Here is a 72,089-nt window from a genome sequence, read left to right on the forward strand (position 1 = left end):
CCCCGAAATTTGGTGGAAGTTTCGCTATATAAAGTATTAAAGTATTTAGCAAACGGGAGATCACGTGGGCCTGGGCGGACAAACAGATAGGACCAAGGAAACATTAGGCGTTAGCCTTTCTCAAAATATGAAGCTCAGCACGACGTGAACTGACGTGATGGATATTGGTGCAGAGCGGTTACTCTAGACAAAAGCGAGCAACTTCTCCGCGATCCCCATCAGAATCTTCAGCGCCTTACTCAGTATCGAGTAGGTCATCAGAGATGATGACCCTCCTCCAAAAACGGAACCAATGCCTGGGACAGAGTAAAGAACGGCTGCAATGCCTGTCACGGCAACAAGGCCTGTACACAGCCATACTATCACTTCTCTATTTATTTTTCCCAGAAGGGGCGATGGTGCTGCGGCATTCAACTCTTCCACGGACTTGCCTGTTCTGTTGGCCAATCTGCCGCGAGCAGCATCATCCAGACACAGGCATTTACGGAATTCGATTAGCGCTCCAATCAATGCCGCAATGTTACAGGCGATAGAGAGACCCGGGACTGGGATCGCTCCCACTCCTCCCGCGATGATCGCCAACATCCAGATACGTTTCTTCAACACCTCACCTTTCTTCCGAATAATCTCCACATTATCGTTGGGAAGGGCCAGGATAAAGACAGATTCCTTTATACTTGGTAAACCATCTGCAAGTGCTTCCATTAACAGAGAGAAATCATACATATTCTTCATGAAACTGGATATCAGGAACACGGTGGGATCAGGGATCCCAGCCTTTCACAATTTACTGACGCAGTCACTCCGGATCTTTCCCATTTCTACAACTCCATCAAAGTTATTCCGTTATCTCCGCATTGAATTAAGGTCAGCGTCAATCTTAGAGCGGACAAAATAGAGCTTCTTCCCCAGCCGCGTAATCTCCTTGGCAAATTTTGCATCATTCTCTGTGAATCGACCAGCTGACACTATGATGAATAAATCGTATTTTTTAAATTGCATTTTCTTCAGGTAGGAACCCGCGGTGAATTCTGTAGATCCGATCCCCGGCAGGTCCCAGTAGCGGACATTGGGCAGAGTGGGATGTGAGTATCCGGTTGGCTCCATTGTAGTTTCCGTGGTCCCAACCGCAGCCGCTCCCTCATCTTCGCTACGAAGCCCTCTCATGGCGTTGATGAGGGTGGATTTTCCTGCACCCGTGTCTCCCGTCACGGCGATGTTCAGCTCAGTTTTGTCCAGATCTTTCACCTTCTTCTCCAGCAGAGATTGAACCTTATCCACACCTCCCGTTGTGAACTCGGACTTCAGTTTGTTGAGCTCTTCCTGTGTGAAGAATGTGGGGGTCTCAGACTGATTGGCTGAAAGGAAACATGTTCGGTGAAAGTTTCCAGTTCAAAACAAACCAACTGAAATAAAGGACAAGCACCTTCTCTCCCTTTCCCTCTTCTCTTCCCATTGTTCCACCTGGATACACACCATTTATCCCACAATCCCGCCCTTTCCCCCATCACCTTCACCAATATCCATTCCTCCAGCTTCCCATCTCACACCTCTTCTCTTGACCTAGGAGCGGAATTAGGCCATTCGGCCCATCTATCCCACGAGTTCCTTTTATCCTTATCTTTTATCCTTATCCCAGTCACAAGATGGCGGCGCTGCCTTCGCAGCTGCGGCTCGCCTGCAGTCCGTTTGTTTTTTTTCTTTTTTGGATTGTTCTTTGGCCTGTTTTAGTTAATTTTTGGTTTTATTATGTTGTGTTTGTGTGTGTGTGGGGGGGGGGTGCAGTGACACGTGTTTTTAGTCTTTTCCTTCCGGGGATGCGACTTCTCTTGTCGTATCCCCATCTCCGTCTGCGCCTAAGCCTAATAGCGGAGCTGGCGGCCTCGGAGCTGGGGCAGCGGCAGCGGCAGCGGCGACCCGACCTCGGAGCTGTGGCGTTCCGGCGGTGGCCGCGGCAGCGACGGCCCGATCTCGGTGGCTCGGCCACGGGCCCCGTGGACGACATCGTCGGGAGCTCGCAGGTCACAGGTTGGTGACCTGTTTTCAGGAGCTCCCGCAACAACAGCTTCGTCCGCTGGACTGCAGGGCGGCAACTTCGGCAGCTTCGACCACCCCGGGCCGCGGAGTTTGAACCGGCCCGTTCGCGGCGCTTGTATTCAGCCGCGGGACTGACTTACTTACCATCACCCGGCGGGGTCACAACATCCGAAGCCTGGATAGCCTCTCACGGAGGAAGAACAAGGAGGGAAGAGACAAGGATTTTAAGATTTTTGCCTTCCATCACAGTGAGGAGGTGCCTGGTGAACTCACTATGATGGATGTTAAATTTATGTTTATTATGTGGTTTTGTCATTTTATTATATGTATGACTGCAAGGCAACGGATTTCGTTCAGAGGAAAGGTCTGAATGACAATAAAGGCTACTTTGACCATCATCGACCTGACTTCAATCATCACACCCCTCCCCCACCCCCCACCCCCCAACAACTATCAACCTATCACTTGCCTGACTTAGTCCTGCCCCCAATCCTCATCCGGTCACCTCCCTCTAATCACAATCAGAGTGAAGAAGGGTCCCGACCCGAAACGCCACCTGCCCCCAGAGATGCTGCCTGACCCGCTGAGTTACTCCAGCGCTGTGCTTGAGGTGAGGGAGGAGAGGTGGAGAAGTAACATTGTGTGATGTATCCGGACATACCTGGAGCTGGCATTTTCCATTCTCCTTCTCTGTCTGTCCTTGTCTCGCCTGTGTAATCCAGTGGTCCCAGCACTGCCCCGGGGGGGGGGGGGGGGGGGGGGGTGAAGAGGTCTGGGCACCGGGGCTCCTCCTTGTCTTCAGTTGTGTGTGTTCTCCTAGAGGAAAGCAAAGAGGTTGCTGGTGGTTCTTTCTGTAGCAGCAAAGTATATCCCTCTTAATCAAAGGTAGACAAAAATGCTGGAGAAACTCAGCGGGTGCAGCAGCATCTATGGAGCGAAGGAAATAGGCGACGTTTCGGGCCGAAACCCTTCTTCAGACTGAAGAAGGGTTTCGGCCCGAAACGTCGCCTATTTCCTTCGTTTCGGGCCGAAACCCTTCTTCAGACTGAAGAAGGGTTTCGGCCCGAAACGTCGCCTATTTCCTTCGCTCCATATAGGTATGTTGCAAAGCCTACCTGAAGCGTCGTTGAAGATCTGCTGCTGAGGCTGTGCGCGATTTTGGCGCCGTTTAGAGGGGGCGGGTTTAAAACGCGATTTTCTCTAAGCTGTTCCAATCGAAAATGTTCAGCCTAGTTAATTATTAACGAAAAATCGCTGGAAGACCCCGTCGCAAAAGCTATTATTAGGTTTAAAGGCCTTGAATAATGGTTATAGTAGTTTAAAAATCAATCTTTAAACCCGCGGCCGTCAGCGACCGCAGGGTCTCATAAAGCAAATAGCAGAAGTTAGGTTGTATATTTTTACATTCAAAAGGGCTTCTAAAGATCCTTTTATACAAAATTTACTATTGCGAGTAGCTCAATTTGGGCCCATTATATCGCGCAGTATTTTTCTCGGCATTTGAGGCACAAATCTACCGCAATGTGAACGTTCTAAACCAGCGCGTTCCACAGGGACCCACTAGAAAGCTGATTTAAATGGGCATTTATTTACAGCAATTAAACACTAAATTCCTTCCATTTGGCCTATAAATTAATGTAAATGAGATTTAAAAATCATGTTTTATTGTGAATTATTTGTGAATATTATTTGGACATTTAGGCTATTTAAAAATGTTAATCATTTATTAAGAAATGGATAGATGTTTAGATCTAGTAATTGAAGTCTGAAATTAGCTACAATTAGGTAACTAACTAATTATATGCTTTAATTTCAGGTCATCCAAGTAAGATTATTTTATATTTGTTTCAGAATGCTTCAATCTATGATAACTGAAAATTTCATTCAGTTCTCTTAATTTTTAAGAAAGTTATGGGCTTTTGACTGTTCACGATCACAACTTTTTTGTTATGTCCATAGAAAATCAATAGGGAACAAGATGCTCATTTCCGAGTATGAAAATGGCCATAACTTTTTAAATACTTGAGATATGAAAGTGAATTAGGTGTCAAATTAAACTTATTTTTATGCTTTATCTGATGGGATAAATTACAGACTTGATTTTTAAAATCTCAAAATTTTGTAACATTGCTACTCCATAGATGCTGCTGCACCCGCTGAGTTTCTCCAGCATTTTTGTGTACCTTCGATCTTCCAGCATCTGCAGTTCCTTCTTGAACACTCCCTCTTAATCAATATACGTCATTTGGCCCAACTGGTTTGTGGCGACACAATGCCCCATCTAAGCAGCAGTTTCATTTCCACTCGCAGTTTATGTGGAACAAAAGACGGAAATATCGCAGTGAGAAACGTGTCTAAATGTTGTGCCTCGGACAACCCCCCCCCCCCCCCCCCCCCCCCCCCGATTTATTCAATCCATTGCTAGTGACCACACACACACACACTGAGTAACGCACACGCACGCACACACACACAGATCAAACCCCGTGAACACGATTCCACGCCGTACTTTTGCCAACTCTCACTTCAAACCATCCGGTTAATGAAATTAAAACCATGTGTACTGGAGATCAGAAATAAAAATAGTCTCAATTAGACTCAACAAGACGACTTTGAAACTGGTACGACTTGGGTGGGGAAGGATGGAGAGGGAGGGAATGGAAGGGTCACTTGAAGGTAGAGAAATCAATATTTATTGGGGTGTCAGCTGCCAATCAACATATGAGTTGCTGTTCCTGCAATTTGCGGTTTGCCTCACTCTGACAATGGATGGGGTTTACGACAGAACGGTCAGTGTGGGAATGGGCAGGGGAATTAAAGTGCTTGGCATCCGTGAGATCAGGTAGGTCCAGGCAATAGACATTAGGTGCAGGAGTAGGCCATTCGGCCCTTCGAGCCAGCACCGCCATTCAATTGATGTTGAGAGAGCTAGATAGAGCTCCTAAAAATAGCGCAGTCAGGGGATATGGGGAGAAGGCAGGAACGGGGTACTGATTGGGGATGATCAGCCATTGAATGGCGGTGCTGGCTCGAAGGGCCAAATTGCCCACTCCTGCACCTATTGTCTATTGACTATCTCAGCTTCACCCCGTAACGTTGGCGTATTGTAAACATCCCGCTTTCTGCTTCATGGTTTCAAGGTTAGTTTATTGTCACTTATATCAATTATAGTACAGTGAAATTCAAATTAGTCGCTTCCTACCGATTGGTCAAGTGCCTGAAAATACTTCAGCTTCAGACCAAGTCGTGAATCATTCCAGTTTGATCATACCGTGTTTTCCATTACAACATGTCCACGTTACCTGCAGGAGAGCGAGGAGTCCCGGAGATCTGGGCTTGTGGTCAGCTTCTGCCTTGCTGGAGTTCGAATGACCGGGCGTCTCCGAGTCGCTGTTTTAACTCTCAACCCAACAAATCCACGTGACTGTAGGGTGTGTGTTAACAGTGATTAGAATGGTATCTGTCACGTGATGCTATTAGCAAACACCAAACGAGGTGATATAACTGCACATTGAACTACATGGATCACATTGAACTTTGATGGACTTTACCTTGTTCCAAACGTTATTCCCTTATCATATATCTGTGCACTGTAGACGGCTTGATTGTAAATATGTATTGTCGTGCTGTTGATGCGCTTGTGCTGATTTAACAAGCTGACAGCGGTTAGATTGTCAGAACACTGTCGGGTCATTATCTGCGGCTGGAAACAGAATGAACACATTCCTCCATGGCCATTATTCCAGCTCTCAGTACTGCCCGCAGAGTGAACAGTTTCACAGTTACGGCTGTCATTCTGGAAATCCACCTCAAGACTCACGCATCCCGTCTCCCAAACCAACTGTGCTGTGTGGTTTAAGGAAACCGCAGCAAAACATAGAGCTCCAGGTGTGGGTCTGTTAAAGAAAACGTTATAAAAAGATAATCAAGACTTTATTCCAGAGCGCCAAATACAGTGATTACTGGGGCAATCTAGGAGCTAGCTAAACAAACAAAGATTCATCTGCTCCTTATATACAGACTTTCCTCCTGATGTTCCGTTTACCACAGCAAGCACATGAGGAATTTACTTCTTCCCAAATGGTTTTACAATACTCACAGACCATTCACCTCCGGGAAACGCAGCACAATGTCACCCCACTCAAGCTCAAAGATAGCAGAGTGAAGGGATATGGGGAGAAGGCAGGAACGGGGTACTGATTATGGATGATCAGTCATGATCACAGTGAATGGCGGTGCTGGCTCGAAGGGCCGAATGGCCTATTGTCTATTGTCCATTACAGATAAGTAAATGTCATGTTAGCATTCGTGACAGAAGGATTTGAGTATAGGATCAGGGAGGTTCTACTGCAGTTGTACAGGGTCTTGGTGAGACCACAGCTGGAGTATTGCGTACAGTTTTGGTCTCCTAATCTGAAGAAGGACATTCTTGTCATAGAGGGAGTACAAAGAAGGTTCACCAGACTGATTCTTGGGATGCAGGTGAACAGAGGGATCTGGGAATAACTGTGCACAGTTCCCTGAAAGTGGAATCTCATGTAGATAGGGTGGTAAAGAAAGCTTTTGGTGTGCTGGCCTTTATAAATCAGAGCATTGAGTATAGAAGTTGGGATGTAATGTTAAAATTGTACAAGGCATTGGTGAGGCCAATTCTGCAGTATGGGGTACAATTTTGGTCGCCTAATTATAGGAAGGATGTCAACAAAATAGAGAGAGTACAGAGGAGATTTACTAGAATGTTGCCTGGGTTTCATCAACTAAGTTACAGAGAAAGGTTGAACAAGTTAGGGCTTTATTCTTTGGAGCGCAGAAGGTTAAGGTGGGACTTGATAGAGGTCTTTAAAATGATGAGAGGGATAGACAGAGTTGACGTGGATAAGCTTTTCCCACTGAGAGTAGGGAAGATTCAAACAAGGGGACATGACTTGAGAATTAAGGGACAGAAGTTTAGGGGTAACATGAGGGGGAACTTCTTTATGGGACCTCAAATGACAAATGAACACCGTCACTCTCTTGAAGAAGTCTCATCAGCGGATGTATTTCCTGAGGTCTCTACGGAGAGCTAACGTCTCACAGCCGCTGCTGCTGTCCTTCTATCCATGCGCCGTGGAAAGTATCCTCACCTATGGAATCCTGGTGTAGTTTGGTAGCTGTACTGTGGCTGAGAGGAGGGCGCTGCAGGGAATTATAAAAAACTGCGCAGCGCATTACAAACGCTAACCTGCCCTCCTTGGATGACATATACAAGGCCCGATGCTTGCGCAGGGCCATAAATATCAAGAAGGACACATCCCACCCTGCCAACCACCTTTTTACTCTGCTACGCTCTGGGAGGCGATTCAGGTCTCTGAAGGCTCGCACCGGTAAACTTAAAAATAGTTTCTACCCATGTGCGATAAAAGAGCTTAACTCCAATAGTGAACGCTGGGAAGCAAGAAGTAACTTCGAGGAATACCGCTAAATTCTTTTAAACTCTTTTAAAAATGTATTATTATTTTACTATTAACTGTACATATGTGTATTGGTTGTCGTGTTGTATTTCTTTTAACGGAGGAGAAGCAAATGGAATTTCGTTGCTCAGTTTTGTGCAATGACAATAAAACATATTCTATTCTATTCTATTCTATTTACTCAGAGAGTGGTGGCTGTGTGGAATGAGCTTCCAGTGAAGGTGGTGGAGGCAGGTTCGTTTTTATCATTTAAAAATAAATTGGATAGTTATATGGACGGGAAAGGAATGGAGGGTTATGGTTTGAGTGCTGGTATATGGGACTAGGGGAGAATACGTGTTCGGCACGGACTACAAGGGTCGAGATGGCCTGTTTCCGTGCTGTAATTGTTATATGGTTATATGTCAGGACTTTCATATGAAGAAAGACTGGATAGACTCGGCTTGTACTCGTTAGAATTTAGAAGATTAAGGGGGGGATCTTATAGAAACTTACAAAATTCTTAAGGGGTTGGACAGGCTAGAGGGGGGGGGGGAGAGGGGGGGAGAGAGAGAGGGGAGAGAGGGGGGGAGTGCTGAGAGGGGGGTGAGATGAGGGGCGGGGGAGAGGTGGGGAGCAGGGAGGGGGTAAGGGTGTGTAGAGGGGAGGGAGGTTTAGGGGAGGGACGGTGGGGGAGGAGAGGGGAGGGGGGGAGGAGGGGAGGGGGGGAGGAGAGGGGGGGAGGAGGGGGGGAGGAGAGGGGGAAGAGGAGAGGGGGAAGAGGAGAGGGGGGAGAGGAGAGGGGGGAGAGGAGAGGGGGGAGAGGAGAGGGGGAAGAGGAGAGGGAGAGGAGGGAGAGGAGGGAGAGGAGGGGAGAGGAGGGAGAGGAGGGGAGAGGAGGAGAGGAGGGGGAGAGGAGAGGAGGGGGAGAGGAGAGGGAGGGGGGAGAGGAGAGGGGAGGGAGAGGAGAGGGGGGAGAGGAGGGGGAGAGGAGGGAGAGGAGGGGGAGAGGAGAGGAGAGGAGGGGGAGAGGAGAGGGAGGGGGAGAGGAGAGGGGGAGAGGAGAGGGAGGGGGAGAGGAGAGGGAGGGGGAGAGGAGAGGGAGGGAGGGGGAGAGGAGAGGGAGGGGGGGAGAGGAGAGGGATGGGGGGAGAGAGAGGGAGGAGGGGGAGAGGAGGGAGGAGAGGGAGGGGGGAGAGGAGAGGGAGGGGGGAGAGGGGGGGGGAGAGGGGAGGGAGGGGAAGGGAGGGAGGGGGGGAGAGGGGAGGGAGGGGGTTGGAGAGGGGAGGGAGGGGGGGGAGAGGAGATAGAGGGAGGGGGGGGAGAGGGGAGGGAGGGGGGGGGGGGAGGAGAGGGGAGGGAGGGGGGGGGAGAGAGAGTGCCTTTTTACTTCAACCCAAACCCAAACAACCATTTGCAGGCAGCGCTTTTTTACCTCTAACCATATTTTCATTTTCAAACCAAATTAAGGGTACTCACAGTGCTGTAGACATTTGTCAGTGTCATTCAAAGCTCTGATTGAGGCACACCACTTGCAGAGACTGATTGAGGCACACCACTTCCTGGTTTTATATTCCCTCCCTCTCCCTCCAGCGGGGGCAGCAGAGAGAATGGGGAATGTTGTAAAAACATTAATATCTCTGTCAATTTTCATCGACGGGAAAAATCCTCGGCACACATGCGGCGGAGGGGGGCTCTGAGCAAGGTGGCCAAAAATGACGGCCGTAGGTGGCGGCGTACTCTCGGAAACCGCAACAGAGAAAGCCAAACCCGGTCAAGAACAGAGTTTTAGTAATATAGATAACCATATAAGAATTACACTTATTCTCACCTAGTCCCATCTACCTGCACTCAGACCATAACCCTTCATTCCTTTCCCGTCCATATACCCTTCCAATTTATTTTTAAATGATAAAATCTAACCTGCCTCCACCACTTCCACTGGAAGCTCATTCCACACAGCTACCACTCTCTGAGTAAAGAAGTTCCCCCTCAGGTTACCCCTAAACTTCTGTCCCTTAATTCTCAAATCATGTCCTCTTATTTGAATCTTCCCTACTCTCAATGGGAAAAGCTTATCCACGTCCACTCTGTCTATCCCTCTCATCATTTTAAAGACCTCGATCAAGTCCCCCCTTAACCTTCTGCGCTGCAAAGAATATAGACCTAACGTGTTCAACCTTTCCCTGTAACTTAGTTGCTGAAACCCAGGCAACATTCTAGTAAATCTCCTCTGTACTCTCTCTATTTTGTTGACATCCTTCCTATAATTACGCGACCAAAATTGTACACCATACTCCAGAATTGGCCTCACCAATGCCTTGTACAATTTTAACATTACATCCCAACTTCTATACTCAATGCTCTGATTTATAAAAGCCAGCACACCAAACGCTTTCTTTATCACCCTATCTACATGAGATTCCACCTTCGTGGAACTGTGCACAGTTATTCCTAGATCCCTCTGTTCAACTGCATTCCTCAACTCACTACCATTTACCATGTACGTCCTATTTTGATTTGTCCTGCCAAGATGTAGCACCTCACACTTATGAGCATTAAACTCCATCTGCCATTTTTCAGCCCACGCTTCCAAATGGCCTAAATCTCTCTGGAGACTTTGAAAATCTACTTCATTATCCACAACCACCTTTCTTGGTATTGTCTGCGTACTTGCTAATCCAATTTACCGCACCATCATCCAGATCATTGATGTACATGACAAACAACGGTGGACCCAACACAGATCCCTGTGGCACCCCACTAGTCATCGGCCTCCAACCTGACAAACAGCCATCCACCATTACTCTCTGGCATCTCCCATTCAGCCACTGTTGAATCCATCTTGTTACTCCACCATTAATACCCAACAATTGAACCTTCTTAATTAACCTTCCATGAGGAACCTTGTCAAAGGCCTTACTGAAGTCCATATAGACAACATCCACTGCTTTACCCTCATCAATTTCCCGAGTAACCTCTTCAAAAAATTCAAGAAGATTAGTCAAACATGACCTTCCAGGCACAAATCCATGTTGACTGTTCCTAATCAGACCCTGTTTATCCAGATGCTTATATATATTATCTCTAAGTATCCTTTCCATTAATTTGCCCACCACTGACGTCAAACTTACAGGTCTATAATTGCTAGGTTTACTCTTAGAACCCTTTTTAAACAATGGAACAACATGCTCAGTACGCCAATCCTCCAGCACTATTCCCGTTTCTAATGACAATTGAAATATTTCTGTCATAGCCCCTGCTATTTCTACACTAACTTCCCTCAATGTCCTAGGGAATATCCTGTCAGGACCTGGAGACTTATCCACTTTTATATTTTTCAAAAGTGTCAGTACTTCCTCTTCTTTGAATCTCATAGCTTCCATAGCTACTCTACTTGTTTCCCTTACCTCACATAATTCAATATCCTTCTCCTTGGTGAATACCGAAGAAGAGAAATCGTTCAATATCTCCCCCATCTCTTTTGGCTCTGCAGATAACTATCCACTCTGACTCTCTAATGGACCAATTTTATCCCTTGTTATCCTTTTGCTATTAATATAGCTGTAGAAACCCTTTGGATTTACTTTCACCTTACTTGCCAAAGCAACCTCATATCTTCTTTTAGCTTTTTAAATTTCTTTCTTAAGGTTCTTTTTACATTCTTTATACTCCTCGAGCACCTCATTTAATCCATGCTGCCTAGAATTATTGTAGATCTCTCTCTTTTTCCGAACCAAGTGTCCAATTTCCCTTGAAAACCAGGGCTCTTTCCAATTTTTACTATTTCCTTTCAACCGAACAGGGACATAAAGATTCTGTACTCTTAAAATGTCATCTTTAGGACTTCCGGTGGCGCCATGCTGGACTAGCAGTCGCACCATTTAGCTCCACTGCTGAAAATTCGCGATTTTTCGCGTTACAATCGTGTCTGGAGGTCGGGACCGATTCAAAAACTTACCGGAGCCCCTGGACGTCGCGCTGATGACGTCATTCGTAAGCGCTGTGAATTAAACGGAGGATAAAGGCTTTTAAATGAAAAAAACATCTCCAGCTCAGAGCCCTCAGAGAACAGCCTCAAAACACCTGCTAAAAATCCAGAAAACTGAAGAACTGACCTCTGAAGTGGTTTCTGTAATGGCTACAAGATCCAAGACTGAGATGGCTACTAAGGAGAAAAATGAGCTTGAGGAGATAAAGAATTCGGTAAGAGAACTGAGAAAGGATATTGAGGCTGGAAATTTAAAAATGATGGAAAATATGAATGCAAAAATGATGGAAAATATGTCAAACATCAATGCCGGCAATCAAAAAGTTATTGATTGCATTGGCATTTAAAAAAAAACGAATTGATGATGTGCAAGAAGAGCTAACGGGGAGAATTGATAAAGTGGAAGAAGATTCTACGAAGAAGTTTGAGGCTGTGCATGTAATTGTTTCTTCACAAGTAACTGCAATGAAAGACATGGAAACAGTTGCTGATCAAATGTCTGAAGATATGCAGGGAATGAAGCTAGAACTAGACAGCCTCAAGAGTCATCTGGCAAAAGTCTCGGATAAATGCCTCGATCTCGAAGCTCGCTCAAGACTCCAAAATTTAAGAATACTGGGAGTAACAGAGGGAGCAGAGGAAAACAACCCCCGTGAGTTTACTGCCAACTTAATTAAACATGTACTCAATTTACCCGTGGAACCGAAAATTGAAGTGGCACATCGAGTACCCAGATTTAAGCCAAGATCACAAGCAGATCCAGCCCACCCACGACAGATCATAGTCAAACTTCGGGACATTTCAGCACTTGAAGAGCTGATGAAAAAATCAAACACGGAGTGAAGCTGACGTTTGGAAACGACTCTATCAAACTCCTCCGGGATTATCCCTATGAGATCGTGCAAAAGAGAAGAAAGTTCTCACAGACAAGACAGATTCTCCATGGAGTTAAAGATGTCAGATACGGCGTATCCAGCCAGGATGCGAATTACTTTCAAGGGAAAGGAGAAATCATTCACCAATCCGGACTCAGCGTTTAAATATGCCCAAGAGATTGCGGCAGAAACAGATGATTAATGAATGCAGCGGGACGGTATGGACAAATTCTTCCTCTTTATTAGTTCACAGAGAACGCCCGAAGATAAGGGAAGAAACACCATTTGCTAAAAGTCTAAAATGGAGGAGTATCTCCACGTGCGCTGGTCTAGACACCTTAACTCCCTCGGACGCTTTGGAATTTAACTCAAGGACATTCTTTGTTCAAAATGAAGGAAAGACTGATTAACAACGGAGAGATGAACAGGAGAGCCGAACGTGGAAAACATCACAAGGACAAATGGTGGTTTAAGATCTTAAAATAGTTTCACAAAACTTAGAGAATTAACAATAATTAACAACACTAATATAGAATTAGAAATGGAAACTAACCTGAACTATATAATGGGCAAATGTAATAATGTTTTAAAAAGACAGACTATCCTGTATATAGAGCGAGACAGTTAAGCAGGGATAAAGAAATAATATATAACAAATTTTAGAACTAACGTAGATAATATCACAAGTTTTAGTGCTATGTACTTCGTGTGGGGAAGGGAGGAGACTCAGACACCTGGCCTAGTCCCAAGAGCCTGATTCTGGTTAACCCTTTCAGCCGACAGCTGACTATTATCAAAGGTATAACTATAACTATAAATAGTTAGTAGATAAAAGTGTTAGATATATAAGTTTCACAGTAGCTGAACATACGATTTGATAAGTCTTAATGAAATATATATATAGTGTAATCGGGTGAAATACAACTGATTTTGAAAAGGTCCCACCCTCCTATGCTAAGAGTAATAAAGGCAGCGGAGCTAATTGCATAACATCAACATCGGAAGTCGAATTGATGTCAAACCCCATAGACGTGTGGGACACTTATTACGGTGTTGACTACTCTAGACACTGTAATTCCACTTGTTCAATTTTTTTAAATCACAATATGTCACAACTATGTGTTTTTTTTAAGGACAATCGCAAAAGGGATCTACCAAAGGAAGCCAGTAACATGAACGTTCCCCAAATATCCAGAGTCCTGAGGTATGGATGCACCATAATAATTAAGGGTATTAAAATCAGCGAAAATGCAAGACGATAAACAAAAGAAAATGGGAGGAATCACACTGTGTAGCTGGAATATAAGAGGTATTAATGAACCAATCAAAAGGGGCAAGGTACTAGCTCAGTTGAAATCATACAACACGGACATTACTTTTCTACAAGAAACGCATCTTAAACACCAAGATCAGATGAGATTGAGGGCGAATTGGATAGGCCAAACATATCATTCTTCACACACTTCGAAATCCAGAGGTACCACAATTATTATTCGCAAAGGAATACCATTTAAATCAAAGAACATTATATCAGACAAGGAAGGGAGATATCTTATAGTTACAGGAGAGATGCATGCTACACCAAGCATGTTGGTAATCATATATGCGCCCAATTTTGATAATCCTCAATTTTTCAATAAAATCTTGAATACATCGCAGAGTTCAACTACCAACATGTTATAATTGGAGGAGACTTCAACTGTGTTTTAGACCCGTACTTAGATAAATCGATGCAAAAACAAAGAGGTATTATGAAATCTAAAACTATTGAACTCTTAAATAGATACACAAAAAATACAAACATAACAGACGTTTGGAGGATCGTGAATCCGACTGGAAGGGAAACTCGTTTTATTCAACGGTACACAAAACATACTCACGTATAGATTATTTCCTAGTGGCTACAAAACTAATCCCTTACACTATGAACCCTAAATATCACACCAATACGATTTCAGATCACTCCCCGCTAACTATCTTTTTAAAACTGGAAGGAATGTCTACGAATAAATCGTTCTGGAGGTTTAACTCACAAATTTTAAAAGACCCACAAGGGAGTATATATCTAGAAAAAACAGATGGACTTATTTTTTGAGACAAACGATACACCAGACATACCGCCCACTTTACTATGGGAATCCTTCAAAGCATTTATTAGAGGAGTCATTATCTCATACCAAGCTTTTCAAAACAAAAAGAATAAGAATGAACAAAGACAATTGGAAGAACAAATCAGACAACTAGATATAGATAATGCTAAAGATCCAACTATGGATAAACATAATAAAATATTAATATTGAAATTTAAACTAAATAAGTTATTATCAGAGAAAGTTATAAGACTATTCCAAATTACAAAACAGGAACACTTTGAATTTGGGGATAAACCCCACAAACGTCTGGCACGCCAACTGAAAAAAACGTGAAAAAGATCATGCAATTTTAAAGATTAAATCAGATAGAGGGGAATTATTAACACTACCCAATGATATCAATAAAAGATTCGCTCAATTTTACAAGAATTTATACACATCAAAAACGCTAACAGACAATAATAAAGTTTCAAAGTTCTTGGACAATTGTAATCTTCCAAAACTAGAATTGAAGGAACAAGAGGAACTGGGAGCACAAATTATATCTAAGGATATAGAAGACACAATAAACACACTTAAGAATGGAAAAACACCAGGAGCAGACGGATTCAGTAATGAATTTTATAAATATTTTTACGACATAGTTACACCACGTCTACAGAAAATGTATACATACGCTTTTAAAGAACAAACCTTACCTGAAACACTAGCAGAATCAACGATCACATTAATACTTAAAAAAGATAAAGACATAGAAGAACCAGGCTCATATAGAGCTATTGCTTTGTTAAATACAGATCAAAAAATATTAGCGGAAACGCTAGCTAGAAGACTAAGTAAATATGTTAGTTAATTAATAAACGAGGCTCAAATGGGATTTATACCTAAGAGACATTCATTTAATAACCTGAGACGTCTGCTTAACATAATGCATTCACACAAACCTCAAGAACAAGAGGTATCAATCATTTCATTGGACGCAGAAAAAGCATTTGATCAAGTAGAATTGGATTATATGATTAAAGTATTGCAAAAATTTCAAATGGGAGAGGACTTCATCGCATGGATAAAATTATTATATAACAAACCTACGGCTAGAATATTAACTAATAATATACTATCTACGAAATTCCAATTAACAAGGGGCAATAGACAAGGATGTTCATTATCACCGCTGTTATTCGCTCTGGTAATTGAATCTTTAGCTGAAAAAATCAGAACACACCCGGATATTTATGGTTATAATACAAAATATTCAAATAACATAATATCTTTGTATGCAGACGATGTACTACTGTACATCACAAAACCCCAAATTAGTATACCAAACATACTAAATGTAATTGAGGACTTTGGATCTTCTCAGGATACAGAATAAACTGGAACAAAAGTGAAATTATGTCGATAAAACCGAAAGATTCAACACATCTCTTAAAATTCCCCTTTAAAATAGCCACAGAAATTTTTTAATATTTGGGAATTGAAATTACTAGAAACTATCATGCTATGTTTAATGCCAATTATAGTCCCTTACTTAAGAAACTAAATAGTCTAATCAAATTCTGGAAAATGCTCCCGATGTCTTTAATAGGTCGAATAAATGCTATAAAAATGATCTTTCTACCACAAATCCTATATCTATTTCAATCAATACCTATATATCTTCCAAAAAGTTTTTCAAAAAACTGGACTCAGACATTACAAATTTTATATGGGACTATAAATCCCACAGAATACAAAGAACACACCTTAGTAAACCCAAAGAGCTGGGTGGTCTAGCGCTCCCTAACTTTATGTACTATAAATGGGCAGTAAATATTAAAAATATGATTCACCTGCTGGACAATTCTGCCCAGCAGGTGGACTGGATTGTAATGGAGAGAGAGGACTGCTCTCCGTGTAATACAGGAGCGACTCTCCTTTCACCAATGAATCTGAATAACAAAAATTACAATAGAAATCCAATTATACATAGCGCAATTAGAACTTGGAAACAAATAAAACAGAATCTAAAATTAAGAAATCTATCTCTTTTAATGTCAATAGTCAATAATCCGTCGTTTAAACCTTCAATTATAGATAAATCATTTACACAATGGGAAAGAATAGGAATCAAAATGTTCGGAGACTTGTATGAATTGGGAAAATTATTACTATTTCAACAATTACAACTGAAATATAATTTGAGAAATAATCAATATTTTAAATATCTTCAATTCTGTGACTATCTGACAAAATACACAAAAGACTATCATAACATGCCCCCAGACTTACTGGACGAAGCCATGAAGACGAAGGCTGAATCAGCAAATCTAATATCATACTTATACAACATTATTTTAAATATAGAAATACCTACAACTGATGGTATTAGAAGAGACTGGGAACAAGAACTAGCTATAAAAATTTCAAAAGAGAGCTGGGATAAACACTTACTATATGTGCATAAATGCTCGATCAACGTACGACATACACTAATTCAATTCAAAACATTACATAGATTATATTATTCAAAAACAAAAATAAATAAACTTTTCCCCAATGTCTCACCCATTTGTGATAAATGTCAGTCACAAGAAGCTACCATTGCGCACTATTTTGTTTTTTGTATAAAAATCCAAATATTCTGGAATGAAATATTTGAAATCACAAAACTATTTTAAATAAAACTGATACCAAAAGCAGAATGGATTATTTTTGGAATAACGGAAGGTAGCCCCGAACTAAACGTGGTTCAAAATAATTTACTTAATTACGGGCTAATAATGGGGAAAAAAGCTTATACTCAAATTGTGGAAAAATGCTCCAATACCAACAATAAAAATGTGGATTTCATACATGTTCGAAACATTACATCTGGAAGAGATGAGACTCCTCCTAGCAGGCAAAGCAGACCACTTCCAAAAGACGTGGTCTGTATTTATGGACTTATTACAAGCATAAGGTGCAATAGTAATTTAAAAAATAAATGGTGCCAGGATCTGGTAACGGGGGGTGAAAAATACGGTTGGAATATCCCTTTTTGCGGAGTTTTTTTATTTTTATAATAGAGCGATTGTTACTCTTTCTTTCTTTCTTTTCTAGGGTCTATTTCTTAACTTTCTTCTCTAACTCCTTTTCTAATGGGCTTTCTTTTCCCAACACTTTGCTGCACCTTCACGACTCTTTCTCACTTTCCTTACTTCTTTTATTTCTATCTTTTTTAAAGTTCAAAAATGAAGGGGTACAACAAATGTAATGAGATATATGTGGTGTGTATTACTGCAACTTATTGTACTTCTACTAAAAAATAAATAAATAAATAAATAAATTTAAAAAAGAATGTCATCTTTAAATGTCCTCCATTTCTCCTCCACATCCTTCCCATAAAACAAATGTGCCAATTCACTCCTTTCGCATCTCCTCAAAGTTAGCCTTTCTCCAATCAAAAATCTCAACCCGAGGTCCAGTTCTGACCCTCTCCATAATTATATTGAAACTAATGGTATTGTGATCACTGGACCCAAAGTGTTCCCCAGCACATACCTCTGCCACCTGACCTGTCTCATTTCCTAACAGGAGGTCCAGCACTGCCCCTTCTCTATTAGGTACCTCTATGTATTACTGCAAAAAACTATCCTGCACACATTTTACAAACTCCAAACCGTCCAGCCCATTTACAGAATGTGTTTCCCAGTCTATGTGTGGAAAATTGAAATCTCCCACAATCACTACCTTGTGCTTACAACTAATATCTGCAATCTCCTTACATCACCTTACTCTTCCAATTCTTGCTTCCCATTTGGCGGTCTATAAAACACCCCTATAAGTGTTGCTACCCCTTTCCCATTTCTCAGTTCCACCCAAATAGCCTCCCTAGATGAGCCCTCTAATCTATCCTGCCAAAGCACTGCTGTAATATCTTCCCTGACAAGCAATGCAACACCTCCACCTCTTGCCCCACCAATTCTATCACACCTGAAGCAACGAAATCCTGGAATATTTAGTTTCCAAACACAGCCCTCCTGCAACCATGTTTCACTAATCACCACATCATACTTCCAGGTGTCAATCCAGGCTCTAAGCTCATCCACCTTTCTTACAATTCTCCTAGCTTTAAAATATACACATTTAAGAAACCCCCCCCCCCCCCCTCGTATTCCCTGTGTATTATCTTTTTCTTCTTTCTCCCCTACATTTTGTGTCCGAGTGCTACCCTTCTCTGCCTCACACACTGTCAAGTCTTCTAATGTTTTTGTGCAGATTCCCTGCTTGAAAGGGATCTGATTCATCCACCCCAAAATGATGAACTGGATTTCACTCAATGACCAAACACTTCTTTTCCATTTCTTTTTTTCCCTTTTTATTTTGGCAGATTCAGCAATTAATTTACAGTTCCACTTGATTTATTGCTTCAGCCATTACTTTGAAGGCATTTGGATGTTGTAGGTTTTTCAATTCAATTCAATTCAATTCAATTTATTGTCATTTGGACCCCTTGAGGTCCAAACGAAATGCCGTTTCTGCAGCCATACATTACAAACAAATAGACCCAAGACACAACATATTTTACATAAACATCCATCACATCGCTGTGATGGAAGGCCAAAAAAACTTTTCTCTCCACTGCACTCTCCCCCCCGATGTCAGAGTCAAAGTCAAAGCCCCCGGCGGGCGATGGCGATTGTCCCGTGGTCATTTAAGCCACGCCGGGTGATGCAAGGTCGCACACCGGGTCTTGGTGTTAGAGCCCCCGGCGTGCGCTCGCAAACTCCCGCGGCCATTCCAAGCCGCGCGGGGCGGTGATGTAGGCCCCGCTCCAGGAGCTCTTCAACCCCGCAACTCGGGCGGGAGAAGTCGCCGCTGCGGAAGCCCCGAAAAGCGGTCTCCCTCCAGGGACCCACGGGCTCCCGGTGCCGTCCGCCAAACCCGCAGTTGCAGCCTCCGAATCTCCGGGGATCGGGCCGCAGCAGCGTCCACCACAGCTCCACCCGCTCCGGACTCGGCCAGCTCCGCGACGGTGAGGTGAGTGTCGGCACTGGAGCCCCCGGTTTTCCTGTTGGAGGCCGCTCCTCGTTGCAGCCCCAACGACAACGGAGACCCGACAAAGAAAAGGTCGGGTCTCCCGTGCAGGGAGAGATTTAAAAGTTACCCCCAACCCCCCACACCACCCCCACCCCCCCACAAACATACCCCAACAAAAATAACAAAAACTACATTAAAACATAGACATAAAATAATAAAAACGCAGACGGACTGCAGAGGCCGCTGCAGACGAGAGTCGCGCCGCCTACCGGATTCCTGGAGGGAGACCGCTTTTCGGGGCTTCCGCAGGTCTTAAGGTATTTAACAGTTTAGTCTTTTAGCAGGTTAAAAACCGGCTGCTAATCGGGTGTTGTAGATAATCAGTCCTGCATGCCTTTGCTGGCGATCGCGGCAGTTTTTAGGACAGTCTCTTTGATTATACTGTTCAAGTTTTAGCCGCAAGTCAACTTCTCTCGCGGGACTGTCCGCTTCTCTGTTCACGGTCGGGCTGACTCTGATCCCGACCGGGCTTTCTCTGCTTTCTCCCCCCACCGGGTTGACTCTTCCCGGTTGGGCTGAAGACTCAGCCTTTGTCAGTGTTTCTCTGAACCTTTCCGTGGCCTACACGGTACTAGGCCCTCACCTGATGTCTGTGGCTGCTACTGGGCTGGCCGTGGGCTACACGGCCCTCTTGTCGGTGGCTTCTCTGGACCTGTCTGTGGCCTTCACGGTACTAGGCCCCCACCCGATGTCTGTGGCTGCTGCTTGGGCTTGGCTGTGGGCTGCACAGCCCTGGATACATTCCAGGTAAGCTGACACCGTGCTTGGTGACCCTCACTGCCCCTGCTTGTTTTCCTAGCTCTTCCCTGAGCTATTGCTTCCCGTTCCTACCTTTTTTCTTTTTGGCACCAATTCAAAACCATTTGGCTTGGTGCTGTCCCACTTGTTTCCAAATACTACTTCTATTTTTAACTTTTGTTTTCGATTCTTCTTGCTGGCCTTGTTCTTATCTTCGTTCTTTTATCCTCGTCACCAATTGTTGTGTATTCGGATGCTTTGAACAGTCTTGAATAAAGGCTCGGACACGGAAGGAATCATACAAGCTTCTTTACTGCAGGACGCCACCTCCAGTCTCCCCCTGCTCATGCGTACTTGCCCAAGACATCACAAGATACCAATTACTTATCCTAATTATCCCATACCTAACACTCCTCCCCCTTTAACTTGGAGGCAGGTAATACCTTTTCTATTACATACACTGCACTCCTCCCTTTTTAAGTCCATTTCACCTGTACGGCATATGCTCTTTTCCTACTATTGTGCGCTTGTGATTTTAATTTAGCATTAGTCCTTTCATTACAGTTTGACTTGACACCTCCCACTCGATCTTCCAATGGAACCACTTGTGAGATCGACGCTTTAAAGTCAAACTTTGAAGTCTAGGTTTGAACTTGGTCTCCTGATGCATTGCTTTCTTGTTCTTCTACTGGAAGTAAGACAACCAGCCGCCTAACATCCCTGTGAACAACCATGGCTTGGATCCTCTCCTTCCCCTGAGTGGAATGCCTTGCCCTTCCTTTCAAAGCCTTTGTCAGAGGAATGGAGTAACTTGGGAAGATCCGTACATTAACGTCTCTCACGATGCCTTTGCGGTCTGGTTTGGAGCTGGTGACTCTGCCCAGCTTGAATTGCCCCCTGGGTGCATTTTGGTCACTTAACCAGACAATGTCTCCGGTAGTGACATTTCTCTGAGTGGTGTGCCACTTGCTCCTTATAAACAAGTTAGGACCAGCGAGTTGGCTCCAGCTCTTCCAAAACTTGTTCACCTCTGACTGCATTGTTCTAAGTCTTTTGATGGGGTAGCTGGAAAAGTCAAAAGTCTTAATGTCTCTGCACTGAGATGCTCGGCCAAGCAGAAGAGTATTTGGTGTGATGTACTGAACGTCGTTGTGTACGTGGTAGGGTCCAAAGAGGTCTACTGTTATAAACTCAAAAGGAGCAGCAGGTTCAGTTCTTTCAGGCGGCAGATCACTCATTACTTGTTGACATTTCTTTGCCTTTGCTTTCTTGCAGATTATGCAGTGATCAACGACTTTTTGAGCAATTCTCCTTCCTTTTATGACCCAAGCCTTTCCTCTCATTTTAAGCAAGGTCCCAGCCACTCCGTCATGACTCTCCCTGTGAGCCTCCCGAGCTAGCAGCATGGACACCCAGGCCTCAACGGGCAGAATGGGAACAGCAACTTTATCCTCTTCAAAGCTCTGCACTCTGCCACCACAAACCATCAGCCCAGAATCTTGGTCTTTATAGGCTACCAGTCGATCTGTTGTGGTGCTTGGGAAAGTTGTGCCCAATTGCGCAGCACAAAAAATGTCTTTTAGAGCATTTTCTCGTTCTCTTACTGTAATGACTCCTGTCAAAGAGATGGCCTCCCACTTTGGATCGTTTAGGGCTTTGTTCTTGCCAAGAAACCTCTTCGCTGCTCTCCAAATCCATGCGACTGTCTTGATCAGTCGAGTTAGAATGCTGAACCGCTTGACATCAACAAGGTTCTGAATAGCTGACCCTGCAGGTGGTCTCTTTGGGCTTGTTGGTTCCGGTTCTTGTTTCTCTACTTTGCCTCTTGATAGTGCTGCAACAAAAGCTTTCTTCTGTAACTTGTTGATGTTCTCTCTGGCAGTGGCAGCCAGTTCTTTAGCTGATTTTATTGGCCACTCACTCACAGGCAACACCAGGAACTTCGGTCCATTTTGCCACTCCGAATACTGATCAAGGTCTTGAGGGCTGGCACCTCTGGTGATTACATCAGCGATGTTTTGTGGGCCAGGAATCCACCGCCAGTCCTGAATGTTGGTGCTTGTTTGAATCTCTCCAATCCGATTGGCGAAGAATGTCTGAAATCCGTAGCTTTCCCGCTGTATTGCACCAAGGATTGTTTGGCTATCCACAAGATGATACCACTTCTCCACTTGAATTCGACTGTGTAGCTCGAAATACTTCCTCAAGCGTGAGGCGAACACTGCTCCGCACAACTCTGCTTTAACAGCATCTCCTCTGTGGTCCAAGGGAGTTAACTTGGCCTTGGATTCCACAAATCTGACAATTGGGCCATGGTCTGAATCCCATCTCAGGTACATCACCGCCCCGTAGGTGTGTTCACTTCCGTCAGAAAAGGTGATTCCCAAGGGTTCAGTTGCGGAGCAAGAGGGAGTCAGTGCCCTGACGAACTTGACTTTTCCAAGTTGTACATACTCGTCAAAGAGCTTAATTGCATCCTCCCTGAGTCCATCTGAGAGTGCCATGTCCCATGTGTCTCTGACCGAACAGCTTCCCTCTTTTGCTTCTTGGAAAGCTCTGCGTACTAGAATCGCTCCCTTTTGCTTAACAGGAGCCACTATGCCGACGGGGTCATATAACCCTGCTACCTGGCTGAGAAGCTCTCTTCTTGTTAGGGGATTTGGCATCTGTTTTGATTTGCTCTTGTAGAAGGCCTTGACCAAGCCGCATCTTTTTCTTTCTCTTGGAGAAATTGATTCCCACCATAACGTGGAGCATGTCCTCTTCAACAATGTAGCCCAGACCAAGTGCCTTGATATCATCATCATGCATTTGGTTTGGTAGGATCATGGTTTTTGTTTTGCTTTTCTTTAAAGCATCATTGTCCTCCTTCCTCCCACTTTGGCCAGACAGAACCCAAGGCTTGAGCTCAAACCCACCAGCTTTCAGGATTTGTTCCACATTTACTGTGATGATTCTCAACTGGTCAAGGCTGTTGTGAGATGTGAGGATGTCGTCAACATAGCTGTCTTTCTGGAGTACTTGCTGCTCATCCTTGAGGTGGGTAAAAGAAGGAAGATTAGCAGTCTCACTCATTGCCAACTGTGCAATGCACCCCGTAGGTTTGTCTCCGATGTTCACTCTTGTGATAGCATACTCTCCCAGCTCCTCGTCCTCGGAATCTCGCCAGAGGAATCTGTGTAAGTGTACTTCACGGTCCTCCAACCAGGCTGAGTTATACATCTTCTTTGTCTCCCAGAGCAGCATAGATTCCACCTCTGAATCTGAGGAGGACGGCGTGAATTTGGTTGAGGACGTCTGGACCTTTCATCAGCAAATCATTTAAGCTGACACCATTGCACTTTTGGCTGCTGTTCCACACTAGTCTCACTGGGGTTGTGACAGAGTGGGGGTTTGGAGCAATAAGGTGACTCACATACCACACTGGTCCCTTCCAGTTTGCAATCATGTCTTCAGACAATTTGATTGCAGCCTTTCGGTCCACCATGTCGTGCACCTGAGCTGTGTAGGCACTTTTCCATTCAGGTTCTCTGGATAGCTGCCTCTCCGTCCTGAGAAATGTGGCTTCCACTGTCCTTTTATTATTTGGTAGAGAAGCTGGGTCTTCCAACCAAGGATAGCTAGCATGCCAATGTGGGTCTTTACTGTGACGGTCTCCTGTTACGTAGGTGAGGCCTTCCCTTACCACTTCGAGCTCTCTCTCTTCAGCAAGAGTCATTTCTTTTCCGCCTGGCTGGCAGTTTCCACAGCGGCAACCCCCGCACTTTGGCTCGCATGCTGCTCCAATGCTATCCCACTTCCACCAATCCAAGAAGTCCCGATTGGCGGTTGATGTACGTGACTTCTGGACTTTGACGGCGACCTGTCCGTTTGGCGAAAGTTCCTCAGGGACTGGGGCAGTGAGCTCCTCATACTTTAAAGCAGCTGCTCTCATTGATCTTGCGAAGTGTGTTTTGGACATGTGGGCTGACATGGTAAGCTCCTCAAACAGCTCAGGATGACAGCCTCCAACAGTCTTTCCCAGTGGTCCACCCCACAGAATGAGATCTCCAACGGTTCTAATCCTCTGAGGTGCTAGCTGACCTTCTCTATGGCTTATGAGCAAATGTATCTCTTTTGGTCTCACAAGTTCCTCAAGTGGGACGTCTGGAAAGAACATTTGCAGCTGCTGTGTTGTCACATGTTTGTGAACATCTGCAATGCTATCCAATCCATAACAAACTAACTGGTGCGACTTGAGTGTGCCCTTGGGAGACTTCACTCGGATCTTTAGAAGGTAGCGCCTCGTCTCTACATGGACCTTCATCCCCCCAACTCCATGGACGATAAGCGTGATGTCTTCACTCCTAAGGTTCAGTCTACTCGCAGCCTTGTGAGTTATGTAGTTGGTATCTGAAGCCAAGTCAATTAATGTCCCAACCTTTTGTCCAGCATTTGCTACGACCTCCAGAAGCATCATAATCACTGGATGCTCTTGCAGTCCACCTTCCTTTAGGAGGCTTGGCTGATGCTTTGCAGTGTTGAAGGCTCTTGATGCAGTGTTGGAGAACACACCTCGGCATTGTTTTGCCAACTCTGGTGGAAGTTTGCTGAAAAACTCCTCTTGGTCCACTGTATATTTCTTCTTGCCTTTATCTTCCTCTGGACCAAATTTACTCCTTCTCTGATCCACATTGCTTTTCCTCATCTCATAATTGGGGCACGGATAATAATGATGCTCAGGAGTCTGTTCATCCTTGCAGATTTGATTTTTACACAGATATGCAGGTTTGCAGTATGAACCATCATCATGAAGGAGGCGCTGTCCTGAACGGCTGCCTGTCCTGCAGCTGTCCGTTTTTTCCCCTTCTTTTTTATTATTTTTAGTACGTTAAATGTACAGTCAGGGGGTCTAAATCTTTTATGTGTGGGGGGTGGTGGGGGGGAAGGGGGAAACTGCTTTTCTAAGTCCCTACCTGGTCGGAGGGGTTGCCTTCCTCCGAGCAGCGTCTTCGACCTGTCCTCGCGGCCTACCAGCGGGTCCTGGAGCGACGTTTCCCTGAGGGGACCTGGCCAGAACATCGGCTTTGGCGGCAGTGCAGCGCTGGAGCGCTATTGCGGAGCGGGCGATGCCTTTCCTGGGTCGCCGCGCTGGGACTCCAGTATGCTGGGACCGCCGAGGAAAACATCGTGGAGCCGCGGTTCTGCGGAGCGGCCAGCTGCGACGTTTGAACTTTTTTGAACTTACATCTCGCCGAGATCACCAGTGTGCGGAGCTCCGTCTGGCGTGGTCTGGTGGCTTGGAAGCCGCAGGCTCCGGTGGGAAGGCGGTCGTTCCTGGCACCCCAAGCTGCTGGGGGTTCTCCCGACGCCGGAGTACCATCACCCGGCGAGAACATCGGGCGCCGTGGCGGCGACTGTGGAGGCCTCAATAGGCCCAACTATGGGTGGACAAGAGGATGGGGACTGGACTTTGTGCCTTCCCCCACAGTGGGAATCACTGTGGAGGGATGTTTTGGTGTTGAATTCCTTTATGAATACTGTGTTGTATTTTTATTAGTGTGCTGCATGGACATCAGAATTTCCCCTGAATAAGGGGATTAATAAAGTATTTATCTATCTATCTATCTATCTGAACTTCAAGATACTTTTTGCATGCTCCCAACTTCTTTACTGCAGCCTTTTCTCTGTCAGCTTTAGCCCTCGAAACTGCTTGCAGAAGTACAGCTTCCTTTTATGCTTTACGTCACCACAGACTACACAACTTGTGTGGTCATTTCCTGACTTGGTAGACTTGGTTCTGGCATGTCTTGGTTCAGACCGAGTTTCCTTTCTACTCGGCTCCTCGTCCCTCAGTTGCTCGAGCTGTTCGTATATGCTCTCCTGCTCTTTGAGAAATGACAAGAAACTGTCAAACCGTTTCTCTGGTGCCACAGCATTCCTCTTGTCAGCTACATAAACCAGCCATTCCTTTTTGAGGGTTTCTGGAAGCTTGGTTTCAATTGATTTTGTCATCAGTGGATTTTTAATAGCGCCTGTGTCTCTGAGATCGCTCAAGTCCTTAAGCGCCTTTTCCACAGCTTGAATTAATTCCACTATTTTACGTGGCTGATGTCCTCTGACAGGTGGGATTCTCTGAAGCTCCTCCACTATCTCAATAGCAATAGCTGTTTGATTTCCAAACCGGTTCTCTAGGACACGAAAGATATCATCTGCAGTGTTATAACTTGTGAGGCGGAGGTCTCTTGTAATTTTGTCTTCCAGACTGTCTAGCAATTGAACCTTCTTCACCTCATTTGATCCAGTGGGTTCACCTTGCTTTTGCAGTACTTCCCAATCCTTCCTCCATCTATAAAAGTCACGCTTGTTTCCAGTAAACTTAGGAAGGGCCGTGGGTCTCAGTCTGATGGCTGGTGAAGGATAATTGAAAGCATTCGCCGCTTGTGCTAATCCTTCAGCGTCCTTCTTTATTCTTGCCTGTATGAAGTCAGCCTTCCTGGAAACCAGCTTGGGGACGAGAAGCTCGAGTGTTCTTAGGTGTTTCTGGAAGCTCTCTTGCTCATCCAGAGGGACCCAACGTTTCCACCGACTGTATGTCTCCTTTGCAGTCTCTACCAGTTTGTGCAGGTGGTTAAGCATGAATTCATATGCTTCTTGGTTGTTATTTGATGGTGCGGTGGCAGCAGCAAGTTCACATGCACCATCTGCTGTCTGTAGTGAGGTGGATAATTCAACATTTCCAAAGTTTGCCCATAGAGTGTCCTGGGTGAGCCCTTTGACCTCTTTTAGTTTTGACTCACACTCCTTTGCAGTCTTTGCCAGGTCGGCTTTTTGCTGTTCAGTTAACACAGTTTCCTCATCTGCGTCCAGCTCCGCCTCCAGCTCTGCAATGAGTCCAGTCTCCGCATCATCATTGGCTTCCATGACTTTTTCGGCCTCCTGCATGAGTTTGTTGAAATTGTTCCTGAGCTCCTCTTCAGACATTTCTTTATGGTCCCTAATGATGCTGTTAACAAGGCGAGAGAATGCCCGTTTTGCTGTTGTCCTCTCCACCTTGAGATGCTCAGCTGACTTTCCAGTAACTTCATCAGCCATGATTTATCTTGACTTAACTGTCTCTTTTCCAGGTTTCCAGATCTCCTGGTCACAGCAGTTTTTCACTGCCAAATCTTCTAATGTTTTTCTGCAGATTCCCCGCTTGAAAGGGATCTGATTCATCCACCCCGAAATGATGAACTGGATTTCACTCAATGACCAAACACTGTGGAGTAGAAGGAGTGGGTGACGTTCCGGCTTGAGACCTTCCTTTGGACATGAGAAAGGGAAATGGTGATGTGGAGAGATTTTGAACAAATGAATCAAAGATATGCAAAAAAATGTCTGAAGAAGGGTTTCGGCCCGAAACGTTGCCTATCTCCTTCGCTCCATAGATGCTGCTGCACCCGCTGAGTTTCTCCAGCATTTTTGTCTACCTTTGATTTTCCAGCATCTGCAGTTCCTTCTTAAACACATGAAACAAGCCTTCGTTGGCTGTGGGCTAGGTGAAAATGAGTTAAAGACAATGAGACTCACTGCTGTAGCTTTGGGAGCAACAACAACAGCAGCAGCAGGAGGAGATTAGCAAGAGATACGACTGATTGGCTCTAGCCCAAGTGGGAGGATAGAAGTGAAAACAGTTTAAGTACAGGTCAAGGACAGGCAGACTTGACTCAGAACTGCTGTAGCTTTGGGAGCAGCGGCAGCGGCAGCAGCGGCGGCGGCGGCGGCGGCGGCGGCGGCGGCGGCGGCGGCGGCGGCGGCGGCGGCGGCGGCAGCAGCAGCAGCAGCTGCTTAGCAAGAGATTAGCAAGAGATACGACTGATTGGCTCTAGCCCAAGTGGGAGGAGAGAAGTGAAAACAGTTTAAGTACAGGTCAAGGACAGGCAGACTTGACTCAGAACTGCTGTAGCTTTGGGAGCAACAACAGCAGCAGCAGGAGGAGTTAGCAAGAGATACGACTGATTGGCTCTAGCCAAGTGGGAGGAGAGAAGTGGATCAGTGCTGGGAAAACAGCTGAAAACTGAGGAATTTGGTTTGTAAATTGGTAAATCAGGCAATTTATCAGTCAATTTAAGTAAGACTGCTCTTAGGGAGCGGCAGTGAGGGAAGTGCCCTGTGAGGGAAGTGCCCTGTGAGGGAAGTGCCCTGTGAGGGAAGTGTGAGTCTTTGGCTCGAGTGCAGCAGGCAGTGAAGAAAGCGAATGGTATGTTAGCTTTCATAGCAAAAGGATTTGAGTATAGGAGCAGGGAGGTTCTACTGCAGTTGTACAGGGTCTTGGTGAGACCACACCTGGAGTATTGCGTACAGTTTTGGTCTCCAAATCTGAGGAAAGACATTATTGCCATAGAGGGAGTGCAGAGAAGGTTCACCAGACTGATTCCTGGGATGTCAGGACTGTCTTATGAAGAAAGACTGGATAGACTTGGTTTATACTCTCTAGAATTTAGGAGATTGAGAGGGGATCTTATAGAAACTTACAAAATTCTTAAGGGGTTGGACAGGCTAGATGCAGGAAGATTGCTCCCGATGTTGGGGAAGTCCAGGACAAGGGGTCACAGCTTGAGGATAAGGGGGAAATCCTTTAAAACCGAGATGAGAAGAACTTTTTTCACACAGAGAGTGGTGAATCTCTGGAACTCTCTGCCACAGAGGGTAGTCGAGGCCAGTTCATTGGCTATATTTAAGAGGGAGTTAGATGTGGCCCTGGTGGCTAAGGGGATCAGAGGGTATGGAGAGAAGGCAGGTACGGGATACTGAGTTGGATGATCAGCCATGATCATATTGAATGGCGGTGCAGGCTCGAAGGGCCGAATGGCCTACTCCTGCACCTAATTTCTATGTTTCTATGTTTCTATGAGAGTCTTCGGAGAGGAGGCTGAGGAGAGGAGACTACGCAAAACACTGCAGAGGGAGAGACGAAAGAAGGAGATGTCAGGCAAGCTGATTCAGTGTGATGCTTGCAGTATGTGGGAGGTCAAGGACACCGCTAGTGCCTCTGGCTGCTACAAATGCGAAAAGTGCATCCAGGTAGAGCTCCTAAAGGGCCGTGTTGGGGAACTGGAGAAGCAAGTGGATGACCTCCGGTTTGTCCGAGAAACGGAGTCGTTCCTCGACAAGTCCTACAGTACGATTGTTACACCTAAGGTACTGGAAGAGAGAAGGTGGGAGACAGTGAGAACGGGAGGGAAGCATGGAATGCCAACGTCCCCGGGGGTTGTACCTCTTGTGAACAGGTTCACCCACTTAGAAGCTGTCGGGACAGAAGAGGTGTTTACACTGGGCGGCGGACTGGCTTGTGATGCGAATAGGGCTGTTGAGCCAAAACCAAAAAGGCCTAAGGCAGGCAACGCCATTGTAGTAGGAGACTCCATTGTGAGAGGTACGGACAGGGGTTTCTGTGGCAACAGACGGGATGCGAGGATGGTGTGCTGCCTTCCTGGTGCCAGGATCCAAGATGTCACGGACAGAGTGCAGAAAATCCTCAAGGGCGAAGGTGAACATCCGGAAGTGGTAGTGCATGTCGGCACAAACGATGTCGGAAAGAAGGGGATGAATATTCTGCAGCGTGACTTTAGCGAGCTCGGAAAAATGCTGAAAAGCAGGTCCTCCAGGGTTGTTATCTCCGGTTTGCTTCCAGTTCCTCGTGCTGGCGAGAGCAGGAACAGGGAGTTACGGGACCTGAACGTGTGGCTGAGGAACTGGTGCACGGGGCAGGGATTTAGATTCTTAGATCACTGGGATCTGTTTTGGGGTAAGGGGGAACTGTACAAAAGGGATGGATTGCATCTTAACAGGTGTGGGACCAGCATTCTGGCAGGCAGGTTTGCCACTGCTACACGGGTGGTTTTAAACTGAATAAGGGGGGTGGGGTGTCGAATGGGCTAGTGGAGGATGGAGTTAAAGGGAAAGGGTTTCTTAAATGTGTGAGCGTAGAGACAGAGGGGTGTAAAATGAGGGTAGAAGCAATAGGTAGCAAGGTGAAAAGTAAAAGTGGCAGGCCGGAAAATCCAGGGCAAAAATCAAAAAGGGCCACTTTTCAACAAAATTGTATAAGGGGTAAGAGTGTTGTAAAAACAAGCCTGAAGGCTTTGTGTCTCAATGCAAGGAGCATTCGTAATAAGGTAGATGAGTTGAATGTGCAGATAGCTATTAATGACTATGATATAGTTGGGATCACGGAGACATGGCTCCAGGGTGACCAAGGCTGGGAGCTGAACATCCAGGGATATTCAATATTCAGGAGAGATAGAGAGAAAGGAAAAGGAGTTGGGGTAGCGTTGCTGATTAGAGAGGAGATTAACGCAATGGAAAGGAAGGACATTAGTTTGCAGGATGTGGAATCGGTATGGGTAGAGCTGCGAACCACTAAGGGGCAGAAAACGCTGGTGGGTGTTGTGTACAGGCCACCTAACAGTAGTAGTGAAGTTGGAGATGGTATCAAACAGGAAATTAGAAATGAGTGCGACAAAGGCAAAACCGTTATAATGGGTGACTTCAATCTACATATAGATTGGGTGAATCAAATTGGCAGGGGTGCTGAGGAAGAAGATTTTTTGGAATGTATGCGGGATAGTTATCTAAATCAACATGTAGAGGAACCAACGAGAGAGCAGGCTATTTTAGACTGGGTATTGAGTAATGAGGAAGGGTTAGTTAGCAGTCTTGTTGTACGTGCCCCCTTGGGCAAGAGTGACCATAATATGGTTGAGTTCTTCATTAGGATGGAGAGTGACATTGTTAATTCAGAAACAATGGTTCTGAACTTAAAGAAAGGTAACTTTGAGGGTATGAGACGTGAATTGGCCAAGATTGACTGGCAATTAATTCTAAAAGGGTTGACAGTGGATATGCAATGGAAGACATTTAAAGACTGCATGGATGAACTACAAAAATTGTTCATCCCAGTTTGGCAAAAGAATAAATCAGGGAAGGTAGTGCATCCGTGGATAACAAGGGAAATCAGGGATAGTATCAAAGCGAAGGATGATGCGTACAAATTAGCCAGAAAAAGCAGCATACCGGAGGACTGGGAGAAATTCAGAGACCAGCAGAGGAGGACAAAGGGCTTAATTAGGAAAGGAAAAATAGATTATGAAAGAAAACTGGCAGGGAACATAAAAACTGACTGCAAAAGTTTTTATAGATATGTGAAAAGAAAGAGATTAGTTAAAACAAATGTAGGTCCCTTGCAGTCAGAAACGGGTGAGTTGATCATGGGGAACAAGGATATGGCGGACCAATTGAATAACTACTTTGGTTCCGTCTTCACTAAGGAAGACATAAATAATCTGCCGGAAATAGCAGGGGACCGCGGGTCAAAGGAGTTGGAGGAATTGAGTGAAATCCAGGTTAGCCGGGAAGTGGTGTTGGGTAAATTAAATGGATTAAAGGCCGATAAATCCCCAGGGCCAGATAGGCTGCATCCCAGAGTACTTAAGGAAGTAGCTCCAGAAATAGTGGATGCATTAGTAATAATCTTTCAAAACTCTTTAGATTCTGGAGTAGTTCCTGAGGATTGGCGGGTAGCAAACGTAACCCCACTTTTTAAGAAGGGAGGGAGAGAGAAAACGGGGAATTACAGACCAGTTAGTCTAACATCGGTAGTGGGGAAACTGCTAGAGTCAGTTATTAAAGATGGGATAGCAGCACATTTGGAAAGTGGTGAAATCATTGGACAAAGTCAGCATGGATTTACAAAAGGTAAATCATGTCTGACGAATCTTATAGAATTTTTCGAGGATGTAACTAGTAGCGTGGATAGGGGAGAACCAGTGGATGTGGTGTATCTGGACTTCCAGAAGGCTTTCGACAAGGTCCCACATAAGAGATTAGTTTACAAACTTAAAGCACACGGCATTGGGGGTTCAGTATTGATGTGGATAGAGAACTGGCTGGCAAACAGGAAGCAAAGAGTAGGAGTAAACGGGTCCTTTTCACAATGGCAGGCAGTGACTAGTGGGGTACCGCAAGGCTCAGTGCTGGGACCCCAGCTATTTACAATATATATCAATGATCTGGATGAGGGAATTGAAGGCAATATCTCCAAGTTTGCGGATGACACTAAGCTGGGGGGCAGTGTTAGCTGTGAGGAGGATGCTAGGAGACTGCAAGGTGACTTGGATAGGCTGGGTGAGTGGGCAAATGTTTGGCAGATGCAGTATAATGTGGATAAATGTGAGGTTATCCATTTTGGTGGCAAAAACAGGAAAGCAGACTATTATCTAAATGGTGGCCGACTAGGAAAAGGGGAGATGCAGCGAGACCTGGGGGTCATGGTACACCAGTCATTGAAAGTGGGCATGCAGGTGCAGCAGGCAGTGAAGAAAGCGAATGGTATGTTAGCTTTCATAGCAAAAGGATTTGAGTATAGGAGCAGCGAGGTTCTACTGCAGTTGTACAGGGTCTTGGTGAGACCACACCTGGAGTATTGCGTACAGTTTTGGTCTCCAAATCTGAGGAAGGACATTATTGCCATAGAGGGAGTGCAGAGAAGGTTCACCAGACTGATTCCTGGGATGTCAGGACTGTCTTATGAAGAAAGACTGGATAGACTTGGTTTATACTCTCTAGAATTTAGGAGATTGAGAGGGGATCTTATAGAAACTTACAAAATTCTTAAGGGGTTGGACAGGCTAGATGCAGGAAGATTGCTCCCGATGTTGGGGAAGTCCAGGACAAGGGGTCACAGCTTAAGGATAAGGGGGAAATCCTTTAAAACCGAGATGAGAAGAACTTTTTTCACACAGAGAGTGGTGAATCTCTGGAACTCCCTGCCACAGAGGGTAGTCGAGGCCAGTTCATTGGCTATATTTAAGAGGGAGTTAGATGTGGCCCTTGTGGCTAAGGGGATCAGAGGGTATGGAGAGAAGGCAGGTACGGGATACTGAGTTGGATGATCAGCCATGATCATATTGAATGGCGGTGCAGGCTCGAAGGGCCGAATGGCCTACTCCTGCACCTAATTTCTATGTTTCTATGTTTCTAACAAGATGACTTTGAAGCTGGTACGACTTGGGTGGGGGAGAGATGTAGAGAGAGGAGATATAGAGTGATATAGAACAGATGAATGAAACATATTTCTATATCTCTCCACATCACCGTACATATCTCTCGTTTCCCTCTCCGCTGAATCAGTTTCAAGAAGGGTCTCAACCCGTTCCTTCTTTCCAGAGATGGTGCCTGTCCCGCTGAGTTACTCCAGCACTTTGTGGCGTATGTTCGGTGTAAACCAGCATCTGCAGTTCCTTCCTGCACTTGGCGTCCAGCTGTCCCGGGGGGTGGTACCGTTTTTAGGCGATGGTACAGTTTTTGTTCCTGCCCTCCCTCTTCCTCTCAGCCTTGCCCCTCGATGCGGGCGTGGCGCTGGCTGCGGGGACCGTCGGTCTGCGCGTCTCTCTGGCGTAGCGCCGGACGCTGCCGGCAACGGGCCGCGGGATGGGCTGCCCGAGGAAGTACCCGTCCTCTTCCGACTCCGAGGAGGATGAGGACGAAGTGGAGGAGCAGGAGGAGGAGGTGCAGCACGCCGGCTCATCACCGCAGCCAGACGCTACTGTACCCCGGGGCGAGACGGCGCTCTGCCAAACCTCGCCCCTCCCCTGCCCGTGTCCGTGCGTGGGCTCGGCCCGGTCTAGACGGCGTTGGCCGGGACCCTCGGAGATGGTGTGGAGGGCTTCGTCGGAACACGACCTGTGGACCCTCCTCCGCGGCTGGGGGTCTCGCCGGTGCCGGTACACCTTGCGTCGTGTCTGTTCGCTCATGGGCAGCTGGTGCCAGCGGGACCCCTCCGCCGGCTTGGAGACCACCGTCGCAGAAGGTGATCTTCTGGGGTCTGGTGTGGGCGGCCACTCGGCCCAGCGGAGACTCCTCCTGCCCGCCAAACCTCCTCCTTTGCCAATCTCCCTCGATCTTCGCTCCTCCCTCGCTGCATCCTCCCCTCCGGGAGAAAGGCTTGAGAATTCCCGCGCTGGCCTGCACTCCTGGTTCCATCCCGGGCTCTCGGTCGGAAGGCCGGAGAGATTTGGCCGCCTTGTGTTCATTCACGGATCCTCGAAACAGACAGAAAAAAAAAAATGTTGATTAATTTTTTTTAAATTAGGTTGTTCTAAAACTTTTTTTTAAATGAGTTTGTTCTAAAACTTCACGACTATTTTACTCCCTGCTGCAGTGTGTGTGGGTTTAACAGACATTCTCAGAAACATATAAAAACAGGTGCAAGAGTAGGCCATTCGGCCCTTCGAGACAGCACCGCCATTCAATGTGATCATGGCTTATTGAAACATATAAGATTATTAAGAGCTTGGACATGCTAGAGGCAGGAAACATGACTTGGCCTCCACTGCCCTCTGTGGCAGGAAATTCCACATATTCACAACTCTCTGGGTGAAAACGTTTTTTCTCACCTCAGTCTTAAATGGCCTGCCCTTTATTCTAAGACTGTGGCCCCTGGTTCTGGACTCGCCCAACATTGGGAACATTTTTCCTGCATCTAGCTTGACCAGTCCTTTTATAATTGTATAATTTTATCATTTTATGTGTTAAAAGGCATCCTTGGGTCTACTCATTAACATCCCATCTCTGCAATATACCCCGTTAGTAGTTAAGTACATCAAGAGAGCTTTGATTTTGTGGACAGACGGAGTATATATATTCTCTCCGACAACTCATTGGGCTGCAAAGAGCAGGAAAGGGCGGTGCTGGCTCGAAGGGCCGAATGGCCTCCTCCTGCACCTATTTTCTAGGCCCCTCTGGGCAAAACTGCAAAGTTCCACACACATGTTGTTCCTCATCCATCCCGTTGGATAACACAGTGTCCCACTGTTCACGATGTTGAGGGAGTCCAGACCAGGGGTCACACACAGTTTGAGAGTAAGGGGTATCAGGCCATTTAAGACTGAGTTGAGGAAAAACAGAGAGCTGTGAATCTGTGGAATTCTCTGCCACGGAAGGCAGTGGGGGCCAATTCACTGGATGTTTTCAAGAGAGAGTTGGATTTAGTGTTTTGGGCTAACGGAATCAAGGGATACTATGGGCGCTGTCTGTACAGTGTTTGTACGTTCTTCCCATGACCTGCATGGGTTTTCTCCAAGATCTTAAGTTTCCTCCCACACTCCAAGGGCATACAGGTTTGTAGGTTAATTGGCTTGGTATAAATGTAACATTGCCCCAAGTGTGTGTAGGGTAGTGTTAGTGTGCGGGGATCGCTGGTCGGCGTGGACTCGGTGGGCCGAAGGGCCTGTTTCCGCGCTGTATCTCTAAACTAAACTAAACTAAACTAAACTATTTTGGCAGATTCAGCAATTAATTTACAGTTCCACTTGATTTATTACTTCAGCCATTACTTTGAAGGCATTTGGATGTTGTAGGTCTTAAGGTATTTACAGTTTAGTCTTTTAGCAGGTGAAACCGGCTGCCAATCGGGTGCTGTAGATAATCAGTCCTGCACGCCTTTGCTGGCGATCACGGCAGTTTTTAGGACAGTCTCTTAGATTATACTGCTCAAGTATTAGCCGCAAGTCAACTTCTCTCGCGTGCCTGTCCGCTTTTCTGTTCACAGTCGGGCTGACTCTGATCCCGACCGGGCTTTCTCTGTTTTCTCCCCCCACTGGGTTGACTGTTCCCGGCTGGGCTGAAGACTCCGCCTCTGTTGGTGGCTCTCTGGACCTGTCCGTGGCCTACACAGTACTAGGCCCTCACCTGACGTCTGTGGCTGCTGCTTGGGCTTGGCTGTGGGCTGCACGGCCCTGGATACATTCCAGGTAAGCTGACACCGTGCTTGGTGACCCTTACTGCCCCTGCTTGTTTTCCTAGCTCTTCCCTGAGCTATTGCTTCCCGTTCCTACCTTTTTTCTTTTTGGCGCCAACTCAAAACCATTTGGCTTGGTGCTGTTCCACTTGTTTCCAAATACTACTATTTTTAACTTTTGTTTTCGATTCTTCTTGCTGGCCTTGTTCTTATCTTCGTTCTTTTATCCTTGTCGCCAATTGTTGTGTATTCGGATGCTTTGAACAGTCTTGAATAAAGGCTCGGACACGGGAGGAATCATACAAGCTTCTTTACTGCAGGACGCCACCTCCAGTCTCCCCCTGCTCATGCGTACTTGCCCAAGACATCACAAGATACCAATTACTTATCCTAATTATCCCATACCTAACACTCCTACCCCTTTAACTTGGAGGCAGGTAACATCACTTCTATTACATACATAACACTCCTCCCCATTTTAACTTGGAGGCAGGTAATAACATTTCTATTACATACACTGCACTCCTCCCCTTTTAAGTCCATTTCACCTGTACGGTATATGCTCTTTTCCTACTATTGTGCGCTTGTGATTTTAATTTAGCATTAGTCCTTTCATTACAGTTTGACTTGACAGTGAGAGACATCTATTCTACTTCAGAATTCCAAAAATGAAGTGAAATGAAGGTAAAGAGAAGCGAGAGCTGAAGGGACAACAACAGCGAAAGTGCTTGGTGAACATTGGCCCGTGCAGATATCGAGATCGAAAATATTGGGAATTATAGCATTGCTCACTGCATTTCATCAACAGTAAGGCATTATTCGTGTTTTTTATTGATTCCTTTGCTATCTAAAAAGTTTCAGGTGTTAAATCTGGCTGTAAAATTTTAAAGTCGCCCATGGTTCTGAAGTGGGTTTTTACATGCAAAAAGAAAATGCTTAAGAAGCTAAATTTATCATTAAAAAAATCTCCAGATTTACGAGTGGTGTGTGGAAAAGTAAGTTTCCTATCATTAAGGTATTGAGAGGTATATTTTGGCAAATAATAAAATGTCCTGACAGCTTAAACACCCACTCTCTTTCAATAGGATATTGTCAATTTGCTGAGGTTGATTATGTCCAATTAACAGCTAAAAACTATGCTATTGCTTGACTTGCATCTGAGTAAAATGTAATTCAAAATCCACGTATGGCTTGTGATTTTTTTAAGGATACTGCCAGCCCATTAGCTGTGAGTGACTGAACTGCCAGCCCACCAGCCGTGAGTGACTGAACTGCCAGCCCACCACCCGTGACTAAGTGAACTGCCAGCCCACCAGCTGTAAGTGACTGAACTGCCAGCCCACCAGCTGTAAGTGACTGAACTGCCAGCCCACCAGCCATGGGGTCGGGTTTCTTTGTCGGGTCTCCGTTGTCGTTGGGGCTGCAACGAGGAGCGGCCTCCAACAGGAAAACCGGGGACTCCAGTGCCGTCACTCACCTCACCGTCGCGGAGCTGGCCGAGTCCAGAGCGGGTGGAGCTGTGGTGGACGCTGCTGCGGCCCGACCCCCGGAGATTCGGTGGCTGCAACTGCGGGTTTGGCGGACGGCACCGGGAGCCCGCGGGTCCCTGGAGGGAGACCGCTTTTCGGGGCTTCCGCAACGGCGACTTCTCCCGCCCGAGTTGCGGGGTTGAAGAGCTCCTGGAGCGGGGCCTTACAGCACCGCCCCGCGCGGCTTGGAATGGCTGCGGGCTGCGAGCGCACGCCGGGGGCTCTAACACCAAGACCCGGTGCGCGAACTTGCATCACCCGGCGTGGTTTAATGGCCACGGGACAATTCGCCATCGCCCGCCGGGGGCTTTGACTTTGACTCTGACATGGGGGGGAGAGTGCAGTGGAGAGAGAAGTTTTTTTGGCCTTCCATCACAGCAATGTGATGGATGTTTATGTAAAATATGTTGTGTCTTGGGTCTATTTGTTGTAATGTATGGCTGCAGAAACGGCATTTCGTTTGGACCTCACGGGGTCCAAATGACAATAAATTGAATTGTATTGTATTGTATTGTATTGTATGAGTGACTGCACTGCCAGCCCACCACCTGTGAGCTAGTGAGCTGCCAGCCCACCAGCCATGAGTGACTGCACCGCCAGCCCACCACCTGTGAGTTAGTGAGCTGCCAGCCCACCAGCCGTAAGTGACTGATGTGCCAGCCCAATAATCCATTCAGTCCATCCTCTCCCCTTTCTCTCTCACAAAGCCTGTCACATGTTTTGGGCAGAATTTCTGGCAGTTTCTCAGCTGCCAGCCTGCCAAGTCCGAGTGACTCTACTACCAGGCCTCAGTGACTGAGCTGCCAGCCCAAGAATCCATTCGGCCCACAATGCCCATACTAGCTCTCTGGAAACCAGTCCCTTCGGCCCAAAACACCCATACAAGCGCAACAGAAAGCACCCCCCCCCACTGGCCAGCAATATTGGAATTGGTGGAGAGGTGGAATATTGCGTTGGGTGACCAGCCCTCCCGTGTGATGCTGGGACCCAACGGGTCCCACTTAGTCTAGTATGTTTCTATAATATTCCCTCTCATCCTTCTAAACTCCAGAGTGTACAAGCCCAGCTGCTCCATTCTCTCAGCATATGACAGTCCCGCCATCCCGGAAATTAACCTTGTAACCCTACGCTGTACTCCCTCAATAGCAAGAATGTCCTTCCTCAAATTAGGGGACCAAAACTGCACACAATACTCTAGGTGTGGTCTCACAAGGGCCCTGTACAACTGCAGAAGGACCTGTTTGCTCCAAAGCTCAACTCCTCTTGTTATGGCCAACATGCCATTAGCTTTCTTCACTGCCTGCTATACCTGCATGCTTATTTTCTGAGAACAGACAATACAGTTTCCCAAAATCACAATTTTACCCCCACCCTTGCCACTCACGTGGCCCACTGGCGTGGAATCACTTCCCTTATTTTGAGGGGCGTCTCCACCACACGCTGCCCCCCATGTCCATCAGCGGAAGGACCCTAGACTGTGGTTCTCCCCCACAGAGCCTTGGCGTTGTCTGCACCGAGCTTCAGTGCGTCCCTCAGCACGTACTACTGCAGCCTGCAGCGGGCCAGTTGGCAACATTCCCTGACGGACATCTCGCTCTGCTGGGTGGTCAACAACGCTCGGGCAGACCACAGAGCGTCTTTCACCGAGTTGATGACCCTCCAGCAGCACTCAATGTCCATCGCTGAATGCATCCCTGGGAACAGTCCGTAAATCACAGAGTCCTCTGTGACGGAGCTGTTCGGGATGAATCGTGACAGGGACCCTTGCAAACCTCTCCAGACTCTTTTTGCAAATCCACACTCTGCAAAGAGGTGGGCAACCGTATCCTCTACATAGCAGCCGTCCCGAGGGCAGCGTGCGCTGGTAGTAAGGTTCTGACGGTGCAGGAAGGATCTGACTGGGAGGGATCCCCTCACCGCCAGCCAAACCAGGTCTTGGTGCTTGTTGGTCAGTTCTGTCGATGAGGCATTTTGCCAGACAAGCTGGGCAGTCTGCTCTGGGAACCACGCCACCGAATCCATCGAGTCCTTTCCCTGCAGTGCCTGCAGGACATTCCGTGCTGGCCACTGCCCGATGGACTTGTGGTCAAAGGTGTTGGTCCGGAAGAACCTTTCCACAGACGACAGATGGGGCGGCAATGTCCAGCTGACTGGCACATTGCGTGGCACCTGCGCCAGGCCCATCCTTCGCAAAACCGGGGACAGGTAGAACCTCAGCAGGTAGTGACACCTGGTGCCCACGTGCCTTGGCTCTCAACAATCGGCCTGATGTAGCCTCACACGAAGGTGGCATTGGGCATGCTTTTACCCCCGTTGTCTGCGATGCCACCTGAGTTACTCCAGCACTTCGGTTTAACCAGCATCTGTTGTTTCTTCCCACACACGGTGTTGTTAGGATTCGGTGATTCAATATTGTCACACGTACCGAGGAACAGTGAAAAGCTTTATTTTGCTAACTAAACTGATCTGATATATCACACATGTATACAATAGTTCTTACTGAAGTACAACAGGTTCTCCCGTGATCTGTGTGAGTTTTCACTGAGATATTCGGATTCCTCCCGCATTCCAAAGACGTACAGGTTTGTAGGTTAATTGGCTTGATTAAAAATAAAAGAAAAATGTCAAATTGTCTAATGTGGCGGCTTGGTGATATACAGAGTACTGCCCTGCCGACTACAACAATTCAGAAGGTTCAGAACAAAGATCCTATAGCGCTATAAGATCTTTGGTTCAGAAGGTTGCGCTGCCTTCAACCTCTGGGCCAGTGAGAGAGTTGCAGAACCGCCCCTTTCCGGCAAAATGCTGGGTTTCACTTTCAGTCGAGCTGTTCCACTCCACATCCCCGCAGTGAGCGAGGCGGCGCTGAAACAGTCTGATCCCGGATCGGGACGGTAGCGCAGTCGGTGAGTTGCAAGTTTGCCCCGTCACAAGGTGAGTGTGTGGACCCCGCTCCTGCCCCGCTGGTCTCGCCGCTCCTGGTCGCTGCTTTAGCCCGTGTTGCTGAGTCGCATTGTTCAGTGGGGTGGAGAGGGTGGATGAGAGGAGGCCCCGGGAGAGGGATGTACACAGTCCCCGAACAGTAGGGACCCGGAGCGGGGAGAACAAGCGGCTTGTCGGTACCTGACCCCCGGGAACTGTTTGGGGCCTGCGGGTGGTGACGGAACTCAGCATTGTGGGCGGGGGTTTAGAACAAAGAAAAGTACAAATTAGTCCGCGCTTAACATGATTCTAAGATAAACTAAGTCCCCTTCCTGCATGTGACCCATGTCCCTGAATACCCTGTATATTCATGTGTCTCTCCATAAGCCTCTCTTGTCTATTCCCACAAGTATATCCACCATCTCCAGTCCCGACACTAACCACCCCGTGTGTAAAAAACTTAGTTCCGCACATCTCCGTTAAACATAGAAACAGATGTAGGAGGCCATTCGGCCCTTCGAGCCAGCACCGCCATTCATTGTGATCATGGCTGATTGTCCCCTATCAATAACCTGTGCCTGCCTTCTCCCCATATCCCTTGACTCCACTAGCCCCGATCTATCTATCCAACTCGTTGCCCCTCTCACGTTAAAGCTGAAGCATTGAAAGCCACATCTCCAGATGTGGGGTTTGTGGACCCGCGGGATTAGGGAGTGGATTAGAAAGTGGGATAACATGGACTAGTGTGGACGGGTGATCGAAGGTCGGCATAGCCTCGGTGGGCAGAAGGGCCTGCTTCCAAGCTGCATGTCTGACCTTAAATCTAAAACTGAGATTGGGGTGTGTTGCTGAGTGTCTGTGTGTTGCTGTTCACGGGTCTCTGATACACTGGTGGAGTTTGTGTAAGTGAAGTTAGAATGTGCCTCACACCGTCTGATTTCAGTCTCTCCCCGCTAGTCTCAGCCAGAGTTATACATAATCATCAGGATTTAGCTCCAGTTCCTCAGGACACAGAGTCTTTGAGTCAGAATCAGAGAGCCCTAAGCAAGAAAACAGGCCCTTCGGCCCACCTGCCCATGCCAACAAAATGCCCAAAGTTCCATGCCTGTATTAGGTTCATCCCTCTAAACCTGGACTGGAGGCCTGTGACTAGTGGCGTGCTACAAAGTTCAGTGCTGGAACCATTACTGTTTGTCATCTAGATCAATAATTTGGATGAGAACATACACAGCAAGGTCAGCAAGATCGCAGATGAGACAAAAATGGGTGGTACTGCAGATAATGAAGATGCATGTCAAACATTGCAGCAGGATCTTGATTGGTTGGCCAGGTGGGCTGAGGAATGGGTGATGACATTTAATACAGAGAAATGTGAGGTGTTGCATTTTGGAAAGTCTAACATGGGCAGGACCTACACGGTGAATGTTGGGGCTCTGGCAAGTGTTGTAGAGCAGAGGGATCTAGGAATGCAGGTGCATGGTTCCGTGAAGGTGGAGTCGCAGGTAGATAAGGTGGTCAAAAAGGCTTTTAGCACATTGGCCTTCATCATTCAGCATATTGAGTATAGATGTTGGGAGGTCATATTGCAGTTATATAAGATGTTGGTGAGGCCACATTTAGAGTATTGTGTTCAGATCTTGGCACTATGTTGCAGGAAAGACGTCAAGTTGGAAAGGGTATGTCATGGTTATGAGACTCAGAGTTGGGTAAGATGACACAGACACGGAGAATTCTTCCAGAAGACGAAAGCCTTTATTTGCGAACATCAGCTGGAACATTCAGAGACGACATCACCTGTCAGAAACAGGCAGCTTTTTATTACAGTTTCCCAGCCATATTTCTTCTACTTTATCTTGCATGCTGTACTCCTTTCACATCAATCTATCTTCGATTCTAATATTCTCTGTCTCGCCACCATTAACTTCCGACCTTGCTTCAGTCTTATTAAACTTTACATTTCCCCTCCTATCTCTTCCCCCTTCGCCACCCTTAAATTCCAACTGTTACTCTAATCATGCTACTCTAACCCAGCGATGTCTACTTCTCCACCATTAGGTTCCAGCTTCAGCCAAAGTTACACACACCATATTATAATGTTACATATTAGTTTATAGGTTTAGTACAAAGATACAAATGCATTTATTAAAAATACAAAGATGCAAAAGTAGAAATAAGTAACTTGTTTAGTGCCTTGTATACTAGATCAATGATTTAATTAAGTGCTGCTAAATGGCTAACAATCACGTGAGGCTAAGTAAAATAAGCTGATGTCTGATTACGTAAAATAGCTGACATCTGCTGCTATGATAAATGTTTTAATTAAGTACTGCTATATATTCTTCTACATAACTTCCATAGGTACAGAGAAGATTTACGAGGATGTTGCCAGTACTCGAGGGTGTGAGCTGTACGGAGAAGTTGAGTAGACTGGGACTCCATTTGTTGGAGCACAGGAGGATGAGGGTGATCTTATTGAGGTGTATAAAATCATGAAAGGAATAGATTGGATAGACACACAGTCTCTTGCCCAGAGTTGGGGAATCAGGAACCAGGTTTAAGGTGAAGGGGAAAAGATTTAATAGGAATCTGATGAGTAACTTTGTAACACAAAGGGTGGTCGAGGGTGTATGGAATGAGCTACAGAGGAGGTAGTTGAGGCAGGGACTATTGCAACAGGTAAGAAACAATAAGACAGGCCCATGGATAGTTTAAGAAGGACCCCCAGATGCTGGTTTAAACCGAAGATAGACACAAAAAGCTGAAGAAGGGTCTCGATCCGAAACGTCACCCATTCCTTCTCTCCAAAGATGCTGCCATTCCCGCTGAGTTACTCCAGCTTTTTGTGTCTATCTTAGGGACATGGATAGGATAGGTTTGGGGTATATGGGTGAAAAGAGATAGTATAGATAGGACATGTTGGTCAATATGGGCAAGTTGGGCCGAAGGGCCTGTTTACATACTGGGTGACTTTAAGACTATGATGATCAACCTTTCCTATCCATGTACCTGTCCAAATGTATTTTAAATGCAGTTATAGTGCCTGCCTAAACTACCTCCTCTGGAAACTCGTTCCATACACCCACCACCCTCTGTGTGGAAAAAGTTGCCCTTCAGGTTCCTGTTAAATCCTTTCCCTCTCACCTTAAACCTAGGTCCACTGGATTTTGATTTTCCTACTCTGGGTAAAGCTGTGCAGTTACCGTATCTATTCCTCGTATGACTGTACACACCTCTAGAAGATCACCCTCATCCTCCTGCGCCTCAAGGAATAGCCTTCCCCAACCACTCCCTGTAGCTCAGCCCTTAATGCCTGGCAACATCCTCATGAATCTTAATAGCATGTTTCCCAGATTATGTCTTTATTTGTGGATCTATCTCCCCCCAGGAATAACATGGCCCAGTCAGTGCTGCCCAAGTACTTCAGTGACGCGGAGATGAGGAGCCTGCAGATCAATTACATTAACGGAGATGTGGTGTCAGTGATACTCCGCCTAAGGGGGGTGGAGGATTCGGGCAATGTGCCGATTAACATCGCAGTGTTGGGAGACGGCGGGGCTGGCAAATCCACCTTCATCAACAACATGAGGGGTGTCCGCAGTGGCGACCAGGGAGCAGCTCCGGTGGGGGGTTATGAAGCCAGTGTGAATCCAGTGGGATATCCCTACCCCTCTCTGCCCAATGTCCAGCTCTGGGATCTGCCCGGATCCAACTCACTCGGCTTTGAGATGAGCCGCTACCTGAAGCTGGTGCAGTTTGAAAGCTATGACTTTTACATCATCGTGTCCCAGTCCCGCTTCAGAGAGAGTGACGGGGAAATCAGCAAAAAGATTCAGCAACAGGGGAAAGGTTTCTACTACATCCGCTCCAAGATCGACAACGACGCCTATTCCATGCAGATGCAGGGCACTGACTTCGGGGAAGGGCAGCGACAGATCCGCCAGGATTGTCTCGACAACTTCCATCGGGTCAGCGTTGAACCACCGGCCATTTTCCTGATCTCCGGTCTGGAGGTGACAGGATATGATTTTCCCAAATTACAATCTGCCCTCGCCAGTGATCTCCCGAAGATAAAATCAACCGCCTTCCGTCTGGCAATCCCAAGGATTATGCAGAAAATACAGAGGCCCAGACGCCAGATGCTGATGTGGAGTATCAGGATCTGGGCCTTGCTGACAGGGCCACTGGGAGTGTTGCTGGCCCCGCGCTTTCCTCTCTTCTCTGCTGCTCTGTTCATGGTCTCCGGGTGGATATATCTCCGGAGACAGCTGGGCATCAATGCGCGGGAGCTGGGAACCCTGTCCAGGGCAGTGGCCAAGCCCGTGTCACAGCTGAAAGCCGACATGGACCGACCCTCGCCACACAAGTGGCAGGTGTTGGTCCCCAAGTTGCTGCTGGGGGCGGTGACACTGGGCTGTACAGTGGTGGGGTGCACAGGCAGGGACTCTCTGTTTCGCTGGCCCAATGACAGCCCTGTCCCACTCTGGCTCTGTGGAGCAGTGTCGTCGATGGCGCTTACCTTCCTGTTTCTGAAGGATTCGCTGGACAGCCGTTTGCGATCGGTTGAACACCTCGCCAATAGCGCGTTAGACTAGACAGGAGTCATTAGCGTTAGCTCAGTGGCCCTCATACACCCTGCACCGCGATGTCATAGAAACATAGAAAATAGGTGCAAGAGTAGGCCATTCGACTCCTCGAGCCAGTACCGACATTCAATATGATCACGGCTGATCATCTAAAATCAGTACCCCGTTCCTGCATTTTCCCCATATCCCTTGATACTGTTAGCCCCAAGATCTAAATCTAAATCTTTTAAACATCCAGTAAATTGACCTCCACTGCTTTCTGTGGCAGAGAATTCCACAGATTCACAACTCTCTGGGTTGAATTTAGCCCGTCCAAGTCCGTACGAATTTTATATGTTTCTATGTTCCCTTCTCATCCTTCTAAATTCCAGTGAATACAAGCCCAGTCGACCCATTCTTTCATCATATGTCACTCCCACTACCCCGGGAATTAACCCGGTGAAACTACGCTGCACTCCCTGAAAATGAAGTGCAATGGGGATCCTTGTACACCGGCCCCTGAAGGTAAACATGCAGGTACAGCAGGCCGTGAAGAAAGCTAATTGCATGTTGGCCTACATAACATGAGGATTTGAGTATAGGAGCAAGGAGGTCCTGCTGCAGTTGTACAGGACCCTGGTGAGACCACACCTGGAATATTGTGTACAGTTTTGGTCTCCCTAATTTGAGGAAGGACATCCCTGTTACTAAGGCAGTGCAGTGTAGGTTTACGAGATTGATCACCGGGATGGCGGCACTGTCATATGAGGAAAGAGTGGGCCTGTATTCACTGGAATTTAGAAGGATGAAGGGGATTCTTATAGAAACGTATAACATTATAAAAGGACTGGACAAGCTAGATGCAGGAAAAATGTTCCCAATGATGGGGGAGTCCAGAACCAGGCGTCACAGCCTAAGAATAAAGGGGAGGCCATTGAAAATTGAGATGAGAAAAACTTTTTCACCCAGGGAGTTGTGAATTGTGGAATTCTCTGCCACAGAAGGCAGTGGAGGCCAATTCACTGCATGAATTTAAAAGAGAGTTAGATAGAGCTATAGGGGCTATCGGGATCAAGGGATACGGGCAGAAGGCAGGCACAGGTTACTGATTATGGATGATCAGCCATGATCACAATGAATGGTGATGTTGGTTCGAAGGGCCAAATGGCCTCTTCCTCCATCTATTTTCTATGTTTCTATAATCGACTCAAGCAGCTTCCCCACTGCCGATGTAAGGCCAACTGGACTATAATTCCCCGTTTTCTCTCACCCGCCTTTCTTAAAAGTGGGGTTACATTGGCTACCCTCCAGTCCACAGGAACTGATCCAGAGTCGACAGAACATTCCAATGCATCCACAATTTCTAGGGCCAACTCCTTGAGTACTCTGGGATGCAGACCATCAGGCTCTGGGGATTTATCTCCCTTCAGTCCCAGCAGTTTACCTAACACCATTTCCTGACTAATGTGGATTCCCTTCAGTTCCTCCCTCCCAATAGATCCTCAGTCCCCTAGCATTTCTGGGAGATTGTTTGTGTCTTCTTTAGTGCAGACAGAACCAAAGTACTTGTTTAACTGTTCTGCCATGTCCTTGTTTCCCATTATAAATTCACCTGTTTCTGACTGTAAGGGACTTCCTTGGATTTCACTCTATTCTTAATTATCCTCATTAGCCACGGTTGAGCCGCCTTCCCCGTTTTATTTTTTCTCCAGACAGGGATGAACAATTTTTATAATTCATCCATGCGATCTTTAAATCTTTGCCATTGCATCTCCACCGTCAATCCTTTGTATCATTTGCTAGTCTATCCTAAAATTCCCATCATCGAAGTTGCCTTTCTTTAAGTTCAGGACCCTAGTCTCTGAATTAACCATGAATCCCACCATATTATGGTCACTGTTGCCCATTAGGCTTTACATAACAAGATCGCAGACTCATCCTTCCTCATTACATAATACCCAGTCTAGGATGGCCTGCACTCTAGTCGGTTCCTGTACATATTGGCTCAGAAAATCATCCCTTATCTATATTACTAAAAGTCTGATCTTGACCACTTCCTGTTCTGTATATTGATTTTAGAAAAAACGCTGCCACTTACGGCTGTGATTTTGGCCATCGTACTCAGAGTCCCCCTCCGCTGCGCACGACAAGAGGATTTTTCCCATCGATGAAAAATAAAAGAGTTATTAGTGTTTAAAATATGTTGCGATTCTCTCTCCTGAAGGCCACACCCCTTCCGGAGGGACTATAAAACCCGGAAGTGTTGAGTGCCTCCATCAGTCTCTGCAAGATGGGGGAGCGAGAGGGTCACGTCTCTCAGTCTGAGCTGTGAATAACACTGAACACATGTCTACTAAACTGTGAGTGGTTTTACTGACCTGTCAGTGCCCTTAATGTGGTTTTCAAATGCTGAAGCTGTGTTGCCTTTGGTTTGGAATGTTAAAGTTGCCTTGCCTAATTAAAGTTGCCCTGCCAAATTAAAGTTGCCTTGCCCAATTCAAGTTGCCTTCTCTAATTAAAGTTGCCTTCTCTAATTAAAGTTGCCTTCCCTAATTAAAGTTGCCTTGCTTAATTAAGGTTGCCTTCCCTAATTAAAGTTGCCTTGCCTTCTATATAATTAAAAGTCTAATCTTGACCACTTCCTGTTTGCGCTTTAGATTGATTTTAGAAAAAAAAGCTACCACGTATGGCTGTGATTTTTGGCCATCTTACTCAGAGTCCCCCTCTTCTCCTCAGGTGCAGTGGATTTTTCTCAGCGATGAAAAATAAAAGGGTTATTATGTTTAAAAAATGTTGAGATTCTCTCTCCTGTCAATCACGCCATGAAGGCAACGCCCCTTCTGGTGGGAGGGGTGAGGGACTATAAAACGCAGAAGTGTGGGCGTGGCTCAGTCTGCATGATGCAGGAGGGAGAGGTCACGACTCGCTGTCTTTAGTGGCCTTGCACCCTGCTTGAAGGTATGAAACTGCACTTGAATTTGGTGGCCTTGCACCCTGCTTGAAATGGAATTTCAAGGAATAGCCGTGAGTCAACTGCCAGCCCACCAGCCTTGAGTGAGCGAGCTGCCAGCACATCAGGCTTGAGTGATTGAGCCGTCAGCCCAAGAATCCATTCGGCCCACAATGTCCATACTAGCCCTCTGGAAACCAGTCCCTTCAGCCCACAACACCCAAACTAGCGCTCCAGAATGCCCCCCCCCCCCCCACTGGCCACCTATATTGGAATTGGTGGAGAGGTGGAATATTGTGTTGGGTGATCAGCCCTCCCGTGTGATGCTGGGATCCAACGGGTCCCACTTAGTCTGGTACATTCCTAAATTCCTCCTCAGTCCTGTTACCAATTTGGTTGGTCTAATCTATATGTAGATTAAAGTCACCCAATGAAACCACTGTACCTTTACTACATGCATCCCTAATTTCCTGTTTGATGCTATCCCCAACCAGCCTACTGCTGTATGGTGGTCTGTATACAACTCCAAGAAGCGCTTTCTGCCCTTGGCTATTTCTCTGTTCTACCCGTACAGATTCTACAGCATCCAAGCTAATGTTTCTCCTTGCTATTGCATTAATCTCCTCTTTAACCAGCAATGCCACCCCACTTCCTCTTCCTTTCAAGTTTGTTTTTCTTTTCTCCCTTCTACCTTTTGCTTCATTCACCACTTTACGGCCCTCTGTCTGTCTCCTTGCATTGGTTCCCATCCTCCTGCCCTGTTAGATAAATCGTGACCTTTACGACACTTTCTTTCCCTTTAACTGCACGCAGACGCTTCCACATGTAGTGGGAAATACTGTGCTAGCCTGGCAGGACCCAACACTGAGTTATTCCCTCGAGCTGCCCGGTAACTTTACACTTTGTAAAGTATAAATGTATTCACGTAGAAATAGCCAAGAGTGAACTATTGGTTATATTTCGCTTCCAATCATGTTTTTAAGTGACACGAGCAGAATTGAGCCATTCGGCCCATCGAGTCTACTCCACCATTCAATCATGGCTACTCTATCTCTCCCTCCTAACCCCATTCTCCTGCCTCCTCCCTGCCCCCTTGACACCCGTACTAATCACAAATCCATCTAACTGCCTTGAAAATATCCATTGATTTCTGTGGCAATGAGTTCCACAGATTCACCTGTTCAATCACCTGCTGCCTGCTGTTCACGGGCCATTCTCATTGTGATCCTCTGCTGTGAACACTGTTTAGACGTAGTCAACCTCACGGGTCTGGGGGCCACAGTACAACACTGTGCCCCAATGCCTATTCAAGTGAGTCATTTCCACAGAGTTGTTACTGAATGTACGGACATTTCCATTGCTTGCTGTTCTCAATAAATACATTGAATCTTACATCTCAGTGTTGTCATCTGTTGAATCCAGCGACTTCTATTAACCTCCAACATACCTCCCACCATGTTTAACTCTCCCGCTCTGTCCCCAGCGATCATGTGGGGGATGGGGGAAAGGTGGGTCCTAACAGGAAATGGTCCCGGAAGCGGGCTGAGACGGGACCGTCTACATACAGCGCCAGATGTGGCCCGGGGTCCTGGGTTGACCGGTGTCCGGTGTCCGGCCACATCTGGCCGCATCAGTGACTCGCCGTAGGGCCACTGTCTCTGCATCGCTCCATTGCGGAGTAAACCTGGGAAAGGAGCAGGGAAGAGCACTCCCTCCTCAACACACTGCCCGCTTCACTCTGTGACCTTCAATCTCCCAATAATCTCCTTCCTTCCACCATGCTGTCCTGGCTACTTCAGAGAGTCTGGCCAATTCTGTCCACTGGTTGCAGAAACAAAGAACTGCAGATGCTGGTTTATGCTGGAGTAACCCAGCGGGTCAAGCAACATCATGGCCTTTTCTTACCTACAATTAACTCCCCACTGCTTTCCAATGGTCTGAACCCGAAACGTCACCTATCCATGTTCTCCACAGATGCTGCCTGACCCACTGAGTTACTCCAGCACATTAATAGCCCATTGCACTTTATCTGCTTATTTATGTGTGTGTGTATATATATATATATATATATATTCATTGGTATCTGGACACACTGATCTGTTCTGTATATATTCATGCCTACTATGTTCTGTTGTGCTGAAGCAAAGCAAGAATTTCATTGTCCTATCTTGGACACATGACAATAAACTCTCTTGAATCTTGAATCAATTTAATGCAAGCATGTGGGAGTGGGCCTGACCCGCTGAGTTACTCCAGCACTCTGTGAAACGTCACCTATCCATGTTCTCCACAGATGCTGCCTGACCCGCTGAGTTACTCCAGCACTGTGTGAAACATCACCTATCCATGTTCTCCACAGATGCTGCCTGACCCGCTGAGTTACTCCAGCACTCTGTCTATCCGCTGGTTGGTCGGGTGACGATCCGCCACAGTGGAGATTAGTCACTGTCTTTGTAATAATGATGTCTTTCCCTTCACATTTCATTTTAATCTCACGCTGCTGGTTCTTGTACGGACCCGGATCTCAGCTCCATCACCGGCCTTTCACAATAATGTGGCCCAGTCTTTGATTTAACGTGTGCATCGGATGGACCTGCAGTCTTGACCCGAAACATCACCAATTTCCTTCTATCTAGAGATGCTGCTTGTCCCGCTGAGTTATAGTCATAGTGTGATACAGTGTAGATACAGGCCTAACTTGCCCACACCGGCCAACAAGGTCCCAGCTACACTAGTTCCACCTGCATATCCCTCCAAACCTGTCCTATCCATGTACCTGTCTAACTGTTTCTCAAACATTGGGATATTCCCAGCCTCAACTACCTCCTCTGGCAGCTTGTTCCATGCACACACCACCCTCTGTGTGAAAAAGTTACTCCTCAGATTCTTATTCAATCTTTTCCTGTTCACCTTGAACCTTTGTCCTCTGATCCTCAATTCCCCTACTCTGGGCAAGAGACTGTGCATCTACCTGATCTATTCCTCATGATTTTATACACCTCTATAAGATCACCCCTCATCCTCCTGCGCTCCAAGGAATAAAGACCCAGCCTATTCAACCTCTCCCTGTAGCTCACACCCTCTAGTCCTGGCAACATCCTCGTATATCTTCTCTGAACCCTTTCAAGCTTGACAATATCCTATAACATGGTGCCCAGAACTGAACACAGTTACTCCAGTATTTATGGACCTATCTTTGATTCAACATTCTCCATAACATCTTTCTCCTGGGACCCCCTGTCTACTTGGGTAAACATCTGCTGAGTGCCATGATATAACCCTTAGCCTATTTCCCCCGTCCACTCCAGCACTGGTTATGGAGCCCTCATCCCGTCCAGAATGTTACAACCTGCCAACCTGTACCCTAAACCAACCCTCACTCCCAGCACTGGTCGCATGTTGAACCAGTGGTGTATGCTGCCCCCTACCATCGTGCCACTAAACTGCAGAAACTGGTTTACACCGAAGACAGACAAGAACAGCTGGAGTAACTCAGCGGGTCAGGCAGCATCTGTGGAGAACATGGATAGGTGACGTTTCACAGAGTGCTGGAGTAACTGAGCGGGTCAGGCAGCATCTGTGGAGAACATGGATAGGTGACATTTCACAGAGTGCTGGAGTAACTCAGCGGGTCAGGCAGCATCTGTGGAGAAACATAGAAACATAGAAATTAGGTGCAGGAGTAGGCCATTCGGCCCTTCGAGCCTGCACCGCCATTCAATATGATCATGGCTGATCATCCAACTCAGTATCCCGTACCTGCCTTCTCTCCATACCCTCTGATCCCCTTAGCCACAAGGGCCACATCTAACTCCCTCTTAAATATAGCCAATGAACTGGCCTCGACTACCCTCTGCGGCAGAGAGTTCCAGAGATTCACCACTCTCTGTGTGAAAAAAGTTCTTCTCATCTCGGTTTTAAAGGATTTCCCCCTTATCCTTAAGCTGTGACCCCTTGTCCTGGACTTCCCCAACATCGGGAGCAATCTTCCTGCATCTAGCCTGTCCAACCCCTTAAGAATTTTGTAAGTTTCTATAAGATCCCCTCTCAATCTCCTAAATTCTAGAGAGTATAAACCAAGTCTATCCAGTCTTTCTTCATAAGACAGTCCTGACATCCCAGGAATCAGTCTGGTGAACCTTCTCTGCACTCCCTCTATGGCAATAATGTCCTTCCTCAGATTTGGAGACCAAAACTGTACACAATACTCCAGGTGTGGTCTCACCAAGACCCTGTACAACTGCAGCAGAACCTCCCTGCTCCTATACTCAGATCATTTTGCTATGAAAGCTAACATACCATTCGCTTTCTTCACTGCCTGCTGCACCTGCATGCCTACTTTCAATGACTGGTGTACCATGACACCCAGGTCTCGCTGCATCTCCCCTTTTCCTAGTCGGCCACCATTTAGATAATAGTCTGCTATCCTGTTTTTGCCACCAAAATGGATAACCTCACATTTACCGACATTATACTGCATCTGCCAAACATTTGCCCACTCACCCAGCCTATCCAAGTCACCTTGCAGTCTCCTAGCATCCTCCTCACAGCTAACACTGCCCCCCAGCTTAGTGTCATCCGCAAACTTGGAGATATTGCCTTCAATTCCCTCATCCAGATCATTAATATATATTGTAAATAGCTGGGGTCCCAGCACTGAGCCTTGCGGTACCCCACTAGTCACTGCCTGCCATTGTGAAAAGGACCCGTTTATTCCTACTCTTTGCTTCCTGTTTGCCAACCAGTTCTCTATCCACATCAATACTGAACTCCCAATGCCGTGTGCTTTAAGTTTGTATACTAATCTCTTATGTGGGACCTTGTCGAAAGCCTTCTGGAAGTCCAGATACACCACATCCACTGGTTCTCCCCTATCCACGCTACTAGTTACATCCTCGAAAAATTCTATAAGATTCGTCAGACATGATTTACCTTTTGTAAATCCATGCTGACTTTGTCCAATGATTTCACCACTTTCCAAATGTGCTGCTATCCCATCTTTAATAACTGACTCTAGCAGTTTCCCCACTACCGATGTTAGACTAACTGGTCTGTAATTCCCCGTTTTCTCTCTCCCTCCCTTCTTAAAAAGTGGGGTTACGTTTGCTACCCGCCAATCCTCAGGAACTACTCCAGAATCTAAAGAGTTTTGAAAGATTGTTACTAATGCATCCACTATTTCTGGAGCTACTTCCTTAAGTACTCTAGGATGCAGCCTATCTGGCCCTGGGGATTTATCGGCCTTTAATCCATTCAATTTACCCAACACCACTTCCCGGCTAACCTGGATTTCACTCAATTCCTCAACTCCTTTGACCCGCGGTCCCCTGGTATTTCTGGCAGATTATTTATGTCTTCCTTAGTGAAGACGGAACCAAAGTAGTTATTCAATTGGTCCGCCATATCCTTGTTCCCCATGATCAACTCGCCTGTTTCTGACTGCAAGGGACCTACATTTGTTTTAACTAATCTCTTTCTTTTCACATATCTATAAAAACTTTTGCAGTCAGTTTTTATGTTCCCTGCCAGTTTTCTTTCATAATCTATTTTTCCTTTCCTAATTAAGCCCTTTGTCCTCCTCTGCTTGTCTCTGAATTTCTCCCAGTCCTCCGGTATGCTGCTTTTTCTGGCTAATTTGTACGCATCATCCTTCGCTTTGATACTATCCCTGTACTACCTTCCCTGATTTATTCTTTTGCCACACTGGCATGAACAATTTTTGTAGTTCATCCATGCAGTCTTTAAATGTCTTCCATTGCATATCCACCGTCAACCCTTTTAGAATTAATTGCCAGTCAATCTTGGCCAATTCACGTCTCATACCCTCAAAGTTACCTTTCTTTAGGTTCAGAACCATTGTTTCTGAATTAACAATGTCACTCTCCATCCTAATGAAGAACTCAACCATATTATGGTCACTCTTGCCCAAGGGGGCACGTACAACAAGACTGCTAACTAACCCTTCCTCATTACTCAATACCCAGTCTAAAATATCCTGCTCTCTCGTTGGTTCCTCTACATGTTGATTTAGATAACTATCCCGCATACATTCCAAGAAATCCTCTTCCTCAGCACCCCTGCCAATTTGATTCACCCAATCTATATGTAGATTGAAGTCACCCAACACATGGATAGGTGACGTTTCACAGAGTGCTGGATTAACTGAGCGGGTCAGGCAGCATCTGTGGAGAACATGGATAGGTGACATAGAAACATAGGGGAAAAGATGTAACAGGAATCCGAGGGGTATCTTTTTCACACAGGGTGGTGGGTGTATGGAACAAGCTGCCAGAGGAGGTAGATGAAGCTGAGTATGCCAACTTTAATGGCAATTTCAACCTTTTCCAATGCTAACTATTTATTGCCATTACAACACAGGCAGGGAGGAGTAGAACTTATGCAGACGATAACAAAAACTAATCCTCCAGTCGTTCTTTCAGGTTTAATTGATTATGTATTGAAGTAGTTGTACACACAAAGATGTGAACATACTCGATCCTCTTTATTCTTATACAAATTGGAGCTTTCCATTCTTACTATCTGAACTGGTAAAACACTGTATTCTTTCTCCCGTGTCTGCTCCAGTCTGATCTGGCCTTTCCCTGTCGCTATGCTATATGTAACGTCCTACATATCAAAAGCCCACGTCCAAACGTCAAAATAATTCTGCAAGAAATAGCTCGACAAAATAATGAAATATCTTTGCTACCAGTAACTAGCCTAAGCATGAATGGCTCCGCCACCAACAGTTTAGAAACAGTTGGGCAGGTACATGGATAGGACAGGTTTGGAGGGATATGGACCAAACGCGGACATGTGGGACTAGTGTAGATGGGGGCATGTTGGCCGGTGTGGTGAAATTGGGCTGAAGTGCCTGTTTCAATGCCATGTCACTCTATGAGTGCGTGCCTGCAGAAGGACAAGGAACCCAATCTAACCTTCCTGCTAACAGGCATCTTATGTATTGATACAACATATCTTTACAATCGTTCAGTGCCACTTGGTCCGATGTGGAAATCACTGCTCCTTATTCTGCTAACAATATGTGATAACTTCTGCAAACATAAACATGCCTGATCCGTGATCGGCTTGGGAAGCGGGACACGGCGAACTCGGCACACTGAGAGGGAGATGTGGCTGCTGGAGGTGATGGATGGTGCGTTGCGGTGATCGTGGGCGGTGGTGTTGAGGGAGGTGGCCGTGGGAGGCTCTAGATCAGCCGGGCGGGCGGGCGAGCGGGTGGAGCGCAGCTTGCAACACCTGCACGGACAGGGCGGCGGTGGAAGGAGCCGATGGCATCGCGCTGGGCCAGACTCACCGCTACTTCACCCAATCAGTACCCGGCCATAACGTGAGGAAAGAATAAACTGCAGATCTCATTCACAAGTTATAGGAGTAGCCATTCAGCCCATCAAATCTACTCTGATCTCTGCCTCCTAGTCCCATTTTCCTGCCTTCTCCCCCTCACCCTTGACACCCATTCCAATCAAGAATCTCTGCCTTGGAAATGTCCACTGACTTGGCCTCCACCGCCCTCTGTGGGCAATGAGTTCCACAGATTAACTACCCTCTGTCTAAAGAGGTTCCTCCTCACCTCCTTTCTAATAGTGTGCCCTTTCATACTAAGGCTATGACCTAGACTGTCCCACCAGTGGAAACATCCTTCCACATCCACTCTATCGGGCCAAGATAGAACGTTTCAGTGTATCGGAAGTTGCAATGCGCTGGAATGTGGAGACTCTCTACGTGCCGTTGCAGAAGAGGATCGATTGTACTCATGTACAGTGGGTTTGGACTGGATAGCCTGTGGAACAAGCGTGTCACTGTATCTCTGTACACGTGACAATGAAGAAACCAGTGAAATGTTGCTTGAACCTTTATCTCAATCTGAGACAATACATCCAAACGGTAAATTAATTTACACATGATCTCAGTGCATGCTGTTGACATTTATTACGTAGTCTGGGTGTAGTATTATTCATGTGTATTGCGGTAATGGGCCTATTAAGCTGCAACAAGACAGTCTGAAGAAGAAGAAGAAGGGTCCCAACCTGAAACATCCCCTATCCATGTTCTCCACAGATGCTGCCTGACCCACTGAGTTACTCCAGCACTCTATGAAACGTCACCTATCCATGTTCTCCACAGATGCTGCCTGACCCACTGAGTTACTCCAGCACTCTGTGAAACGTCACCTATCCATGTTCTCCACAGATGCTGCCTGACCCACTGAGTTACTCCAGCACTCTGTGTGTTTCTTTGCAAGTAATGATTTCATTGTTCCATTGTTCATACATGTGAGAATTAAACACTCTTGCCTCTTGATGGCCAAAGAGGAATAATACTCTGGGTCTTACAGCATGGAATGTAGAATGTTACAGTACAGGGCGGCACGGTGGCGCAGCGGTAGAGCTACTGCCTTACAGCGCCAGGGACTCGGGTTCGATCCTGACTACGGCTGCTGTCTTGTACGTAGTTGTGAATCTGTTGAATTCTCTGCCACAGAAGGCAGTGGAGGCCAATTCACTGGATGTTTTCAAGAGATAGTTAGATATAGTTCTTAGGGCTGATTCACCAAGTTGATGACCTTCCAGCAGTACTCAATGTCCATCTCTGAATGTGTCCCTGGGAACAGTCCGTAAATCACAGAGTCCTCTGTGACGGAGCTGTTCGGGATGAATCGTGACAGGGACCCTTGCAAACCTCTCCAGACTCTTTTTGCAAATCCACACTCTGCAAAGAGGTGGGCAACCGTCTCCTCTACATAGCAGCCATCCCGAGGGCAGCGTGCGCTGGTAGTGAGGTTCCGACGGTGCAGGAAGGATCTAACTGAGAGGGCTCCCCTCACCGCCAGCCAAGCCAGGTCTTGGTGCTTGTTGGTCAGTTCTGGCAATGAGGCATTTTGCCAGACAAGCTGGGCAGTCTGCTCTGGGAACCACGCCACCGGATCCATCGAGTCCTTTTCCTGCAGTGCCTGCAGGACATTCCATGCTGACCACTGCCCGATGGACTTGTGGTCAAAGGAGTTGGTCCAGAAGAACCTTTCCACAGACGACAGATGGGGCGGCAATGTCCAGCTGACTGGCACATTGCGTGGCATCTGCACCAGGCCCATCCTTCGCAACACCGGGGACAGGTAGAACCTCAGCAGGTAGTGACACTTGGTGCCCACGTGCCTTGGCTCTCAACAATCGGCCTGATGTAGCCTCACACAAAGGTGGCATTGGGCACGCGTTTACCCCCGTTGTCTGCGATGCCACCTGAGTTACTCCAGCACTTCGGTTTAACCAGCATCTGTTGTTTCTTCCCACACACGGTGTTGTTAGGATTCGGTGATTCAATATTGTCACACGTACCGAGGAACAGTGAAAAGCTTTATTTTGCTAACTAAACTGATCTGATATACCACACATGTATACAATAGTTCAAACTGAAGTACAACAGGTTCTCCCGTGATCTGCGTGAGTTTTCACTGAGATATTCGGATTCCTCCCGCATTCCAAAGACGTACAGGTTTGTAGGTTAATTGACTTGATTTAAAAAAAAAAAGAAAAATGTCAAATTGTCCAATGTGGCGGCTTGGCGATATACAGAGTACTGCCCTGCCGACTACAACAATTCAGAAGGTTCAGAACAAAGATCCTATAGCGCTATAAGATCTTTGGTTCAGAAGGTTGCGCTGCCTTCAACCTCTGGGCCAGTGAGAGAGTTGCAGAACCGCCCCTTTCCGGCAAAATGCTGGGTTTCACTTTCAGTCGAGCTGTTCCACTCCACGTCCCCGCAGTGAGCGAGGCGGCGCTGAAACAGTCTGATCCCGGATCGGGACGGTAGCGCAGTCGGTGAGTTGCAAGTTTGCCCAGTCACAAGGTGAGTGTGTGGACCCCGCTCCTGCCCCGCTGGTCTCGCCGCTCCTGGTCGCTGCTTTAGCCCGTGTTGCTGAGTCGCATTGTTCAGTGGGGTGGAGAGGGTGGGTGAGAGGAGGCCCCGGGAGAGGGATGTACACAGTCCCCGAACAGTAGGGACCCGGAGCGGGGAGAACAAGCGGCTTGTCGGTACCTGACCCCCGGGAACTGTTTGGGGCCTGCGGGTGGTGACGGAACTCAGCATTGTGGGCGGGGGTTTAGAACAAAGAAAAGTACAAATTAGTCCGCGCTTAACATGATTCTAAGATAAACTAAGTCCCCTTCCTGCATGTGACCCATGTCCCTGAATACCCTGTATATTCATGTGTCTCTCCAAAAGCCTCTCTTGTCTATTCCCACAAGTATATCCACCATCTCCAGTCCCGACACTAACCACCCCGTGTGTAAAAAAACTTAGTTCCGCACATCTCCGTTAATCATAGAAACAGATGCAGGGGGCCATTCGGCCCTTCGAGCCAGCACCGCCATTCATTGTGATCATGGCTGATTGTCCCCTATCAATAACCCGTGCCTGCCTTCTCCCCATATCCTTTGACTCCACTAGCCCCGAGAGCTCTATCTAACTCGTTGCCCCTCTCACGTTAAAGCTGAAGCATTGAAAGCCACATCTCCAGATGTGGGGTTTGTGGACCCGCGGGATTAGGGAGTGGATTAGAAAGTGGGATAACATGGACTAGTGTGGACGGGTGATCGAAGGTCGGCATAGCCTCGGTGGGCAGAAGGGCCTGCTTCCAAGCTGCATGTCTGACCTTAAATCTAAAACTGAGATTGGGGTGTGTTGCTGAGTGTCTGTGTGTTGCTGTTCACGGGTCTCTGATACACTGGTGGAGTTTGTGTGAGTGAAGTCAGAATGTGCCTCACACCGTCTGATTTCAGTCTCTCCCCGCTAGTCTCAGCCAGAGTTATACATAATCATCAGGATTTAGCTCCAGTTCCTCAGGACACAGAGTCTTTGAGTCAGAATCAGAGAGCCCTAAGCAAGAAAACAGGCCCTTCGGCCCACCTGCCCATGCCAACAAAATGCCCAAAGTCCACTTGTTCCACATGCCTGTGTTAGGTTCATCCCTCTAAACCTGGACTGGAGGCCTGTGACTAGTGGCGTGCTACAAAGTTCAGTGCTGGGACCATTACTGTTTGTCATCTAGATCAATAATTTGGATGAGAACATACACAGCAAGGTCAGCAAGATCGCAGATGAGACAAAAATGGGTGGTACTGCAGATAATGAAGATGCATGTCAAACATTGCAGCAGGATCTTGATTGGTTGGCCAGGTGGGCTGAGGAATGGGTGATGACATTTAATACAGAGAAATGTGAGGTGTTGCATTTTGGAAAGTCTAACATGGGCAGGACCTACACGGTGAATGTTGGGGCTCTGGCAAGTGTTGTAGAGCAGAGGGATCTAGGAATGCAGGTGCATGGTTCCGTGAAGGTGGAGTCGCAGGTAGATAAGGTGGTGAAAAAGGCTTTTAGCACATTGGCCTTCATCATTCAGCATATTGAGTATAGATGTTGGGAGGTCATATTGCAGTTATATAAGATGTTGGTGAGGCCACATTTAGAATATTGTGTTCAGATCTTGGCACTATGTTGCAGGAAAGACGTCAAGTTGGAAAGGGTATGTCATGGTTATGAGACTCAGAGTTGGGTAAGATGACACAGACACGGAGAATTCTTCCAGAAGACGAAAGCCTTTATTTGCAAACATCAGCTGGAACATTCAGAGATGACACCACCTGTCAGAAACAGGCAGCTTTTTATTACAGTTTCCCAGCCATATCTCTTCTACTTTATCTTGCATGCTGTACTCCTTTCACATCAATCTATCGTCGATTCTAATATTCTCTGTCTCGCCACCATTAACTTCCGACCTTGCTTCAGTCTTATTAAACTTTACATTTCCCCTCCTATCTCTTCCCCCTTCGCCACCCTTAAATTCCAACTGTTACTCTGATCTCCCAGTGATGTCTACTTCTCCACCATTAGGTTCCAGCTACAGCCAAGGTTACACACACCATATTATAATGTTACATATTAGTTTATAGGTTTAGTACAAAGATACAAATGCATTTATTAAAAATACAAAGATGCAAAAGTAGAAATAAGTAACTTGTTTAGTGCCTTGTATATTAGATAAATGATTTAATTAAGTGCTGCTAAATGGCTAACAATCACGTGAGGCTAAGTAAAATAAGCTGATGTCTGATTACGTAAAATAGCTGACATCTGCTGCTATGATAAATGTTTTAATTAAGTACTGCTATATATTCTTCTACGTAACTTCCATAGGTACAGAGAAGATTTACGAGGATGTTGCCAGTACTCGAGGGTGTGAGCTGTACGGAGAAGTTGAGTAGACTGGGACTCCATTTGTTGGAGCACAGGAGGATGAGGGTGATCTTATTGAGGTGTATAAAATCATGAAAGGAATAGATTGGGTAGACACACAGTCTCTTGCCCAGAGTTGGGGAATCAGGAACCAGGTTTAAGGTGAAGGGGAAAAGATTTAATAGGAATCTGATGAGTAACTTTGTAACACAAAGGGTGGTCGAGGGTGTATGGAATGAGCTACAGAGGAGGTAGTTGAGGCAGGGACTATTGCAACAGGTAAGAAACAATAAGACAGGTCCATGGATAGTTTAAGAAGGACCTGCAGATGCTGGTTTAAACCGAAGATAGACACAAAAAGCTGAAGAAGGGTCTCGATCCGAAACGTCACCCATTCCTTCTCTCCAAAGATGCTGCCATTCCCGCTGAGTTACTCCAGCTTTTTGTGTCTATCTTAGGGACATGGATAGGATAGGTTTGGGGTATATGGGTGAAAAGAGATAGTGTAGATAGGACATGTTGGTCAATATGGGCAAGTTGGGCCGAAGGGCCTGTTTACATACTGGGTGACTTTAATACTATGATGATCAACCTTTCCTATCCATGTACCTGTCCAAATGTATTTTAAATGCAGTTATAGTGCCTGCCTAAACTACCTCCTCTGGAAACTCGTTCCATACACCCACCACCCTCTGTGTGGAAAAAGTTGCCCTTCAGGTTCCTGTTAAATCTTTTCCCTCTCACCTTAAACCTAGGTCCACTAGATTTTGATTTTCCTTCTCTGGGTAAAGCTGTGCAGTTACCGTATCTATTCCTCGCATAACTGTACACACCTCTAGAAGATCACCCTCATCCTCCTGCGCCTCAAGGAATAGCCTTCCCCAACCACTCCCTGTAGCTCAGCCCTTAATGCCTGGCAACATCCTCATGAATCTTAATAGCATGTTTCCCAGATTATGTCTTTATTTGTGGGTCTATCTCCCCCCAGGAATAACATGGCCCAGTCAGTGCTGCCCAAATACTTCAGCGATGCGGAGACGAGGAGCCTGCAGATCAATTACATTAACGGAGATGTGGTGTCAGTGATACTCCGCCTAAGGGGGGTGGAGGATTCGGGCAATGTGCCGATTAACATCGCAGTGTTGGGAGACGGCGGGGCCGGCAAATCCACCTTCATCAACACCATGAGGGGTGTCCGCAGTGGGGACCAGGGAGCAGCTCCGGTGGGGGGTTATGAAGCCAGTGTGAATCCAGTGGGATATCCCTACCCCTCTCTGCCCAATGTCCAGCTCTGGGATCTGCCCGGATCCAACTCACTCGGCTTTGAGATGAGCCGCTACCTGAAGCAGGTGCAGTTTGAAAGCTATGACTTTTACATCATCGTGTCCCAGTCCCGCTTCAGAGAGAGTGACGGGGAACTCAGCAAAAAGATTCAGCAACAGGGGAAAGGTTTCTACTACATCCGCTCCAAGATCGACAACGACGCATATTCCATGCAGATGCAGGGCACTGACTTCGGGGAAGGGCAGCGACAGATCCGCCAGGATTGTTTCGACAACTTCCGTCGGGTCAGCGTTGAACCACCGGCCATTTTCCTGATCTCCGGTCTGGAGGTGACAGGATATGATTTTCCCAAATTACAATCTGCCCTCGCCAGTGATCTCCCGAAGATAAAATCAACCGCCTTCCGTCTGGCAATCCCAAGGATTATGCAGGAAATACAGAGGCCCAGACGCCAGATGCTGATGTGGAGAATCAGGATCTGGGCCTTGCTGACAGGGCCACTGGGGGTGTTGCTGGCCCCGCGCTTTCCTCTCTTCTCTGCTGCTCTGTTCATGGTCTCCGGGTGGATATATCTCCGGAGACAGCTGGGCATCAGTGAGCGGGAGCTGGGAACCCTGTCCAGGGCAGTGGCCAAGCCCGTGTCACAGCTGAAAGCCGACATGGACCGACCCTCGCCACACAAGTGGCAGGTGTTGGTCCCCAAGTTGCTGCTGGGGGCGATGACACTGGGCTGTACAGTGGTGGGGTGCACAGGCAGGGACTCTCTGTTTCGCTGGCCCAATGACAGCCCTGTCCCACTCTGGCTCTGTGGTGCAGTGTCGTCGATGGCGCTTACCTTCCTGTTTCTGAAGGATTCGCTGGACAGCCGTTTGCGATCGGTTGAACACCTCGCCAATAGCGCGTTAGACTAGACAGGAGTCATTAGCGTTAGCTCAGTGGCCCTCGTACACCCTGCACCGCGATGTCATAGAAACATAGAAAATAGGTGCAAGAGTAGGCCATTCGACTCCTCGAGCCAGTACCGACATTCAATATGATCACGGCTGATCATCTAAAATCAGTACCCCGTTCCTGCATTTTCCCCATATCCCTTGATACTGTTAGCCCCAAGATCTAAATCTAAATCTTTTAAACATCCAGTAAATTGACCTCCACTGCTTTCTGTGGCAGAGAATTCCACAGATTCACAACTCTCTGGGTTGAATTTAGCCCGTCCAAGCCCTTACGAATTTTATATGTTTCTATGTTCCCTTCTCATCCTTCTAAATTCCAGTGAATACAAGCCCAGTCGACCCATTCTTTCATCATATGTCACTCCCACTACCCCGGGAATTAACCCGGTGAAACTACGCTGCACTCCCTGAAAATGAAGTGCAATGGGGGTCCTTGTACACCGGCCCCTGAAGGTAAACATACAGGTACAGCAGGCCGTGAAGAAAGCTAATTGCATGTTGGCCTACATAACATGAGGATTTGAGTATAGGAGCAAGGAGGTCCTGCTGCAGTTGTACAGGACCCTGGTGAGACCACACCTGGAATATTGTGTACAGTTTTGGTCTCCCTAATTTGAGGAAGGACATCCCTGTTACTAAGGCAGTGCAGTGTAGGTTTACGAGATTGATCACCGGGATGGCGGCACTGTCATATGAGGAAAGAGTGGGCCTGTATTCACTGGAATTTAGAAGGATGAAGGGGAATCTTATAGAAACGTATAACATTATAAAAGGACTGGACAAGCTAGATGCAGGAAAAATGTTCCCAATGATGGGGGAGTCCAGAACCAGGCGTCACAGCCTAAGAATAAAGGGGAGGCCATTGAAAATTGAGATGAGAAAAACTTTTTCACCTTGGGAGTTGTGAATTGTGGAATTCTCTGCCACAGAAGGCAGTGGAGGCCAATTCACTGCATGAATTTAAAAGAGAGTTAGATAGAGCTATAGGGGCTATCGGGATCAAGGGATACGGGCAGAAGGCAGGCACAGGTTACTGATTATGGATGATCAGCCATGATCACAATGAATGGTGATGTTGGTTCGAAGGGCCAAATGGCCTCTTCCTCCATCTATTTTCTATGTTTCTATAATCGACTCAAGCATCTTCCCCACTGCCGATGTAAGGCCAACTGGACTATAATTCCCCGTTTTCTCTCACCCGCCTTTCTTAAAAGTGGGGTTACATTGGCTACCCTCCAGTCCACAGGAACTGATCCAGAGTCGACAGAACATTCCAATGCATCCACAATTTCTAGGGCCACCTCCTTGAGTACTCTGGGATGCAGACCATCAGGCTCTGGGGATTTATCTCCCTTCAGTCCCAGCAGTTTACCTAACACCATTTCCTGACTAATGTGGATTCCCTTCAGTTCCTCCCTCCCACTAGATCCTCAGTCCCCTAGCATTTCTGGGAGATTGTTTGTGTCTTCTTTAGTGCAGACAGAACCAAAGTACTTGTTTAACTGTTCTGCCATGTCCTTGTTTCCCATTATAAATTCACCTGTTTCTGACTGTAAGGGACTTCCTTGGATTTCACTCTATTCTTAATTATCCTCATTAGCCACGGTTGAGCCGCCTTCCCCATTTTATTTTTTCTCCATACAGGGATGAACAATTTTTATAATTCATCCATGCGATCTTTAAATCTTTGCCATTGCATCTCCACTGTCAATCCTTTGTATCATTTGCTAGTCTATCCTAAAATTCCCATCATCGAAGTTGCCTTTCTTTAAGTTCAGGACCCTAGTCTCTGAATTAACCATGAATCCCACCATATTATGGTCACTGTTGCCCATTAGGCTTTACATAACAAGATCGCAGACTCATCCTTCCTCATTACATAATACCCAGTCTAGGATGGCCTGCACTCTAGTCGGTTCCTGTACATATTGGCTCAGAAAATCATCCCTTATCTATATTACTAAAAGTCTGATCTTGACCACTTCCTGTTCTGTATATTGATTTTAGAAAAAACGCTGCCACTTACGGCTGTGATTTTGGCCATCGTACTCAGAGTCCCCCTCCGCTCGCACGACAAGAGGATTTTTCCCATCGATGAAAAATAAAAGAGTTATTAGTGTTTAAAATATGTTGCGATTCTCTCTCCTGAAGGCCACACCCCTTCCGGAGGGACTATAAAACCCGGAAGTGTTGAGTGCCTCCATCAGTCTCTGCAAGATGGGGGAGCGAGAGGGTCACGTCTCTCAGTCTGAGCTGTGAATAACACTGAACACATGTCTACTAAACTGTGGGTACACAAAATTGCTGGGGGAACTCAGCGGGTGCAGCAGCATCTATGGAGCGAAGGAAATAGGCGACGTTTCGGGCCGAAACCCTTCTTCAGACTGATAGGGGGTGGGGAAAGAAAGAAGGACAAAGGGAGGAGGAGGAGGAGCCCGAGGGCGGGCGGATGGGAGGAGACAGCTAGAGGGTGAAGGAAGGGGAGGGGGGGAGGGGACAGCACGGGCTAGCCAAATTGGGAGAATTCAATGTTGATGCCAAGGGGACGCAAGGACCCCAGACGGAATATGAGGTGCTGTTCCTCCAATTTCCGCTGGTGCTCACTCTGGCAATGGAGGAGACCCAGGACAGAGAGGTCGGATTGGGAATGGGAGGGGGAGTTGAAGTGCTGAGCCACCGGGAGATCAGGTAGGTTATTGCGGACTGAGCGGAGGTGTTCGGCGAAACGGTCGCCCAACCTACGCTTGGTCTCACCGATGTAGATCAGCTGACATCTAGAGCAGCGGATGCAGTAGATGAGGTTGGAGGAGATACAGGTGAACCTTTGTCGCACCTGGAACGACTGCTTGGGACCTTGAATGGAGTCGAGGGGGGAGGTGAAGGGACAGGTGTTGCATTTCTTGCGGTTGCAACGGAAAGTGCCCGGGGAGGGGGTGGTGCGGGAGGGAAGTGAAGAATTGACGAGGGAGTTGCGGAGGGAGCGGTCTTTGCGGAAGGCAGACATGGGGGAGATGGGAAGATGTGGCGAGTGGTGGGGTCACGTTGGAGGTGGCGGAAATGGCGGAGGATTATGTGTTGTATTTGCCGGCTGGTGGGGTGAAAGGTGAGGACCAGAGGGACTCTGCCCTTGTTGCGTGTGCGGGGATGGGGAGAGAGAGCAGTGTTACGGGGTATGGATGAGACCCTGGTGTGAGCCTCATCTATGGTGGCGGAGGGGAATCCCCGTTCCCTGAAGAACGAGGACATTTCCGATGCCCTGGTATGAAATGTCTCATCCTGGGAACAGATGCGGCGTAGGCGGAGGAATTGGGAGTAGGGGATGGAGTCTTTACAGGGGGCAGGGTGGGAAGACGTGTAGTCCAGATAGCCATGTGAGTCAGTGGGTTTATAATGTATGTCGGTCAGGAGTCTGTCCCCTGCGATGGAGATGGTGAGGTCAAGGAATGGTAGGGAAGTGTCTGAAATCGTCCAGGTGTATTGGAGTGCCGGATGGAAGTTGGTGGTGAAGTGGATGAAGTCAGTCAGTTGTGTGTGGGTGCAGGAGGTGGCACCAAAGCAGTCGTCAATGTACTACTAAACTGTGAGTGGTTTTACTGACCTGTCAGTGCCCTTAATGTGGTTTTCAAATGCTGAAGCTGTGTTGCCTTTGGTTTGGAATGTTAAAGTTGCCTTGCCTAATTAAAGTTGCCCTGCCAAATTAAAGTTGCCTTGCCTAATTCAAGTTGCCTTCTCTAATTAAAGTTGCCTTCCCTAATTAAAGTTGCCTTGCTTAATTAAAGTTGCCTTCCCTAATTAAAGTTGCCTTGCCTTCTATATAATTAAAAGTCTAATCTTGACCACTTCCTGTTTGCGCTTTAGATTGATTTTAGAAAAAAAAGCTACCACGTATGGCTGTGATTTTTGGCCATCTTACTCAGAGTCCCCCTCTTCTCCTCAGGTGCAGTGGATTTTTCTCAGCGATGAAAAATAAAAGGGTTATTATGTTTAAAAAATGTTGAGATTCTCTCTCCTGTCAATCACGCCATGAAGGCAACGCCCCTTCTGGTGGGAGGGGTGAGGGACTATAAAACGCAGAAGTGTAGGCGTGGCTCAGTCTGTATGATGCAGGAGGGAGAGGTCACGACTCGCTGTCTTTAGTGGCCTTGCACCCTGCTTGAAGGTATGAAACTGCACTTGAATTTGGTGGCCTTGCACCCTGCTTGAAATGGAATTTCAAGGAATAGCCGTGAGTCAACTGCCAGCCCACCAGCCTTGAGTGAGCGAGCTGCCAGCACATCAGGCTTGAGTGATTGAGCCGTCAGCCCAAGAATCCATTCGGCCCACAATGTCCATACTAGCCCTCTGGAAACCAGTCCCTTCAGCCCACAACACCCAAACTAGCGCTCCAGAATGCCCCCCCCCCCCACTGGCCACCTATATTGGAATTGGTGGAGAGGTGGAATATTGCGTTCGGTGACCAGCCCTCCCGTGTGATGCTGGGATCCAACGGGTCCCACTTAGTCTGGTACATTCCTAAATTCCTCCTCAGTCCTGTTACCAATTTGGTTGGTCTAATCTATATGTAGATTAAAGTCACCCAATGAAACCACTGTACCTTTACTACATGCATCCCTAATTTCCTGTATGATGCTATCCCCAACCAGCCTACTGCTGTATGGTGGTCTGTATACAACTCCAAGAAGCGCTTTCTGCCCTTGGCTATTTCGCTGTTCTACCCGTACAGATTCTACAGCATCCAAGCTAATGTTTCTCCTTGCTATTGCATTAATCTCCTCTTTAACTAGCAACGCCACCCCACTTCCTCTTCCTTTCAAGTTTGCTTTGCTTTTCTCCCTTCTACCTTTTGCTTCATTCACCACTTTACGGCCCTCTGTCTGTCTCCTTGCATTGGTTCCCATCCTCCTGCCCTGTTAGATAAATCGTGACCTTTACGACACTTTCTTTCCCTTTAACTGCACGCAGACGCTTCCACATGTAGTGGGAAATACTGTGCTAGCCTGGCAGGACCCAACACTGAGTTATTCCCTCGAGCTGCCCGGTAACTTTACACTTTGTAAAGTATAAATGTATTCACGTAGAAATAGCCAAGAGTGAACTATTGGTTATATTTCGCTTCCAATCATGTTTTTAAGTGACACGAGCAGAATTGAGCCATTCGGCCCATCGAGTCTACTCCACCATTCAATCATGGCTACTCTATCTCTCCCTCCTAACCCCATTCTCCTGCCTCCTCCCTGCCCCCTTGACACCCGTACTAATCACAAATCCATCTAACTGCCTTGAAAATATCCATTGATTTCTGTGGCAATGAGTTCCACAGATTCACCTGTTCAATCACCTGCTGCCTGCTGTTCACGGGCCATTCTCATTGTGATCCTCTGCTGTGAACACTGTTTAGACGTAATTAACCTCACGGGTCTGGGGGCCACAGTACAACACTGTGCCCCAATGCCTATTCAAGTGAGTCATTTCCACAGAGTTGTTACTGAATGTACGGACATATCCATTGCTTGCTGTTCTCAATAAATACATTGAATCTTACATCCCAGTGTTGTCATCTGTTGAATCCAGCGGCTTCTATTAACCTCCAACATACCTCCCACCATGTTTAACTCTCCCGCTCTGTCCCCAGCGATCATGTGGGGGATGGGGGAAAGGTGGGTCCTAACAGGAAATGGTCCCGGAAGCGGGCTGAGACGGGACCGTGTACGTACAGTGCCAACACATCTGGCCGCATCAGTGACTCGCCGTAGGGCCACTGTCTCTGCATCGCTCCATTGCGGAGTAAACCTGGGAAAGGAGCAGGGAAGAGCACTCCCTCCTCAACACACTGCCCGCTTCACTCTGTGACCTTCAATCTCCCAATAATCTCCCTCCTTCCACCATGCTGTCCTGGCTACTTCAGAGAGTCTGGCCAATTCTGTCCACTGGTTGCAGAAACAAAGAACTGCAGATGCTGGTTTATGCTGGAGTAACCCAGCGGGTCAAGCAACATCATGGCCTTTTCTTACCTACAATTCCCTCCCCACTACTTTCCAATTGAAGAAGGATCTGAACCCGAAACGTCACCTATCCATGTTCTCCACAGATGCTGCCTGACCCGCTGAGTTACTCCAGCACATTAATAGCCCATTGCACTTTATCTGCTTATTTATGTGTGTGTGTATATATATATATATTCAATGGTATCTGGACACACTGATCTGTTCTGTATATATTCATGCCTACTATGTTCTGTTGTGCTGAAGCAAAGCAAGAATTTCATTGTCCTATCTTGGACACATGACAATAAACTCTCTTGAATCTTGAATCAATCTGATGCAAGCATGTGGGAGTGGGCCTGACCCGCTGAGTTACTCCAGCACTCTGTGAAACATCACCTATCCATGTTCTCCACAGATGCTGCCTGACCCGCTGAGTTACTCCAGCACTCTGTGTCTATCCGCTGGTTGGTCGGGTGACGGTCCGCCACAGTGGAGATTAGTCATTGTCTTTGTAATAATTATGTCTTTCCCTTCACATTTCATTTTAATCTCACGCTGCTGGTTCTTGTACGGACCCGGATCTCAGCTCCATCACCGGCCTTTCACAATAATGTGGCCCAGTCTTTGATTTAACGTGTGCATCGGATGGACCTGCAGTCTTGACCCGAAACATCACCAATTTCCTTCTATCTAGAGATGCTGCTTGTCCCGCTGAGTTATAGTCATAGTGTGATACAGTGTAGATACAGGCCTAACTTGCCCACACCGGCCAACAAGGTCCCAGCTACACTAGTTCCACCTGCATGCGTTTGGTCCATATCCCTCCAAACCTGTCCTATCCATGTACCTGTCTAACTGTTTCTCAAACGTTGGGATATTCCCAGCCTCAACTACCTCCTCTGGCAGCTTGTTCCATGCACACACCACCCTCTGTGTGAAAAAGTTACTCCTCAGATTCTTATTCAATCTTTTCCTGTTCACCTTGAACCTTTGTCCTCTGATCCTCAATTCCCCTACTCTGGGCAAGAGACTGTGCATCTACCTGATCTATTCCTCATGATTTTATACACCTCTATAAGATCACCCCTCATCCTCCTGCGCTCCAAGGAATAAAGACCCAGCTTATTCAACCTCTCCCTGTAGCTCACACCCTCTAGTCCTGGCAACGTCCTCGTATATCTTCTCTGAACCCTTTCAAGCTTGACAATATCCTATAACATGGTGCCCAGAACTGAACACAGTTACTCCAGTATTTATGGACCTATCTTTGATTCAACATTCTCCATAACATCTTTCTCCTGGGACCCCCTGTCTACTTGGGTAAACATCTGCTGAGTGCCATGATATAACCCTTAGCCTATTTCCCCCGTCCACTCCAGCACTGGTTATGGAGCCCTCATCCCGTCCAGAATGTTACAACCTGCCAACCTGTACCCTAAACCAACCCTCACTCCCAGCACTGGTCGCATGTTGAACCAGTGGTGTATGCTGCCCCCTACCGTCGTGCCGCTAAACTGCAGAAACTGGTTTACACCGAAGACAGACAAGAACAGCTGGAGTAACTCAGCGGGTCAGGCAGCATCTGTGGAGAACATGGATAGGTGACGTTTCACAGAGTGCTGGAGTAACTGAACGGGTCAGGCAGCATCTGTGGAGAACATGGATAGGTGACGTTTCACAGAGTGCTGGAATAACTCAGCGGGTCAGGCAGCATCTGTGGAGAAACATAGAAACATAGAAATTAGGTGCAGGAGTAGGCCATTCGGCCCTTCGAGCCTGCACCGCCATTCAATATGATCATGGCTGATCATCCAACTCAGTATCCCGTACCTGCCTTCTCTCCATACCCTCTGATCCCCTTAGCCACAAGGGCCACATCTAACTCCCTCTTAAATATAGCCAATGAACTGGCCTCGACTACCCTCTGCGGCAGAGAGTTCCAGAGATTCACCACTCTCTGTGTGAAAAAAGTTCTTCTCATCTCGGTTTTAAAGGATTTCCCCCTTATCCTTAAGCTGTGACCCCTTGTCCTGGACTTCCCCAACATCGGGAGCAATCTTCCTGCATCTAGCCTGTCCAACCCCTTAAGAATTTTGTAAGTTTCTATAAGATCCCCTCTCAATCTCCTAAATTCTAGAGAGTATAAACCAAGTCTATCCAGTCTTTCTTCATAAGACAGTCCTGACATCCCAGGAATCAGTCTGGTGAACCTTCTCTGCACTCCCTCTATGGCAATAATGTCCTTCCTCAGATTTGGAGACCAAAACTGTACACAATACTCCAGGTGTGGTCTCACCAAGACCCTGTACAACTGCAGCAGAACCTCCCTGCTCCTATACTCAGATCATTTTGCTATGAAAGCTAACATACCATTCGCTTTCTTCACTGCCTGCTGCACCTGCATGCCTACTTTCAATGACTGGTGTACCATGACACCCAGGTCTCGCTGCATCTCCCCTTTTCCTAGTCGGCCACCATTTAGATAATAGTCTGCTATCCTGTTTTTGCCACCAAAATGGATAACCTCACATTTACCGACATTATACTGCATCTGCCAAACATTTGCCCACTCACCCAGCCTATCCAAGTCACCTTGCAGTCTCCTAGCATCCTCCTCACAGCTAACACTGCCCCCCAGCTTAGTGTCATCCGCAAACTTGGAGATATTGCCTTCAATTCCCTCATCCAGATCATTAATATATATTGTAAATAGCTGGGGTCCCAGCACTGAGCCTTGCGGTACCCCACTAGTCACTGCCTGCCATTGTGAAAAGGACCCGTTTACTCCTACTCTTTGCTTCCTGTTTGCCAGCCAGTTCTCTATCCACATCAATACTGAACTCCCAATGCCGTGTGCTTTAAGTTTGTATACTAATCTCTTATGTGGGACCTTGTCGAAAGCCTTCTGGAAGTCCAGATACACCACATCCACTGGTTCTCCCCTATCCACGCTACTAGTTACATCCTCGAAAAATTCTATAAGATTCGTCAGACATGATTTACCTTTTGTAAATCCATGCTGACTTTGTCCAATGATTTCACCACTTTCCAAATGTGCTGCTATCCCATCTTTAATAACTGACTCTAGCAGTTTCCCCACTACCGATGTTAGACTAACTGGTCTGTAATTCCCCGTTTTCTCTCTCCCTCCCTTCTTAAAAAGTGGGGTTACGTTTGCTACCCGCCAATCCTCAGGAACTACTCCAGAATCTAAAGAGTTTTGAAAGATTGTTACTAATGCATCCACTATTTCTGGAGCTACTTCCTTAAGTACTCTAGGATGCAGCCTATCTGGCCCTGGGGATTTATCGGCCTTTAATCCATTCAATTTACCCAACACCACTTCCCGGCTAACCTGGATTTCACTCAATTCCTCAACTCCTTTGACCCGCGGTCCCCTGGTATTTCTGGCAGATTATTTATGTCTTCCTTAGTGAAGACGGAACCAAAGTAGTTATTCAATTGGTCCGCCATATCCTTGTTCCCCATGATCAACTCGCCTGTTTCTGACTGCAAGGGACCTACATTTGTTTTAACTAATCTCTTTCTTTTCACATATCTATAAAAACTTTTGCAGTCAGTTTTTATGTTCCCTGCCAGTTTTCTTTCATAATCTATTTTTCCTTTCCTAATTAAGCCCTTTGTCCTCCTCTGCTTGTCTCTGAA

General features: G+C 46.7%; 2 long non-coding RNA genes and 1 pseudogene across 2 annotated transcripts in view; 1 reads left to right on the forward strand and 2 right to left on the reverse strand.

Moving 5' to 3' along the window:
* Window positions 1-183: 183 nt before the first annotated feature.
* LOC116979334 lies at window positions 184-2,711 on the reverse strand (annotated as a pseudogene).
* A 17,810-nt stretch (window positions 2,712-20,521) lies between these two features.
* LOC116979284 lies at window positions 20,522-36,454 on the reverse strand. The gene is made up of 2 exons (XR_004413671.1): window positions 36,406-36,454; window positions 20,522-20,699 (listed from the first exon to the last, which is right to left on the reverse strand). It is a non-coding gene; the product is annotated as an uncharacterized LOC116979284 (long non-coding RNA).
* A 33,388-nt stretch (window positions 36,455-69,842) lies between these two features.
* LOC116979280 overlaps window positions 69,843-72,089 on the forward strand; it is an 18,776-nt gene continuing 16,529 nt past the window's right edge. The window contains exon 1 of the long non-coding RNA XR_004413663.1: window positions 69,843-69,853. This is a non-coding gene — a long non-coding RNA (uncharacterized LOC116979280). The remainder of the gene's footprint in view (window positions 69,854-72,089) is intronic.

Source organism: Amblyraja radiata, chromosome 12 (genome assembly GCF_010909765.2).
Source record: "Amblyraja radiata isolate CabotCenter1 chromosome 12, sAmbRad1.1.pri, whole genome shotgun sequence".
Classification (NCBI taxonomy): domain Eukaryota; kingdom Metazoa; phylum Chordata; class Chondrichthyes; order Rajiformes; family Rajidae; genus Amblyraja; species Amblyraja radiata.